The 72,089-nt window shown below is 39.6% G+C and overlaps 1 protein-coding gene across 1 annotated transcript; it reads left to right on the plus strand.

The window, feature by feature from the left end:
* Positions 1-17,169: 17,169 nt before the first annotated feature.
* On the plus strand, positions 17,170-50,469 carry psmb2 (proteasome 20S subunit beta 2). Its single transcript, XM_033045212.1, has 6 exons — positions 17,170-17,417; positions 19,900-20,022; positions 27,986-28,056; positions 47,980-48,142; positions 49,634-49,683; positions 50,288-50,469. The coding sequence occupies exons 1-6, from the start codon at positions 17,327-17,329 to the stop codon at positions 50,387-50,389; spliced, it is 600 nt and encodes a 199-aa protein (XP_032901103.1). The 5' UTR covers positions 17,170-17,326; the 3' UTR covers positions 50,390-50,469.
* Positions 50,470-72,089: the final 21,620 nt, after the last annotated feature.

The raw sequence follows: 72,089 nt of genomic DNA on the forward strand, positions 1-72,089 counted from the left end.
TATAGTTAGAAACTGCGATCTAGGAAACTAATCTAATTAATCACGTACACTGTGATAAGAATAACATTGAAGCTATCAGCAATCATTATTGTAATGAAGGATATCGGACAGGGGCTTTTGTAGTACATATGCAGTTAAAAGCAGAAAATTGGACAGTGTTAACATTGATTCTTTGTTCCCTTACAAGGAGCAGTCTTCTATTTCAAAGCTGTTTAGCCTTTACTTTCGACTCTAGAGGTACAGCACAGAAACAGACCCTTTGGCCCACAATTAACCTACAAAACTGTATGTTAAAACACACAGTCATGGGGAGAACGTACAAACTCCATTCAGTCAGCACACGTAGTCAGGATCGAACCTTGGTGTTGTAAGGCAACAACTCTACCATTCCACCACTGTGCCACCCCAGTTGTAGACTGCAGTTCGATTTTATTCTTTGCCACATTTGGTGCATAAACAGGCAGCATTTTTTCTTCCTTTCTGAGGCCAAAAGAGGTAAATTCGAACAGCTCTTGAATTACGATCCCCTTTTCGCCTTTCATCTCCTTCATTTTCTTCTGATCCTATCCCTCAGGCCAGTTCCATTCCCTGCTGTGTTATCACCATCTCTTCTGATCTTCCTTTGTGATCCCAACAATCAGTTCTCAACAGAGGTCTCAGCTTCCACCCCCACGCTCTGATCTTAATGAATTCCATGTGATGATGAACACTTCTTCCACAGTCTCCGCCTTTGCGTCCAATTCATTGGGCGGACTGCGGATACTTTCTCCCATCTCCAAAATTCCCAGTCCCAACCCGATTATGTTTAATGTACACGCCCATCCCACAAAAGGAAGGTCTGAAGGCATTTATTCCTTGAACTGAGGCCCAACTATTGCACTGACATTTCCATTAGCTTGGCTGAAACCTTTCTCACATTGCCCAACTTTTTAGTCAACTCCACTCACTTCCTCCAGATTAAAGATGCAGCTATGGAAACTTGCATGGCCCCAAGCTATGCCTGGGTTTTGGGTGCTATAAGGAACAATCTTTATTTCAGTCCTGTTTTGCACCCCTTCCCCATATCCTTTATCACTATACAGGTCCACCTCCGATTTTCCGGCAATTGGTGGTGCGGCTCCTCCTTCAATCTGGAAAAATTTCAAGAACGCACTTGAAATCTCCCCCGGAGGTCCCCCTGAAAATGTGGCACACAGACCGGGTCAGGTGGCCGATCTCGACCTGTTTGGGACCTATCCAGCCGATCAGCAGGTTGAAGTAGCCTCCTGCGGCCAGAGCTCTGGAACTCTGGCTCAACCGGAGCGGGCAGATCTGTTCCCATAGCTGCCTTTGTGGGCCATGTCTCTGCCCCTCGATGGCCTAGGCAGACCATTCCAGCATCATTATGCTATCGTTCAACTACTCTCAGAGGCCGTGACCTCTGTTGGTCCAGCAAAACGGATAATCCAGAAAGGTTCTGGAACCAAGGGTGCTGGAAGATTGGTGGTGGACCTGAATTGATAACTGCCTTGGTGCGCATCCTACACATAAAAAAAACCCTCAGATTTCAAATCTTCACATGGTGCATTATCGGTGTACTCTTCCTTTCACTTTCTGGATCTCTACATCTCGGGGAATAGGGTAGTGACAATCGTCCAATGCAAGTCTTCAAATTATCACAACTGTCTCTCCACTATGCTTCCTCCCGTCAAGCCTCTTGCAAAGACTCATTTCTAGTTCTCCGACTCCTTCGTATTTGCTCTGAGCCTTTCCACTTTGTTTTCTCCCTTTTTCTGTTCTGGCATAGGATCTTTTATCTGACACATAAAAGCTCTTTTTTTTTCTCTTTTCATCGGTACAGCCTTATAGCCAGAGTGTTTGCAGCATTTTGGGGGGTTTTTCCAGATTTCCAGCATTTGCAGTTTTTGATTTTTTTTTTTCTCTTCGAATCGTCTCTGGTACAAGAACAACATGGATAATTGATTGATTGAAAGATACAGAATGGAAACAGGCCCTTCCGCCCACCGAGTCTATGCCAACCATCAATCACCCCTGCACACTTGTTCTATGCTATCCCACTTTTGCATCCACTCCCCACACTCTCGTGGCAATTTGCAAAAACAATTAAGGTACAAACTCGCACATCTTTTCAATGTGGGAGGAAACCGGAGCACCTGGAGGAAACCAGGGGAGGATGCAAACTACACATAACAAGTACCAGAGGTCAGGATCTCAGGCAGTAACCTTATCAGCTGCGCCAAAGTGAATTTTAACTATTTATAATTTATTCAAAATACACTGAAAATTAGACAGCTTGTTTTACGAAGTGAATTATAATGGTGTAGAAAGCCTTAATATCCTATCTGGCCCTGAACATGCATTAGTTTTATACTTCTGAGTCAGCTGTTATTAATTTATTTTTCAAAATTAATACCTTAGTAGCTTTTGTATGTGCCAATCTTTACTCTCCATAATTTTTTTTAAATATCCCATAAAAATCAGTTTCTTATTTGGACTCCTTCCACATGATTGCTGCTCAGATTGCCTCATGGCATTAGAGTTGCAAAGATTCACTATAAACAGAATACACATTGGAGCAGCAAACCCTTGTGGAAAGCCCACATTCATATTGTAGCCAAAATCACTCATTTGTGGTTCAAAGTTACATAATCAGTGTTTTCATGTTTGTTATCCTCCCCAAGAGGAATCCTTTTTTTTGTGTGGGCTGTCATAACATAGAACTATGGAATGTTAAAGCATAGAAACAGACAATCTATGACTGATCTCTCAAATCAATACCTGGGTTTTTATCCACAATAACCTTGTGCTTAATTCCACTTTGGCTCACTTTCCTATCCTTTGACAATTTGCTTATTCACATGATTCTCTAATTCCCTTCCAAAAAGAATGAATGTACACTACTTCATTGATAAATTCCGTCAGACAATTACACATTGTAATAACGTTTTAGGTGGAATTGGATTACCATGGAAATGGAAACAAAGATCACAATACGCAATGATCCCATGCCTGCTCTTTGCACTGCAGGCATGACAGATGTAGGACCACCACTGATTTTCCGGCATTTAATGGTCGGGCACTTCCTTTAATCCAGACAAAATAACTAGAGAATTGCATGTGGCGCATGCTCTTTCCAGACATGTGCCTCTGTCCTGAAAGTTAATTGTTTACTTCTTTGTTAATTCTTTATTTAAGTTTCTAGCACTGCTATTTCAGTGTTATGTATTTAAACACTTTGGGGTCCAATTGCTTTGTTACATTTGTAGCTGCTGACAATAGATACAAGTTGTGAGTATGTATTTTTGATTTCTGGTAGTGGTGCTTGTAGAGATGGGAGTACTGCTCCAAGTCGCTCCAGGTTTCCCAACTGTATTCTGCTCCATTCACGCCTACAGATCAATCAATTGGAAGGGAAAGCTAGTGATAATCACATGGGTTGTGGCTGCAGACAGCAAGTTGAAGTCCATTTTCACCTTCAAATACAAATCGATTTCTCATAGTTTCCTTTGCAATATTACACTCAAATAACTCTTTCACAGATATAGACTGACTCTGAAGAATAATCAATGGCTCATGCACACTCTTAATGACAGCATTGTTTAGATTAATTTTCTCGATGTGCTTTCATGTGTTTTATAGTAAGCTATTGACCATACACAAGCTGTCATTGTTCATTCCCCAGTATACAACTCTGATTGAAGGATGTCCTATATTGGTAGTCACTGTAGGTTAACAGACACTATCTGACATCTTGACATTGTTCAATTTTGTTATATTTGAAAGCTGCTGACAATTGATTCAAGCCATGAAGCATAAAGTCATCTATGGTTCAGGATGGAACACCCTGACCTTCACTTGTAACTGCAATCGTGTTCCAATCACTGTACTGATGATTTTTGTTAAGTTCCTGCTCTGAAAAACCACACATTAGAAAACACCAGCTTAGGGTTTCCTTTGTGACTAAGGCAAGACTTGTAGGTAACATCATTTTTTGCCAAATGGATCGCAATAAAGGATTTTAATTCTTCTATGAACGGTGTATAAGGCAACTTCTGATACATTCAAACATAAATCTGCTCCATATTCCTTTCGAAGGATGAAAAATGTTATCTTTGCTGCAAGTAATTCAGTGTTTCAAAAATATATATAATTCATGGAACTGAGCAGACAAAACCCTCCGCCAGCTGACAGCTTTTTATGCGTCAGATTCCATGCAAAGTTCTAGATATCACATTAAAATACTATGGAATACCAGAACTTTCAACCCATTATTAAGAAACTGGCCATTCTCAGCTAGATTAGGTGGAGATATTTTGTAAAAACAGTGTCTTAAACATAATGACACATTTAATCTTTCATTACTCTGCCCTGTCAAATTAATCTCCCATCCACGAAATTACAGATCGAATTCAAACCATGACCAACACTCATCACCATGTCATGGTTAGAGACATTCATGGAAGGAAAGATTCAACAGGGAGATTGATTTGTTTGGGTTAACAGGATTAATTGATTTTTTTTCTCCATGAATGCAAGCGAACAAGGTGATATATTTGTCATGATGTGTTGCTGATAATGACAACAATGTTTGAAAATCAACTGACTTCAAGTCTTCTCTCCTAAAGGACGAGTTAGTCTTCAATGAGCAGATGGTTTCATATTGTGTTTACCTTGCACCTTAGTCAATATTGAATATCAAATCCTTATGTTATAGCTCCAACTGCTTTAGTAATGCACCAGTTACCCGTTACTCAACTGTTTGGAAATTGCTTTGGTTCAGTTTCTAGATCATCATGTGTCCATTCTAATTCTCCCTTTCCACTCACCTGGATCCCAATTCCCACGTTTGCATTAAACTCTATTATCCCCTGTTTCCCCTACTGCATTAGGGGAAACAGGACCGTAGTGGTTTAAAAAACTCACTGGAGCCCCAGTGTCTACACTCCCTTTAAATCCAGCAGGGCCCCATTTAGCATGCTCTTGTTCCCTTCACCTACATCTGTTTACCCATTCCGTTGACATTAAACGAGACCTTCTAACCATAGCCCATTCCCCAGCTCTCCTTTTGAACTTACATGGACCATGGATCCCGCACTCACTTTAAACTTACCTGAGTCCATACTGCAGCCTTCGTTTTCAATCACCAGAACCCAGGTTCCCACGCTTCCCTTAAACATACCCAGTTCCTGTGCTCCATGCTCCCTTTCTTCTTCTTCATCTTCTTCTTCTTGTGTATTGCGTAATGGCGTGCACAGCCTAAAGTTGTAGGACAACTTGTTCTATTTGATTGTGCACACCAGGTTGATTGCATTCGTCGAAACAGGGTGGACCACGTGAAGTCTCTGATTTTTCGTTGAACCTGATTGAAGACATGCAATATTCTCACTGATTCCTGGCAATTTCTGGCTTATCACTACTCAATGTGAAAAATGAGCATTTTAGACAATGTATTATAATCATAATAAGGCTCGCACAGGCCATTTTTTGAGCTGATAACCTCATAAAATACCAACTCACCCCATCAGTCAACATTGCGGAATAGTCTGCTGTTGCCACACTGGCATCACTCGCCACCTCAGAACCCACAAAACCAGAGTGGCACCCAAGGGACTGCCTAAGAAGATCTAATTTAATCTCTGCCAGAATGTCCACCGGGCACATTTTCATTGTTAATTAATTGTTTGAAAGATTCTTCATAAGAGTGAATCCATTTTTTAAAAAGTAAGCACATTGTGCGTGCCATTTTGTTGTTCTATTTGATACATTTATAATAAGCTGAAGGTTGCTTATATCTTCCATTTTGGTAGTCATAATGTAAATGCCACTTCTTTTCCTCTCTACTTCCTCTACTGCTAGTTTCATTTTTATGTTAATTCATAATTTATCTGACAACATTTTGTCAAAATATATCAGCATCTTACAGAGTACAATGAGTGAAACTACTGCAGCAAACTTTCAAATCACTAATTGTCATCACATTTCACAAAGAATTGCATTCTCATATCAGAATGAGTGAATTTAAGTAATTCAGAAGGATAGACAATTGTGCAAGAACATGGCATTTGTTAATAAATCCCCATACCCATCAGCCAATATAAATTGTGCACTAGACCCAGAGCTTTAGTCACTCAGTTCTTGCTTAAATAGCAAAGTTAAAAATTTGAATAAAACATCTGTGAAGAAAAACATTTCTTTGTGGTAACGTTTTCTCATGCAATTTTCCTCTGGTTTTTCCCAGATATCTTTCTCCTCGGTATGTAAAAGGAATCTTAAAGAATCCTATCATTACAAAATGTAATTTCACAATCAACCACAGACAGGATCTTCTTTCTGCAACAACACAATTGCAATTAACCACACAAGAGGTTTCCACACAGAAATGTCAGCAGTCTCACTTTATAGGACTACTTACCATTGAGGTTTTAGGCTCCAGATGTCTGCTGTCCTGCACTGTTATATTAGCCAGCTACTCTACCACCAACACTTTGACGCTTTCTATAACAGAACGCCAGAACTTGGGTGCATCTAAATATTGGCTAGGATACATGCCAGTATTCACAGATACAAGCAGAAATTTGATACAAATTGAAATATTTATGAAACTGATCACTGATGTTGGCATTGGTTTAGTACAATCACGTGTACCAAGATACAATGCAAAGCTTTTATTTGAGTGCAATCCAGTCAAATTAAATAATGTTATCCATAAATACAATCAAGCCATACACAAGTACAGTAAGTAGTGAAACGAGGAAAATACCAGTGCAGAATATAGTTTTATGGCTATGTAGCATTACAGTTACAGAGAAAAAGGTTCAACATCCACAATCAGGTTGGGTTGAAACATTGGGACTACACCCTAGCTTATGGGCTAATAGGAGGAGCATTAAGTAGTCTGATAAGAGCAGGAAAGACGGTTTTCCATAAAGTGGTTTTCCTTAATGTGCTTTCAAACCTTTGTATCGTCCACCCATTGGGAGAGGGGAGCGAAGGGAATGACCAGGGCGAAAATGATCCTTGATTATATTTCCTGGAGATTTAATTCCCAAAGCAGCATGAACTGTAGATGGAGTCAATGGTGGAAATTCTGGACTTTATCTTGGGCTAAGTTGAATACACAACTCAATGCAATTTCTTGTGGTCTTAGGCAGTGCTGTTCCCTACCAAAGCTCTGATGCAACCCAATAGTATGCTTTTTATGGTGCCACTTGGTAATAGTTGTTGGGAACATGCCTTGCAGCCTTGGTCTCCTGAGGAAGTAGAAGTTCCTTAGTTTCCTGAGGAAGTAGAGGCGAAGGTGTGCTTTTTTTGGCCATAGCTTTAATGTGGTTGGTCCAGGACAAATTGCTTATGTTATTTACGCCTCGGATCTTGAAACTCTTGACCATTTGCACTTCAGCACCATTAACATTTATTCTGAAATGTACTGCACCATGTTTCCTAAAATCAATAACTAGCATGTTCATCTTGCTGACATTGAGGGAGAGGTTGTCGTCTTGATACCATGTCACGAGGCACTCCATATTCCTTCCATACAATTATCTACAATTCCTACAATAAATTGTTTCAAATTAATTGATGGTTGTTTCAATGTAAAAGCCACCCTGTATCCTCTTCCAACACTCACTCAACCCTGGACTAGAAGACGCAATTCAGTCCTCTACATTTGCATGGTGACTGGGGCATCACTGGGAGAACAAAGAAGTTGATGGCAAAGCTGTAATTGCTACAGGGCTCTGCCATTTTCAAGGTTTTCCTCATTCACATAAAAAATGTCATCAAGGGGAATAAGCGAATAAAAATTTGGGATTTCTATGTTGAGTTCACCAGGGCAGTACTGGAACAATGAAGTGAGATTTATCAGTTTCTAGTTAGGGTGTCACAGGTTATGGTAAGAAGGCAGGAGAATGGGGTTGAGAGGGAAGGATAGATCAGGCATGAATAAATAGCGGAGTAGACTTGATGGGCCGAATGGCCTAATCCTGCTCCAAAAACACGAATTAAGCTTCCCCCGTCAGATGAGAGGTGAGGCATCAAAATAATCAGCAAAGATTCCAAAGAGATGGAAAGTTATTTTCATGATTTCATAACCTCTTTACATAAGGAGGCAACACGGACATAGATGAACTGTGGAATGTGGTCACATAATGGCTCCATGTGGTTTGCCTACATTATCGTTTTCAGCTGGAGGTGTTAGGCAGACAGACACTGAAGTTATATGGGTGCTTTTCTGTCCCATGCATATTGGCTGTCCTTCTACAGACCCCACAATTCACATTAGCTGCAGGACATTATCCTTTTGAAATGCTGCTTTTGTAGTCTATGCCAGGTTAGAACTATTATATTTATTTGCTGACAACATCAAACTGTGAAAGGGAATGAATAGGTTGTTATTTGACCAGTGCAGAAGTATTCTATTCCAAAACAGAAATAAGTAGTTTCATTGGAACTATTAGTGAATCAACGTCCCTTATATGTGTTTTATTGAATTACTTACATTATTTTTGAGGTACAATTGCATTCCAAGGTATAAATTATAGTCCAACAGCTGGATAAACAAAACTAATTTGTAAGGTTAAAATGTATTACTGTAAATTAAATGATAAATTATCTTTAAATACCAAGTGTGTGAAAAGTAAAAATATTTGAAATTTTGTATTGCTGCTAATAATCTGAGTTTTTAAAAATATAATCAGGAGTAAACCAAATGATGACGTTCAATCTATATTATGCATTAATCATTTATAAAAAGTAAAACTAATGTGTCGGTTGCACACTTCCGGTTCACAACATGTCACCTTAGATTTTGGTTATGCAGTCCTGGCCACATTCATCACTGTCAATGAATACACTAACATTCCCCATTCAATTTTATTATGTCAACTGTCACAAGTAGCTTCAGGATCTGGCCATTAGATGGCTCTTTGGCCTGGTTGGATGAGATCTGTCCAGAATCTATCAATAGCCTGAATAAAAAACCCAACAATGTTATTATTTTCCAAATATGGGCGAAGTCCTGGTAATTCCTTAATAATATGAGGAATGTTATCAACATATCCAAACCTCCCATTTTGTTACAGATGATGGACAGTCTTAAAATGCACCTGAGCTGCAGTCTACAACTGACAAGCACATTGCAGTCTGCGAAATTCTATGCATAAACAGCAATTAAACTCTGAGTGCCCTCGGGCTCCATTTGCATATAGCAATTAAACTTTCTAACCTCAAAAGGACATGCTAATGTAAATAAATCTCTATCTTAACGACAGAATAAAACATGATGCATTACCTGATTTAATATTCCTGTCATTATAAAACATCAGCTAATTACTATTATGACCGGTCATCTAATGTCACTATATATCATTCAATTTACAATGAACAATATCACAGCAGATCCATTAGTCTGTGACAGATTAAAAGTTTTACATCTCACAAGCATCCTTCACATTTCAGAAGTTACAATTAAAACTGTCAGTCTTTGTCTCATCTTCAACACAGAAAAATGCTCATCATTGACCTGCAAGCAATTACAACTGCCCTCCAGTTGACTTCAGCAATTTGAGTTGCTACCTGAGTTTCCATTCTTAAAATTCTAACCTTAATCAAACTGGCAGGATTAACACCCAAGTCTTCTGTAGACTATCACTGTGGAACATCTTTGAATATCAAATGCATATAACTACATGCGGATGAAAAAATAGAAAGCAGATCTAGAAGAGTTGACTGTTTCAAGAGAATAGTCACATAAAAAAGACCTCCACTGCGATGGATTATTTCTGATTCATCTTTGGCCTACTACTTACAGCACTTAATTAGCATCTTTCTTCACCTGCTCACATTGGAATAAAAAAAAGGTTTATTAAGTATTAACTGTAACTTCAAAAATGAATTTGGCTTCACCACTACAGTGGCACCCTGGCCATGGAAAACAATTAAGAGCAAATTCAACTGTCCTCTGATGAAGGAAACTATTTCTCACAGGGAAACTCCTCAACCAGTGGCGGACTGGGTCTAAAAATATTGGTTGCCAGAGGACAAAGGGGGCCCACCCACAACTACAATGCTATCATTTAACAGGGGCCCACTTGCCATCACTTGCTATCACTTCATCAGGGGCCTACTTGCCATCGGGCAAGCTGACACCCTGGCCAGCCCGCCACTGTCCTCAACACATGATAGTAACCTGCTCATTAGAAAAGACTGAATTCCAAAGGATTAGCAAACTAACAAGGTTCTTCAGACTTTGAAAAAGTTTGCAAAGGTGATGACGTTTTCATTTGTAGGAGAGATGAGAATGGATTCCATTGAAACTTCAGAGGTTTTACACATAGAAAAATTACTTTATGTACATGCAAGGGCAAACTAGACAGATCAATGATGGAAGGGTTAGAATAGTATATTGATGGGGTTTGATGAACTGGAGTGGGAAAAGGCTCACATCAAACATATACATTAGAACTACCTATTTTGTCAAAGCCTGCTTCTGAGCTGTGAATTGTAATAATTCATCTAGTGCAACCAGTTATTTTTATATTAAAGGCAATTGTGAAAACCTTCCAAACCATTGTACATTACTATAAATATAATAAATAGGCACTATACCAGGTATTAAAATCATATATTCTAAAGCTGTTAGAAGCCTCTAACAATAGCAAAAGGGTATTCAATAATCCGTAACTTTGTGGATTTATATGCCTTTCCAACCAATGCCATCAATGCAAGGCACAAAATCTGATGCAATGAGGAGCGAAAGCGACTATAGCAGGAGCTGCGCAAAGTGTCAACCTGGTGAAGCTGCAATGCAAGACTAAAAGCCTCCTAAAGTAGCAATTATGTTATGGACAGAGCTAGGTGACCCAACAACCAAAAGCCCTGCATTTCAACCACGTCCATCTGTGAATTGTGGCAGACGATTAAGCAGGGATGTTGATGGAAGAGGCTCCATGCACATCGCTGTCCTCAATGTTAGTGAAGCCCAGCAAGGGAAAAAAATACTGAAATATTTGAAATTTTGCAACTGTCTTCAGCCAGAAGCCAAGTATCTTGACTCCATCTAGAAATCCCTGCCATCACAACAGTTTCTGCCAGTATACCATGTGACACCAAAAATAACAATGTCATGCCTATAGTGACAATAAACTAAATGCAAACTCAAAATGTGAAAACTTTCTACTTTCCAGAGGCATTGGATGAGAGATTCCCTTGATATCAAGGAATCGTTTAACAGAGTGTGGTTCATGTAGAATAAAAGTAAAAGTGTAGATCACTCAGCCCTCATGCCTTCTCTGGCATTTAATAAGATCATAGATGATCTTTAACCTCGGTGCCCCTTTCCTCTACTCTTCTTCTTGCATATGGCGTGCACAGCCTAAAACTGTAGGACAACTTGTTCTATTTGATCTTATTTGATTGTGCACACCAGGTTGATTGCATTCGTCAAAACAGGGCGGACCACGTGAAGGTTGCAATCTCCCACCCCTTTCCTCTACTAATCTCAGGTGTCTTGATTCTGTCAATGTGCTAAAATCTATCTTTCGCTTGTTGGAGAAGTCATTGTCTGGCACTTTGGTAACAGATTTTATTTTCCATTAATCGGTCTATGCCTGAATGTTGCATGAAGCTTCATTTGCTGAGAGATTGCAAATGGAATTGAGTGTTATACAATCATCAGCAAACATCTCCACTTATGATGCAAACAAGGCCGTTGATGAAGCAGCCCTCGGACCCCACCCTGAGGAATGCTTGCAGTATCCTCAAACTAGAATGATTGATCTCTTTAGGGCAAGTCATGATTTTAACTGATTCAATGTTTTCCCCTCAATGCACATTAACTTCAGTTTTAACAACACTCCTTGATGCCACATTCCCTCAAATGTTGCCAAGATACAAGGGGAGTCATTCTCACCCCACCTCTGGTTTCTATTTTTTTTTTTTTTGATACACATATAGTGGCTTGCAAAAGTATTCATACCCCTTGAACTTTTCCACATTTTGTCACGTTACAACCACAAACGTAAATGTATTTTATTGGGATTTTATGTGATAGACCAACACAAAGTGGCGCATAATTGTGAAGTGGAAGGAAAATGATACATGGTTTTCAAATTTTTTTACAAATAAAAAAATGAAAAGTGTGGCGTGCAAAAGTATTCAGCCCCCTTTACTCTGATACCCCTAAATAAAATCCAGTGCAACCAATTGCCTTCAGAAGTCACCTAATTAGTAAATAGAGTCCACTTGTGTGTAATCTAATCTCAGTATAAATACAGCTGTTCTGTGAAGGCCTCAGAGGTTTGTTAGAGAACATTAGTGAACAAACAGCATCATGAAGCCCAAGGAACACACCAGACAGGTCAAGGATAAAGTTGTGGAGAAGTTTAAAGCAGGGTTAGGTTATAAAAAAATATCCCAAGCTTTGAACATCTCACGGAGCACTGTTCAATCCATCATCTGAAAATGGAAAGAGTATGGCACAACTGCAAACCTACCAAGACATGGCCGTCCACCTAAACTGACAGGCCGGGCAAGGAGAGCATTGATCAGAGAAGCAGCCAAGAGGCCCATGGTAACTCTGGAGGAGCTGCAGAGATCCACAGCTCAGGTGGGAGAATCTGTCCACAGGACAACTATTAGTCGTGCACTCCACAAATCGGGCCTTTATGGAAGAGTGGCATGAAGAAAGCCATTGTTGAAAAAAAGCCATAAGAAGTCCCGTTTGCAGTTTGCCACAAGCCATGTGGGGGACACAGCAAACATGTGGAGGAAGGTGCTCTGGTCAGATGAGACCAAAATTGAAGTTTTTGGCCTAAATGCAAAACGCGATGTGTGGCGGAAAACTAACACTGCACATCACCCTGAACACACCATCCCTACTGTGAAACATGGTGGTGGCAGCATCATGCTGTGGGGATGCTTTTCTTCAGCAGGGACAGGGAAGCTGGTCAGAGTTGATGGGAAGATGGATGGAGCCAAATACAGGGCAATCTTGGAAGAAAACCTGTTAGAGTCTGCAAAAGACTTGAGACTGGGGCGGAGGTTCACCTTCCAGCAGGACAACGATTCTAAACATACAGCCAGAGCTACAATGGAATGGTTTAGATCAAAGCATATTCACGTGTTAGAATGACCCAGTCAAAGTCCAGACTAAATCCAATTGAGAATCTCTGGCAAGATTTGAAAATTGCTGTTCACAGACGCTCTCCATCCAATCTGAGCTTGAGCTATTTTGCAAAGAAGAATGGGCAAAAATTTCAGTCTCTAGATGTGCAAAGCTGGTAGAGACATACCCCAAAAGACTTGCAGCTGTAATTGCAGCGAAAGGTGGTTCTACAAAGTATTGACTCAGGGGGGCTGAATACTTTTGCACGCCACACTTTTCATTTTTTTATTTGTAAAAAAAATTGAAAACCATGTATCATTTTCCTTCCACTTCACAATTATGCACCACTTTGTGTTGGTCTATCACATAAAATCCCAATAAAATACATTTACGTTTGTGGTTGTAACGTGACAAAATGTGGAAAAGTTCAAGGGGTAAGAATACTTTTGCAAGCCACTGTAGGAGCATCGTTGGCATCAACATCCATCACTTTATAAATGATTGGGAGAAGACTATGATAATTGACAGATTATATTTGCAACTGTGCTGGAGGAGCTTGGCTCAAAAGAGCAGCTGGTTCTGGAGCACATCTTGTATGGGACAGGTTTAGGCAGCTGGGATCAAGAACATCCCTGGAGGAGTTTCGGGAACTAAGGAGTAAACTGAAAAAGGAGATCAGATGGGCAAAAAGGGGCCAGGAGATAGCTCTGGCAGAAAGCATTAAGGACAATCCCAAAAGATTTTGTAAATACATAAGAAGGTGACTAAAGAAAAAGTGGGACCTCTCAGGAATCAAAGCGGACACCTCCGTGTGGAGCCACAGGAGATGGGCAAAGTCCTCAATGAGTATTTCTCCTCTGTATTTACCAAGGAGAAAGACAGTAGGACGGAGGAACTTGGGGCAGTCAATGGAAGTATCTAGAGAGCAGTCACTGTGACCGTCAAAGAAGTACTGAAGGTACTATCGTGTATGAAGGTAGACAAATCTCCAGGGCCTGATCAAATATATCCAAGGACATTGCAGGACACTAGAGTGGAAATTGCAGGAGCCCTGCTTGAAATTTACGAGTCGCCCTCAAACACAGGAGAGGTGCCGGAAGACTGGAGTGTGGCAAATGTTGTGCCTCTTTTCAAGAAGGGCTGCAGGGAAATGCTGGGAACTATAGACCGGTGAGCTTAACATCTGTAGTTGGAAAATTACTAGAGAGTATTCTGAGGTGTAGGTTATGCAGGCATTTGGATAGGCAATGGCTGATATGGGATAGTCATCATGGTTTTGTATGTGGGAGGTCGTGTCTCAGAAATCTGATTGATTTTTTTGAAGACGTGACCAAAAAGGTCGATGAGCGCAGAGCTGTAGATGTTGTGTACATTGATTTCAGTAAGGCATACTGTGTCTTCGGTGTACACCAGCATCTGCAGTTCCTTCCTACACACACTATGATTTAAGTTGACTACATGTTTAATCCCATCTCTCAAACTTTCCAAGATGATCTGAGCAGGCAGTCCCTGATAAGTTCTACCGCTGTACCAAATCTTGGTTTTGTACTTGGGAGGTCGTGTCTCACAAATCTGATTGATTTTTTTGAAGACGTGACCAAAAAGGTCGATGAGGGCAGAGCTGTAGATGTTGTGTACATGGGTTTCAGTAAGGCATGCGACAAGGTTCCGCAGTATATGCTGCTCTTGAAAGTTAGATCGCACGGGATCCAAGGAGAGATAGCTGAATGGATAGCAAATTGGCTCCATGGAAGGAAGCAGAGGGTGATGGTGGAAGATTGTTTCTCAGACTGGAGGCCTGTGACTAGTGATGTGCCTCAGGGTTCGGTGCTGGGCCCGTTACTGTTTGTTATCTACATCAATGATTTGGATGAGAACATACAGGGCAAGATTAGCAAGTTTGCTGATGATAAAGAATGAGTAGTTTTGCAGATAGTGAGGATGGTTGTGAAAGATTGCAGCAGGGTCTGGATCGATTGGCCAGGTGGGCTGAGGAAAGGATGATGGAATTTAATACAGAGAAGTGTGAGGTGTTGCATTTTGGGACGTCTAACAAGGGCAGGACCTACACAGTAAATGGTAGGCCTCTGGGGAGTGTTGTAGAGCAGAGGGATCTAGGAGTGTAGGTGCATGGTTCCTTGAAGGTCGAGTTGCAGGTAGATAAGGTGGTCAAAAAGGCTTTTGGCACTTTGGCCTTAATCAGTCAGAGTATTGAGGGATTGCAGCGTAGGTTCACGAAGTTAATTCCCGCAATGGCGGGACTGTCATATGATGAAAGAATGGGGCGACTGGGCTTGTATTCACTGGAATTTAGAAGGATGAGAGGGCATCTTATAGAAACCTATAAAATTATTATGGGATTGGACACGCTAGATGCAGGAAACATGTTCCCGATGTTGGGGGAGCTCCGAACCGGGGGCCAAAGTTTAAGAATAAGGGGTAGGCCATTTAGAACTGAGATGAGGAAAAACCTTTTCACAGTGAGAGTTGTGAATTTGTGGAATTCTCTGCCTCAGAAGGCAGTGGATGCCGATTCACTGGATGTATTCAAAAGAGAGTTAAATAGAGCTCTTCTGGCTAGCGGAATCAAGGGGTATGGGGAGATGGCAGGAACGGGGTACTGATTATGGATGATCAGCCATGATCATATTGAATGGTGGTACTGGCTCGAAGGGCCGAATTGCCTACTCCTGCACCTATTGTCTATGTATGTATGTATTGAGTATAGAAGTTGGGAGGTCATGTTGCAGTTGTATAAGACCTTGGTGAGACCGCATTTACAATATTGTGTTCAGTTCTGGGCACCATGTTATAGGAAAGATATTGCCAAGCTTGAAAGGGTTCTGAAAAGATTTATGAGTATGTTGCCAGGAACAGAGGATGTGAGCTTTCGGGAGAGCTTGAGTAGGCTGGGACTCTATTCCTTGGAGTACAGGAAGATGAGGGTGATCTTATAGAGGTGTACAAAATCATGAGAGGAATAGATCGGGTAGATGCACAGAGTCTCTTGCCCAGAGTAAGGGAATCGAGGACCAGAGGACACAGGTTCAAGGTGAAGGGGAAAGATTTAATAAGAATCCAAGGGGTAACTTTTTCACACAAATGGTGGTGGGTGTATGGAATAAGCTGCCAGAGGAGGTAGTTGAAGCTGGGACTATCCCATTGTATAAGAAACAGTTAGACAAGTACATGGATAGGACAGATTTGGAGGGAAATGGACCAAGCACAGGCAGGTGGGACTAGTGTAGACAATAGACAATAGGTGCCTGCCATTCGGCCCTTCGAGCCAGCACCGCCATTCAATGTGATCATGGCTGATCATCCCCAATCAGTACCCCGTTCCTGCCTTGTCCCCATATCCCCTGACTGTAGCTGGGATATGTTTGCTGGTGTGGGCAAGTTGGTCCGAATGAGGCTGTTTCCTCAATGTATCACTCTGTGACTATGGCTAAGATGCTGTCTTGCCTTGGGAGTCTTAACGGTACTCAATGCTCTGTCATTTCTTGATTTCACGCGGTGCATTGAACTTCAGTGGTGATGATTTTTGGAAAAAGCTGTCGTTAATCATATATTTGGCGCTTCTAGCTAAACGTGGTTACAAATCCTTCAGCCTGACATCTTCTGTCATCAAGAATGCGGATGTTCTTGTAGCCTCCTCCTTCTGGTTGATGTTTAATTGTCCATTACCACTCACAATTAGATCTGCTGACTACCGGCCACCTGCATAGATCATTCCCAAAGGCTGCACTTTCTTGTGATAACTATCCCTGAACAACCCCTTATTCTATGACAATAACCAACCCATCCTGAGCAAAGATCCTTTGATCCTGAGCGTCTCACTGTGAAGGACGGAACTGCCAGTTTACACTGAAGATAGATACAAAATGCTGGAGTAACTCAGCGGGACAGGCAGCATCATTGGAGAGAAGGAATGGGTGACGTTTCTGGTGGAGACCTGTCTTCAGATACAGATTTGTGTAAATGGATGTTCGTTGAGGCGCAAAGTTACATCTCTCTACAATTCTAACAACCTCCGGCCACGTGACTGGCGCGGCTTCCGGGCACGTGGGCTCTGGCAGCGCTGGCCCTCGTGACGTCCATACCGTGCGCGTCGGCGTGTGATGTCATTGCGCCGCGCCGGCAGGCTGTGAATTGCTGTCTCACAAGGCCGGCGCTTCAGTCAAACCCACGGACTGACTTGACTCTCAGTGAGCGGGACCCGCAATGGAGTACTTAGTCGGCATCCAGGGCAGGGATTTTGTACTGGTGGCGTCCGATACCGTGGCTGCCAGCAGCATCATCGCCATGAAGCACGGTAAGGCGGCGAGAAGGAAAGGGGTGATCGGCACGACGCCGCTCCCGGGCCTGAGCCTGGGTCAACCAGTCACCCCATCAGCGGGGAATTAAGGCGCAGCAGCAGCGCCAAACCAGATCCATAAAGAACAGACGGGTCGTCCTTACTATAAACACCGCAGTGCAATGCCACAAATAAACACAGTGCTGGAGGAACTCGGCAGCATCTGTGAAAGGAAAGAATTCCTTCTACAGGTTCTGCATCGCCGGTGAGGTCCAACAGCAATTTGTTGGTCTGATCAGGATTAAAACCTCGGCAATCTCTTGTGTATAATTTCTGGAAAGGCTCAGGAAGTCGACCAGCGTCAGTATACTGCAAAATAAGGCTTTTGCACCACATCTGAATTCTGACATTTTGGCCACCACTTGTTAACTTAGCCCCAAATTATCCCATAGCTAATATTAACAGAAGCAATTGACCCTTGCAATACTCGATAATGTGGAAATTTGAAAGTAAAACCTTCGATCACCCAGCATGTCGAGCAGCATCTGTGGATAGAGGAAATGACTGACCTATGTAACATTTGTAGTGTCTTTTATTTGGTCAAGTTTAGGGTACATTGTGCAAATTGTTATGTACTCAGAACAGTGACGGGACTTTCAAGGTTACTTATTAGCTTTGAAGTGTTGTGAAAGTACAGTATAGTTTTGCTTTTGCACAGTTCATGTGCTTTATCTGAAGTAATGGATTTGGAATTTCCATCCTCTCTTTAAAAAAAGATTTCCATAACTGAGAATATTGTCACAAATTAGATTCAGTCTGAAGAAGTGTTCCAACCCAAAACGTTGCCTATCTATTCCCCTCACCGATGCTGCCTGACCTGCTGAATTACTCCAGCACTCTGTGTTTTGTTCGCGATTCCAGCATCTGCAGTTCCTTATGTCCAGATTAGCAATTTTCGTGCTATGGGAGGTGCTTTCCTGTACTTGCTGCATAACTCTCAGATTTTTATATTAACCTGTGTAGAAAGTTGTGTAAAATGATGTACTGTCAAATTGGAGATCTACCTATACTAATTGATTACTAATAAATTAATTGTCTACATTATACACACCAATTAATCATAACCACTGATGGGATTGCGGGGATGTGACTAGATGTCACAGTTGTTTTATTTGTAAGTCAATAAGTAACTTGGGTTTTTGCACTTGTAGAGGATTGAAATGCCGATCACAAAGATGGAGAGCACCACCTTCTCTACTATTTATAGTAATGTAAAAACAGATTGCAACATTGCCTGCAGGCAATTATTTGAACATAATTTATAAAATATACCTTGTACCTAATTCACATTTAATGAGAAATTGCAGCCTAACCAAGGTACTGTTAAATCATATTTAAACATTATTTTGGGCTTGTTTAAAATAAATTGATGAAATTGAGCAATTGATTTGATCCTTTACTCCCCAATGCTTGTGATTACTCTGAAAACAGTATAAAAGATCACCTTTAACCACTATGGATGTTGTCAAAATATTGCTCATAATTTCCAAAATAGTTGCAGTACTTGCATCATGCTCTTAGTTTCAGCAAAGCATTTTGTAAACAATGGTGGACATCTGGAATATTTTTGTAATAAACTATAAAGAACATTGAAAACAATGCCTTTATCGGTGGATGCTTAAAAACTCAAATATTTTTATTGCATTTTAAAGAAGCATTCATAAGCTGTCATGTAAATAGGAATTTGATGCATAGAAAAGTTCTCTCGAATAATATGAAAAGGGCAACTACAGTCCTGAGAGATTCTTAATTATATTCCACCAAAATATTTGCATCCTATCCACTTTTCACATATCGAGCTAAAGATCCATTTTATTCTTCAGTCTGTTATTTCATGTTGTGCTTCTGCTCACAGTATTCTTAAGCAATCTGAAACTGAAAGTGAAAGAATAGCAAGGAAGGTTGAACGATCAGTTTCAAAGAGACAAAATGGGGATTAACATTTTATCAAAGATTTAACTGTTTGCCATTTACAAAGGCTTTATCTTCTGGGTTAAGATTGGGGTTTCTTATTTCCTTTTAACCGTCAAGTATCTTACTATACTTCAATATACGATTTACCAATGGTTATATTCATTACAATTAATTAAAGCATTTCAAAGCAACTTTTCCATGATCAGGCAATCTTTTCAAAACTAAAAATTAAATGCTCTTGGATGCTTTTTCATCTTCTGAATTTGATGTGGGTGTATATTTTGAACCATTTTGAGAGCTATTTAAGTGTTCAAATGTACATGTCAGCATATTTGGTTTTGAGAATTATTTAGGTTTGAGGGAGTCACATTATCCAATCTACATATTGTCATGTCTGTTTCTATGACTAGTGCACAAGTAAAACCTTTAGCTCTTCTACTCATTAACATTGGTAGATTTTATTCAATTTATTTCCAGATTTTAATATTGGCAATGCTTTGTAATTTCTAACTTTTGTTTCATTTAGATTATGATAAAATGTTTAAACTAAGTGAGAAGATCCTACTGTTGTGTGTTGGAGAAGCTGGAGACACTGTCCAATTTGCAGAATACATTCAGAAAAATGTACAGCTTTACAAAATGAGAAATGGTGGGTAATTATATCTCATTCAACTTTTATGCTCAAAACACAATTTAAAATATGTTTTAATGTTGATAAATATTTATTAGGTTTGAGAAAGCATGACTGAAATGTTTGTCAAGAACATGGACAGGAAGGGTTTTGGAGGGATATGGACCAAATGTGGGCAGGTGCATCTCTGTATGGTTTGGGGACTGTAAAGCCTCCGACTGGAAGTCCGTGCCGAGGACAATCCAGGACATGGCATGCAAACGTTGCTTGTCCAAGGCCAACAGCATCAAAAAAAGACCCCACACATTTCCATCATGGAAAGTTCACTCTGCTGCACTCGGGCAAAAGGTATCGCAGTATAAGGAGCAGAACGGCCAGGTTCTGCAACAGCTTCTTCCCCTGAGCCATCAGACTCTTGAATTCCACATAATGTGCTGCCACTATCTATTTTATTTTTTCATCCATTTTATCCTTTTGTTGTTTTATGTTGCACGGTGAGCCAGATGCAACAAAATTTCGTTCAGACTTGCATCTGTTGGTGTATTTTTGAATGACAATAAAGTCTTTGATTGATTGATTGAGGTGGGACTAGTGTAGCTGGGACATGTTGGCTGGTGTGGGTGAGTTGGGGCGAAGGGCCTGTTTCCACACTATCACTCTGACTCTAACCACATATCCCATTTGCATTTCACTTGATCTTGTGCAACAGTTGAATTAGAAGTTCAAAGCTATTGAATTAGAAGTTCAAAGCTATTGTGGAACCATGAGTCTTAAGGCAAACAAAGCTGTACGAGAAATTAAGACAAAGTGCTGGAGTATCTCAGTGGGTCGGGCAGTATCGCTGGAGAATATGAACAGGAAGGGTCCTGATCCCAAACTTCAGAGTCTGAAGAAAGACTCCGACCCGAAACATCACCTATCCATGTTCTCCAGAGATATTGCCTGACCCGCTGAGTTACTCCAGCACTTTTATTTTGTAAACTAGCGCCTGCAGTTCCTTGTGTCTCCTTTACATGAGACATGCTGATCAATATGTGTGGTAGGAACTGCATACACTGAAGATAGACACAAAATACTGGAGTAACTCAGCGTGACAGGCAGCATCTCTGGATAGAAAGAATGGGTGATATTTCGGGTCGAGGCCCTTCTTCAGACTGAAAGTCAGGAAAGAGAGAGGCACAGATATGGAAGGGTAAGGTGTGAAAACGAGACATCAAAGTGGATGAGATCAAAGAAAATAGAACATATCATTGTTAGCTCGGGGAAGGTGACAGCGAAGCATACAAAGATAATATTTATTCAGGATGACAGTCAGACTGGTTGGAGAACTAGAATGGGGGCGGGGTGGAGAGAGGGAAAGTAAGAATTACTCGAAGTTAGTGAAGTCGATATTCGAAGTCGAAGTGAGGTGCTCAAACGAAATATGAGGTGTTGTTCCTCCAATTTGCGTTGGGCCTCATTCTGACAGTGCAGGAGACCCAGGGCAGAAAGATCAGTATGGATGTGGGAGGGGGAGTTAAAATGTTTAGCAACCGGGAGATCATGTAGGGTTAGGCGGACTGAGCGAGGTGTTCAGCGAAACGATCGGCAAGTGTGCACATGGTCTCGCAGATCAATATGTTCAGCTGCTGAAATGTTCCAGATAAAATAAAATTGTGTTGCAACCTTGTTTTGTTTCATCCACAGTGCTATCATTCATCAGATTATTTCTTTGTTGTTGCATATCTAAAAGCTTTCAATTTGAATACCAGGTATGGTAACTTGCATCTTTGCAGCTGGTTCAAAATTCTTGGGTGACAATGTAATGTCCCGAACAACATCTTTAAATTGTTTCTTGTTGCAATGGTGTTCACTGAAATTGCATTTGGTGAGGACTATCTCAGAAATGTCCACAAATAGTGCATTGAAACCTGTCCATTCTCCGACACTCCATAATTTAATATCCCAACAACCAAAACTAATTTAGTATGGGTGAACTCTGCATTATCGCTGCTCACGTAATGGAATTTTGCCTTTTCGGTATCTCAAATCATGATCCAAAAATTTTAGTTATGGAATAAAAGTGAGAACTTTTGAGATGATACAACTTTGCGAATTGGTGAAACAGTTATTGGAAAATAGTGATGCACACCTTTTTCGATGACGACACTGGGCCAGTATCTGCTGGAGTTTAGAATGATGAGGGGGAACCTCATTGAAACATCGAATAGTGAAAGGCTTGGATTGAGTAGATGTGGAGAGGATGTTTCCACCAGTGGGAGAGTCTAGGACTAGAGGTCATAGCCCCAGAATTAAAGGACGTTCCTTTAAGAAGGAGATGAGGAAGAATTTATTTAGTCAGAGGCTGGTGAATATGGAATTCTTTGCCACATAAGGCTGTGGAGGCCAAGTAAATGAATATTTTTAAGGTAGTGATAGATAGATTCTTGATTAGTACGGGTGTCAAGGGTTATGGGGACGAGAATGGGATTGAATGGTGGAGTAAACTTAATGGGCCGAATGGCCTAATTCTGCTCACCTTATGACCTTTCTAAAATGCATCTCCCCCCCACCAACCCAACCCAACAGACTCCTAATAGAATTTTTTTTTTCCTCTGAATGTTTCGGAAATGAATTGGTGTCAAAATGCTGGGGATGCTGCTTTAATTCCACATTAAATTTAAAGATTTGCTCAGAGTTGAGGAATGCATTGTGTAATAAAACCCTAATTCAGTTGTTTATTGCAGCACAGTAACTAACAGTTGAAAGGTTAAATTTCTGTTTCACACTTGCTCTGTACTAGCTTTTAAACTTTTTGCAAGCATCCAGATTGAAATTGACGCAGGTCCAACCATGTAGTCTGAAGAAGGGTCTCGACCCGAAATGTCACCCTTTCCTTCCCTCCATAGATGCTGCCTCACCCGCTGAGTTTCTCCAGCTTTTTGTCTACCTTCGATTTATCCAGCATCTGCAGTTCTTCCTAAACATGTAGTTTGGTTTATTACGTGAAATATTCAGAAACCAATCACATTTTCAAATAATTTAATGTTAAAAATTGTTGATTCTCGTAAAGGAATTTGAAATGCGACTGAGTAAATAATGTAATTTTTACAATGCAATTCTCTAGATTAACAGTTACATAGATTAATAGATTTGTTACATTGCTTTATCTGTTTTTAAATGTATATATAATTTTCTTAAACTTTGGCATGGTCGTGCGTTTTTAGAAAGTTGGTGGCAATTCACATTGGTGCACCAGAGTGTTACATTGTTGGTTCTTTTATCTTCTGTTCACTACACTGCGAGTCCTTTATCTTAACTAATCAGGTGCAGTCAGGCATGAAGTGGAAACAGGAAATTGGCAATTAACTTTCCTGAAGTGTTTTTACAAAATTTGGAAATGTTGCCACTTTGAATATTTGTTGAAGACAGAGACAGACATAATGGTGATATGCCATAATCATCTTGGTTTATTATCTCAAATTAATTCTGAAACGGATTACTTTATAATGAAGAGAACAAAGAAACAAGAGTTATTTAAAACATTTGCTCAGAATAAAATAATATTTGGAACTGTTTTCCACATCGGAGGGAAGCTAGCCTTTTCTACACCTGATAGAAGTTCAGTGTTAATCTGGTCAGCCATTCACCATATTTTAGGATTACTGCATTTCAGAGAGTGATTAATAAATCAACAGTAGTTCACAAATCCTTTAATCCTCGCTATTTTATTTCCTAGGATTGGAGAATATTTGTGTTTTTACACTCCATATAACAATGCAAATGAACTTGATGATAGGTTAATTCATTAACTGTGGATAATTTATAATTTGCAACTTTAAGGCATTCTGTTTCAGCTATAGGTGTTAAGAGCCTCCATTCTAAATGGTCAGAGGTCGTCTCGAGGCTTGGTTCTGTAAACTGCTTGAATTTATAGAAGAATGCTACATATTACTATTGCATTATAACCATATAACCATATAACAATTACAGCACGGAAACAGGCCATCTCGACCCTTCTAGTCCGTGCCGAACACATAATCTCCCCTAGTCCCATATACCTGCGCTCAGACCATAACCCTCCATTCCTTTCCCATCCATATAACTATCCAATTTATTTTTAAATGATAAAAACGAACCTGCCTCCACCACCTTCACTGGAAGCTCATTCCACACAGCTACCACTCTCTGAGTAAAGAAGTTCCCCCTCGTGTTACCCCTAAACTTCAGTCCCTTAATTCTCAAGTCATGTCCCCTTGTTTGAATCTTCCCTACTCTCAGTGGGAAAAGCTTTTCCACGTCAACTCTGTCTATCCCTCTCATCATTTAAAAAACCTCTATCAAGTCCCCCCTTAACCTTCTGCGCTCCAAAGAATAAAGCCCTAACTTGTTCAACCTTTCTCTGTAACTTAGTTGCTGAAACCCAGGCAACATTCTAGTAAATCTCCTCTGTACTCTCTCTATTTTGTTGACATCCTTCCTATAATTAGGCGATTGATTACACTATTGCAGTCATTTTTTAAGATTTTGTTTCAGCTGCAATTAAGTATTTTTCTAGTATTTTCTTGCCCATGTTGACGATCTCCATCTTGATTCTTATCATAGAACATAGAATAGTGCAGCAGAGGGACGGGCTCTGCGACCCACAATGTGCTAAACATGAGGGCAAGTTAAACTGATCTCATCGGCTTGTACATGATCCATATCCCTCTTTTCCCTGCACTTGCATGTGCCTATCTAAAAGTCTATTAATCACCACTCTTATTGCGCCCTCCACTGTTAAAAAAAAAAAAAAAAACTTCCACTCTCAAACTTTCCCCCCTCTTTCGCCTTAGTGTTGGATATTTCCACTCTGGGAAAAAATTCTGACCGTCTATAAATATTTATGCTTCTCATAATTTTTTTATACTTCTATCATCTTCATTCAACCTCTGACATTCCAGAGAAAACAATTTGTCTATCTTTACTTAGCAGTAAAAGGGCAAGCTGCCCTGTTAGTTTTATTCAAATATTCCTTATCAATAAAAAGTAAATTGCCCTTGAATCACGTTCTATTTTGTCATTGACATTCTGTCACATGCACATTTTGAATGACAACCTTCATTTATGTCAGAGATTGTAAGCTTTCTGCATCCTTTAGGCCAGGGTCTTTGTACTCCACAAGACAAAGTTTGTTATGTTGTTGACAGCATTTTAGTACACAAAGGTCTGCCAACACACCTGTGGAAAAATGGCTTGTTATATCAATGGGGTGCCCATAGGACCGGTATATATGTAGCCACCTCAATTCATATTCCTGTCTACTACTTCCTAAAAATTCTGATATAACTAGAATCGTACAGCACGGACACCGGCCCAACTTGCCCATGCCGACTACAACGCCCCCATCTGCCTGTATTTGCCCCATTTCCCTCTCAACCTTTCCTATCCATGTACCTGTCCAAATTTCTTTTAAAAGTAGCTCAGCATATTTCTTTGACAATTTTGGTGAAATAATGGCTTTTCATTTTGCTTTATCCTATTGGACAAATGAATCACTATAATTTCCCATATATTTTATGAAAAATTATGATTACTCGCATATCTTTATTTTTAAATCAGTTTAATTGGCTTTCCTCGCTAAACATGTGTAAGACTATGTGTATATTCCACAATTGTACTGTTGTAAAGGTTTGATTTCCTTTTTCATGAACTACGCTTTAACCCGCGTGGTAGTATTGGAACAATAAATGTACCCAGTTGTTTTTCATGAATGGTGCATGCTTGCAGAGCACACTCAAAGCACACCTAAAAATACTATGTAGTATATCTACAGTATAAACTGTTGACTCAGTTGTGGGAAAGTATATTGTATGTAATACAAATGTTTCTTTACCATGTTGCCACATGTATTCTGCTTATTGCCTAACTAAAACCAGGGCAAATAAGTTTACTCTTCCCACAGGTTCCAGTTCTCCATGATGGAATATTATTTTAGTGGAGTCAAGAGATATGGGGAGAAGGCAGGCACGGTTTATTGATTGCACACGATCAGCCACGATCACAATGAATGGTGGTGCTGGCTCGAAGGGCCGAATGGCCTCCTCCTGCACCTAGTTTCTATGTTTCTATGTTTGGTAGAGTTTTAGGAAGAGGATTATTATTAGTAGCATCCTTGTGCATCTTTTCTGCACCGTTTTTAGCTATTCCAAATGTGGTCACACCGATTAGAACAGTTATACTATAACATCCCAACTGTTGTGCAGCAATTCATTAGGAAAGCTAACAATGTTTATGTTACTAGTAACTGAATATAAAACTAGGGCACTCATTTTTCATTTATTTAGGGTATTGGTGAGGCTCTATTCCCTGTCCAATGCATGCCAGGCGTGTCTTCACTGCCCTACTCTATCTATGTCACCACTCTAGGGGAACTTCGTATCAGAAACATTCTCTCCACATGTTTCCTGTCAGGAACTCTATGGATCTTTTATATTTCCATCAAGTTCCCTTGCATTCTTCTCAATTTCAGGAGATATAAGACTATCCTTGAGGCAACCTGCCCATTCTGGATATCAGTTCAATAAACCTTCTCCAATGTATTTGGATCCTTGCTGAAAAAAGGAGACAAACATTGTGTACTGCTGCTGTGGTCTCACCAATACCCTAAACAAATGAAAAATGAGTGCCCTAGTTTTATATTCAGTTACTCTAGTAACATTAACATTGTTAGCTTTCTTAATGAATTGCTGCACTTGCATACCACCTTCTTACAATCAGGCACAGAGACAATGGATCCCTCTGCATCTCAGCATTCTGTCAAAAGATAATGTGCAGATTTTTTAACGTTTTTTGCCAAAATGGACAAATTCACATTTTCGATGCTATGCTCTATTTGCCAGATCTTCACCTACTCAAGCTCTTTATTGCCCATTTTAGCTTTCGTGTCATCTTTCTAACTTTAGACAATGATAGGACAATGAAATTCTTGCTTTGCTTCAGCACACAGCACATAGTAGGCATTTACTACAAAACAGATCAATGTGGCCATATACTATAATATACACACATGAATAAATACACACATGAATAAATAAAATAATAAAGTGCAAATAACAGATAATTGGTTATTAATAATCAAAGTTTTGTCTGAGCCAGGTTTAATAGCCTGATGGCTGTGGGGAAGTAGCTATTCCTGAACCTGGTTGTTGCAGTCTTCAGGCTCCTGTACCTTCTACCTGAAGGTAGCACGGAGATGAGTCTGTGGCCAGGATGTTGTGGGTCTTTGATGATACTGCCAGCCTTTTTGAGGCAGCGACTGCGAAGGAAGGTCAGAGCCGATGATGGACTGGGCAGTGTTTACTACTTTTTGTAGTCTTTTCCTTTCCAGGGTGCTCAAGTTGCCGAACCAAGCCACGATGCAACCGGTCAGCATACTCTACTGTGCACCTGTAGAGGTTAGAGAGAGTCCTCCTTGACAAACCGACTCTCCGTAGTCTTCTCAGGAAGTAGAGGCGCTGATGAGCTTTCTTGATAATTGCATTAGTGTTCTCGGACCATTAATACCTATTGTTTCTTGTTAGCTAGCCAGTCTTCTATCCATCCCAATATATATTCTTTAATACTATGACTTTTATTTTATACAGTAACCTTTGCAGCACCTTATCAAATACATTGGGGAAATCTGAGTGTAGCTCATCCATCGGTTTCTATATCCTTAGCAGTTCAAAGAACTTGAGTAAATCCTGCTGTATTGTCTAATAGCTCCTGACCACTTTCCAATGACATTAAGCCTGTTGGCCTTTTTGAATAAATAAATTCTAATCTAATGGGACCATTGCCATGTTTGGAGAATTTTGGACATTCTAAACCAATGTTTCTACTATTTTACTAGCCTTGTTTGAAAGTTCTGTCATGGTGTTCAGTGTTGATATGAAAAAGAAAAGAGTGCAGTTTTGTTCAGAATTAAAAATCAATTTAGGGATAAAATTGGAGATCATTGTGTCCTTTTTCAACTTTACAGGTTATGAATTGTCTCCGACAGCAGCTGCTAACTTCACCCGCAAAAACCTGGCAGAGTACCTCCGAAGCCGGGTAGGTGAACTGAATTAACTTAAGACTTTATTAAGAGTCTAAATGTTATATTTATAGGAGGACGGTAAGTATATAATTAGAAACATAGAATTTATAAAATATGAAGTTACGCTACTTGATTGGACCATTAAATGTTTTGGACGTGGCCAGTAATTTGCTGTTCCTGATGTCTTTTTCCAGTCTTTAAATTGAGTAAAGTGATACATTGAAGAAATTTGAGTTGTGTTGAACATGAAAAAACTGTACGTTATGTTTCCAGTCCTATAGTTAATTAACCCTTTGAATAATTTCCATTTCATCATAAATTGTGAACCTATGGGAGCAGCATTATTTACCCACGGTTTCATAGCATAACTAGGATTCTCAAGTTTAGGGCATCAATGCAAATTTAGCTCAACTGGTACTAGTACTGTTTCCCCAGAGAGTAATATGTATCTAATATGATAAATCACTTGTGTGGGGAAAGTGAGTGAAGATGGGTTTGTAAGGTGTCCTACACGAGCATATATTGTTGTAGGATTGTCTAAGATTACATTATTGGTCTCAAGTAACATGAATAAATCAAGAAAGGGCATCAGATTTGATCACTTTTTTGTCAGTTGGGGGTGATTTAAAAAAAATTGAAGATATGAATTTTGATATTCTATTTTGCCCTTTCAATAAAAGATATGTTGCATAACAATCTATTTACACCTGACATTATAGAATGTCACTGCACATCATTTTTTGCACTGTTAGTTTTCCATAGCCAGCTTACCAGTAAAACTTTAAAAAATATGTTGTACGTGTAGCCATTTAGCTGTTATTGAAGTGTTTGAACATTTACTGCAATCTGTTGTCATTCATAATCCTTAAATTGTCCTTTTGTTGGCTAGGATAAAACAGATTAATCTTGACTTAATTCTTGGAAAAAAAATCATCTTCCATGTGTAATCTTGCCTTTTCATCAAGGGGATTTAGTCCTCTGAAAAGCTAAATTCAACAGTGGTACAAATCATGGCGTTTTCTAAGATAAAGCAACAATGTGCCATACTTCCCATTCATTGGGTGTTTTTGGTTCCTAGTGTGTTCAGGTTGGTCCAATCACGTGAATATAAATGTTACTGTAAAACAGCTGTTGGTTAGGTTAATGAAAATATAAGGAAAACACCTACTTTACCGTGTGCTAAAAGTAGACTTGTAGATTTAATGACATTTCCATTAACCCTTTTGGGAAATACTGTTTGCAAAGTCTATTGTTACTATAGACTTGTGCTCTGGCTTTGATGCCTGAGCAAGTATTTTAGCAGAAGACATCCTTCTCTTCTCCCCCCCCCCCCCCATCTTTCAAGGAAAACACATCTGTCTGTGCCAGTGATCCCCCTGCTGTGCAGTCCATCTGGAACATACATGCTGTTGGGCAAGTCCAGGCATGGGCAAGCTGTGGGGATCAAACACTAGGGACTTTAGCTGCACCTCACGACCTCCACTAACCAAAATCTTATTAATTACCTTATTACAGAATTTATTTTAATCACTTGTAACAAGTCACAATTGCAATGCTCTGGCAAGGGAGCTCAAACCATTCACAGCATTTACCTGTGCCATATGTTGCTAATCACATGATCAGTGACAGACATCTAATCAGCTCGTCTCATCAGCCCCCCCATTGCACTTTGCACAGAAGGGTGGGCAAAACATCCCAATTAAATTATCCATAATTGATGATGTTGTATTGGCACTGAACCTTGCCCTCCCTTGACACCTAACGTTTTTAGTTAGCCAGCTGTTTAATTTTCCCCGGTGGATTGGAATTGTGATCTCAATGGAAGAATGTGTTTAGAATGAGCTAAGGGATGGAACAGCGTTTATCTTCCAGCTCCGTGGTTGCAACCTATCCTCAATTCTAGACAGCGAAGCCAGCTGCAATTATTAATTTGACCCCACCCCTGTGAGTGATAAAATTCAAGATGCTGAGTATGTTTGACAGGGTGTTAGTCTTGTGAGTCTCAAATTTGTCAAGTGTGATTGAAGATTATAATATTTATCATGGCTAAAGTTAATGTCAGAACTTTGATAATTAGTGCACAGGTATTTTGTGTAAAACCTATTTTCAGATTGCTATATGAAGTGATTGTGTGCTGGGTAAAGATGGTTGGCAGATATGATTCAAATGTTCCATTCCTTATTAAGAGTTGACATTCAAATATTACACTATTTTCAGAATGACGCTCTTGCATGGTTAAATGCACATTGGATTCTGGAGAGTAACATGGTGACATCACACTGAACAAGTCTCGGCTTGTTCAAATTATGTTACTCAGTGAGACATGTGTCAGTCTTCCATCTGATAGACTTGGTGTCGATTGCATCAATGTTAGTTTCGTTATATTGTTTAACAGTAACATAGAACATGCACATCCTAGTGCAGAACCTAGCCAGGACATGATATTTCCTTTCAAGGAATCGGGATGACATTTTCTTAATCTTAGGTAGCATTCAAATAATATTTGTGGTAATGCGTGAAATATATATAGAATATTGAACTTGTAGGTTAGGGTGGCATGGTGGCGCAGCCTTATAGCACCAGAGCCCTGGTTCGATCCTGACTGTGGGTACTGTCTGTATGGAGTTTGTACGTTCTCCCTGTGACTGCATGCGTTTTCTCCGGCTGTACCGGTTTCTCCCACATTCCAAAGATGTACAGATTGGTAGGTTAAGTTGGCTTTGGTAAAAATTGTAAATTGTCCCTAGTGTGTAGGACACTGCTAGTGTACAGGGATAGCCTGTCGGCGTGGACTCAGTGGGCCGAAGTTTCTGTGTTTCCGTGCTGTACTCAACAAAATACTGTAAAAGATGAATCACCGAACACTACCGAATTTGAACCTGGCATTTCTTGAAACTTTGTTGTGGTCAAGCACAATATTAGGTCAGAGCACTGTACAGCATGGAAATAGGCCCTTCAACCCACCTTGTCCATGCCAATCAAATTGGAATACTAGGCTTGTCCCATTAGCTCATTTTCTTCTGTCCACATATCTTTCCAAAAGTTTTTTGAAAGTCATAACTGTATCAACTTCTATAGCTTTCTCTGGCAGCTCATTCCAGATACTGACTACCCTCCAAGTGAAGAAAAAAAGTTGCCCTTGTGGTCCCTCTTGAGTCTCTTTCCTCTTCTGTCTATGTCCTTTAATTTTTCAATCTTCTACCTTGAGTGAAAATGTCTGTGACCATTCACTTTATTCATGTTTGCTTGTTTTTGTATGATTCTTTGCAACTTGATATTTTTTTAGATTCTTGTACTTGTCAGCAATCAATTAAACACGACCATGCTATTGAGAAATTGCCAAAAGGTGAATCGTTTTGTTGGTGATGGAGCATTAAAGTGCACAGATGTCCTGTTTTAAAATCCTAACCTCAACATCTGCATTTCGAAATAGACGATGTATCATGTCATTGAAATTGGGCAGATAGTTTTTGGAGACCAGAACATGGGTTAAATTCTACTTCTTCTCCAACTTTGGACAGTTGAACATCCAAATTTGGATAGCTAACTTAGTAGGATTTATCAATGTGAAATCGATGATCCATATAATTATTAAATGGCAAAGATCTATAGTTGCAAATCTGAAATTCAACACTGAATATGCTGGACAAACTCAACAGATCAGACAACATCTGTGGAGATAGAAGAAACAAACTAATTAAACGCATCACATGATTATCATTTGAGTCTGAAGGAAAAAAAGAAAATTTAATACAAGAAATTAAGACAGAAATTTGTTTTCCTGATTCTTCACCATATCCTTTCAATGAAAAGACCCTAAAATGTAATTAGCATGTACATTTAATGATTCTGTTTAATATATACTTTCTGAGCTAAATCTAACCCAGCAATTATTATATAAGATGTCACAAAATGTTGGAGTAACTCAGTGGGACAGGCAGCATCTCTGGAGAGAAGGAATGGGTGACGTTTTGGGTCGAGACCCTTCATAGACAATAGGTGCAGTAGGCCTTTTGGCCCTTCGAGCCAGCACCGCCATTCAATGTGATCATCCCCAATAAGTACCCCGTTCCTGCCTTCTCCCCATATCCCCTGACTCTACTATTTTTAAGAGCCCTATCTAGCTCTCTTGAAAGCATCCCGAGAACCTGCCTCCACCGCCCTCTGAGGTGGTGGAGTGGGCTGTACAGAGATAAAATGCAGTCGGAGATAGTAAGACTGGTCAGAGAACTGGGATGGGGAAGAGGATGGAGAGAGAGGGAAAGCAAGGTGTACTTGAAGTTAGAGAAGTCAATGTTCATACCGCTGGGGTGTAAGCTAGCCAAGCAAAATATGAGGTGCTGTTCCTCCAATTTGTGTTTGGCCTCACTCTGATAATGGAGGAGGCCCAGGACAGAAAGGTGAGTGGGAATGGGAGGGGGAGTTAAAGTGTTGAGCAACCGGGTGATCAGGTAGGTTTAGGCGGACGGAGCGGAGATGTTCAGCAAAACGATCACCAAGCTTGTGTTTGATCTCACTGGTATACAGTAGTCCACACCTGGAACAGCGGACACAGTAGATCAGGTTGGAGGAGGTGCAAGTGAAAAAACTGGACAGTCGAGGGGGGAGAGATATAGGGGCATGTTGCATCTCCTGCGGTTGCAGGGAAAAGTACCTGGGGAGGGGGTGGTTTGGGTGGGAAGGATCCCTTGGATGGGAAGGAACAAGTTGACCAGGGAGTTGCGGAGGGAACGGTCTCTGCGGAAAGGGGTTGAGATGGGAAGGTGTGGCTAGTAGTGGGATTCCGTTGGAGGTGGCGAAAATCTCGGAGGAATATGTGCTGTATGCGACAGCTGATGGGGTGGAAGGTGAGGACAAGGGGGACTCTGTCCTTGTTACGAATGGGGGAGCAAGACCGGAGCTGCAGGATATCGAGGAGACCCTAGTGAGAGCCTCATCTATAATGAAAGAGAGGAATCCCCATTCCCTAAAAAATGAGGACATCTCCGATACCTGGTATGAAAAACCTCATCTTGGGCACAGATGCAGCGTAGATGGAATTAGGAGTAGGGGATAGTCTTTGGGGTGGGAAGAAGTGTAGTCTAGAATAGTTATGGGAGGCAGTGGGTTTATAATAGATGTCAGTTGATAGTCTGTCTCCTATGATGGAGACGGTGAGATCGAGAAACGGTAGGGAGATGTCGGAGACGGTCCAAGTGAATTCGAGTGCAGGATAGGAATTAGTCGTGAAGTTGATGAAGTCAGTGAATTCTGCAGGAGGTAGCACCGATACAGTCGTTAATGTAGTGGAGGTACTGTTCGGTAATAGGGCCTCCCAAACCACCCCTTCTCCAGGTAATCTGTGGAATTCTCTGCCACAGAAGGTAGTTGAGGCCAGTTCATTGGCTATATTTAAGAGGGAGTTAGATGTGGCCCTTGTGGCTGGAGGGATCAGGGGGTATGGAGAGAAGGCAGGTACAGGATACTGAGTTGGATGATCAGCTATGATCATATTGAATGCCGGTGCAGGCTCGAACGGCCGAATGGCCTACTCCTGCACCTATTTTCTATGTTTCTATGTAATTTTGATTTAATCCAGCATCTGCAGTTCTTTCCCACACAATTATTGTATAAGATAGTTATTTCCCAATTTAGTTGTTAACATTTAAAAGTGCAGTTGTTAATCTCTGGATTTCTAAATACAAATAAAAGTATAAACAGGGTGTGTCTAGAAAACAATATTGTGTCATTGGAAACATCTTATTGTGTTCATCATTCATTTAATTTTATGTAATATTGTTTTATTTCAGGATATCACCAAAACTGTAGTGAAGTTTTACAGTTCATTGAAAGTTAGGAGATTAATCTGGCCACCATTAGGTGTTTTTAATTAAATACTTTAAAAAAAAAAAAAAAAAAAAGCTTTTTACTAAACATGAATTAAAATAGTTGCATTTATAATGCTACAGTAAGTTCTTGGGTACAATTCAATTACGTGAAACTTTTCCAACATAAAGTGATTCGATATCTAACACTACTTGGAGTAAGGTACACAAAAATGCTGGAGGAACTCAGCGGGTGCAGCAGCATCTATGGAGCGAAGGAGACAGGCAACGTTTCAGACTGAGGAAGGGTTTCGGCCCGAAACGCTGCCTATCTCCTTCGCTCCATAAATGCTGCTGCACCCGTTGAGTTTCTCCAGCATTTTTGTGTACCTTCGATTTTCCAGCATCTGCAGTTCCTTCTTAAACACTACTTGGAGTAAAATGTAAAACTTATACTTCTAGGACATTTCCCCCTGAAAATCTTGCTGGTCATTTCCTGGGATGATTTATTGTTAATGATATGATTTCTGTTGTAGTCACACAGAGAACATTATTCTCTGTTCAAGATGTTTAAGAAGGAACTGCAGATGCTGGAAAATCGAAGGTAGACTAAAATGCTGGAGAAACTCAGCGGGTGAGGCAGCATCTATGGAGAGAAGGAAATAGGCAACGTTTCGGGTCGAGGCCCTTCTTCAGGGCCTCGACCCGAAACCACCTGAAGAAGTCTGAAGAAGGGTCTCAACCCGAAACGTTGCCTATTTCCATTATTCTCTGTTCCATACTCCCCTTGTAGATTGTAGGGGTTTCCCAGAAGTGACCATCATGGGCATTCTTGAGACAATGGGATTTTAATGTCACATCCCTGTATTTGGCGCTCATATTTTGATCATTCTTCCCTCCACCTCATCAATATACATGTTCCAAGCCTTGAGCCTTCAAACTTCCCGAGTCCAAGGCATTTATCTTTAATTGCATACTGTATCTCTCCTCCTCGGATCTAGTACTTTCCCTTCCCCCCCCCCCCCTCCATTGAGGCACTTCTCGGGGCACCCACATACCTTCAAGGTATATAGAAATGGAATCACCATCAGCAATAATGTGAACATTTGAAAAAAAAAAAGACGCCTCAATTATTTCCTAAGTGCTCTTTGATATTCACATTCATCTTTGTCCATGTGTCCTTTTTTAGGGCCTGTAAACCATTTAATAAAAATATTAATTCCTGATAATAGGGTATTTTTTATTTCCAGCACTTTCCGCTGGTGCTAGTTGACCCTAAAGATGCTTAAAATTTGAGCGATTCATTCAGGAGCTGGTTTGGTTTTTAATAAAAACCTAGTCCTATTACATATTACATCTGTGAGGCACATTACATATTCACTTGATGGAATAATTATGTCACATTAGTGCCTCTTTTATGGGATGATTTTCAAGCTGATTCTGATATTGAGCTAAATCTCATTGCTGAATGGCCCATAAGCCGAGCAGATTTTGCACTGAATAATCTACAGTTTTAAAGCAAATGTACTTGTGTATTGATAGGGTTGAATTGGCAACTATATATTTTATGTTTCTCCATAATGCATTCCCCTATCAGCAACAATATCAAAGAAGTCCGGGCCAACACTTGAATTCTGCTTGCAATTTGTTTAGTATAACTGCTAGATTCCATTCCAAATGATAAGTTGGTATGTTCTACATAGGATTGTTCACATTATAGGGTTCATAAGATCATACAGTGCCTTCCATAATGCTTAGGACAAAGACCCATCATTTATTTATTTGCCTCTGTACTCCACAATTTGAGATTTGTAATAGGAAAAATCACACGTGGTCAAACTGTAACCCGGCCATCCTATTTTTGCGGCTAACCAGTGGTTTGTATCCTGCAGTGTAGCCTCTGTATGTCTGTTCATGAAGTCTTCTGTGGCTAGTGGTCATTGACAAATCCACACCTGACTCCTGAAGAGCGTTTCTGATCTGTCGCACAGGTGTTTGGGGATTAGAGAGAATTCTTCTGTCATCAGCTGTGGAGATCTTTCTTGGCCTGCCAGTTCCTTTGCGATTAGTAAGTTCACCAGTGCTCTCTTTCTTCTTAATGATGTTCCAAACAGTTGATTTTGGTAAGCCTAAAGTTTGGCTGATGTCTCTAACAGTTTTATTCTTGTTTCTCAGTCTCATAATGCCTTATTTGACTTTCATTGGCACAACTTTGGTCCTCATGTTGATAAACAGCATTAAAAGTTTCCAAAGGTGATGGAAAGACTTGAAGAAAGACCAGGTGCTGAGAGCACTCTTATACCTGCATTAAGGAGGCAATTAAACACACCTGAGCAATTACAAACACCTGTGAAACCATGTGCCCCAAACATTATGATGCCCTGAAATGGGGGGACTATGTATAAACACAGCTGCAATTTTTACATCGTGAAACCAAAATGTATAAAAATACCCTTTAATAAAATCTGACAGTGTACACTTTAACCACAAGTGATTTTTTTTCTATTACAAATCCCAAATTGTGGAGTACAGAGGCAAATAAATAAATAATGGGTCTTTGTCCCAAACATTATGGAAGGCACTGTAAGTGGAACTAGGGGTAGAATTAGGCCATTTAGCCCATCACGTATACTCTGCCATTCAATCACGGCTGATCTATTTCTCGCTCCTAACCCCATTCTCCTGCTTTCTCCCTATAACCCCTGACAACTTGTACTAATCAAGAATTTATTTATCTCTTCCTTAAATATGTCCACTAACATTGCCGCCACAACCTTCCGTGGGAAAGAATTCCACAGATTCACCACCCTATGACTAAAGAAATTCCTCCATCTCCTTCCTTTAAAAAAAAGACCTTTAATTCTGAGGCTATGACCTCTAGTCCTAGACTCGCCCACTAGTGGAAACATCCTCTCCACATCCACTCTATCCAAGCCTTTCACTATTCTGTATGTTTCAACGAGGTTCTACCCCCCCCCCCCCCCCCCCCCCCCAATTTCAGAGAGTTGCCTCAATCTTTGAAAAGTGGCACAAGCTACTTATCCACTGACATAACATATTTGCCACTCTTTGTTTACATGTCATGTCACCTTTCATGATGTTGCGATGTTTCATTTGTCTTTAGCACTTTATACAATACTTAAACTCTGGATTCTACACTCATGATTTTATCTATTTTAAAGTGATTTTTCTTTTGAGATTGTAACACAATTTCATCCACATGCAGGATGTACGGAATAACTTTTATTAACATCTGGAAAAAGTAGAAGCCTCTTCAGTTTTCAATATTTCATTTTTTATTTCTTAAATACATTTGCTTCTAAAGACTGGAACAGTTGAGTGAGAAGTTAGACAAATTAATGAAATTAATTCCCACATCAGTTTCTCTAAATGATTTGCACCATATTTCGGCATTTAAAATTTGCATTCTCTTAATGTTGATGAATAAAAATAACTTATGGAGAAATACCATGATGAGCTTCTGGGTATGGGATTATTCAGGGGGATTTTCAAGGTAGAAGTTAGAGATTAAGAATGAAATGCATGTGGAGTCTTGAAACCAATGTATCGTTTGATTCCATAATAAATTGCCAAGCTAGTGGATTGTTCAGCAAAATATACAATTTAAAGCTTATTGCCTGCCACTATGAGCAATATGAGCAATGCTTGCAGTGGGCAAGTGAAATTGGAAGAGTATATTCAGCACTTAAATGCCTGTTATTACTGTGAATCTTTGGAATGTGGGGTTGGTAGATTTTTATTCTTAAAGTGACTGATAGTAATTTTGAACTCTGTTTTGAAATGTTTAAATTAAATTCTGGTTAAATTAAATTAATGCTTGTGGTCTGTTACTGCTTACAGCTGCAACAGAGGCTGAGGGATGACATAGTTGTAGGAATCGGAACATTAAGTGGGAAACCATTTCCCCACTGCCAAATTTGTCACTGATTCAGATAAATTAGAACTATTTACATTTGAAATTAATGGTCTATTCTATTTGGTGTAAATAGAAAGAGGCATTGAAGCTCCTGCCAGGATCTCTGTTTAAGACTCCAGTATTGTGAAATATTTTACTCAAGTCCTCAAAGGCATGCTCAAATATATTAACATTTTAAGCAATGGAATTTTTACAGTAGACTAAAATTTTTCTTGCCATCGAAACAACTGATTTTTGGTTGGTATATTGTCATTTATACAACATAGTGAACGTTTGTGTGCTATCCAGTGAAGCCATATTATATATGAATACAATCAAGTGTATGAAGTACAGCTTGGCAATTCATTAAGGAATTGAGACATATGGGTTCTAAGACTCCACATGTATTTCACACTTAATCTCTTACTTCAACCTTTAAAATCCCCCTGGTCAAATGCACACATGCAGCAGGTAGTGCAAAGTAATAAATACCAGAATGTAGAATATTGTGCTGGAGCATTATAGTTGCAGAGAATGTGCAGATAAATAATAAGTGCAAGGGCTACAATGAGAGAATTTGGGAGATTGGGTCTGCACCCTTGGCTTATTTGACCTCTTCTTGCGTATGGCGTTCACAGCCTAAAGTTGTAGATCAAGGGTAGACATCCAGGCCAGGACAGCATCAGTTAGTGGGTGGATGGCTTTGATGCCCCCAAGGTAAAGCCGCAGTGAGCAGTCATTCATGATGTGTGGGATGGTCTGGTCTTGATGTCTGCAATCGCAAGCAGGGCTGTCTGTCATCCCCCACTTATGCAGGTGATGGGCTGTTCTTGCATGGAGGGTGCAAATTTTGTTCAGGGTTAGCCATTGCTTGCGATGGAGGTCAAAACCCGGTGTTTTCACTGTGGGGTCAATAATGCTATCATGACACATGACAATAAACTCACTTGAACTTGGGTCTGTGATGACCTCTCCGTTGTTGGTGTTGGCATCTTTCTAGGCTCTGCGCCACTCAGTCTTGGAGTCAAAGTCTTCCAAGGATTTAACGGAAGTAATTTGACTGATAACAGTGGGAAGGAATTCCTGAATCTGCTGGTGCTTTCAAGCTTTGTATCTTCAGCCTAATGAGATGAGGAAGAAGAGGGAATGATCAGGGTGTAAATGGTCTTTGTTTATGGTGCCTGCTTAAGTGTAAATGGAGTCATGGGTGGAGGGGGCTGGTTTGTGTGATGGACTGGGCTAAATCCATTTCTGCACTTTCATTTGGTCTTGGACATTGCTGTTGCCAAACCAAGGTGATTTTTTTTTGCAAAACCTCAAGTGGATTTTAAGATTAAAGCTTGAGTTTAATGTTAAACTTTAATTCTATAACTTAAAATCGGTACATAAAATTGCTTTAATGATTGTCCAACCTCTGCCATTTGCGTGTTTTGGCATTCATTCATAGCTGCAAATGTAGTCTTTTACCTTTGTTCTGAAAGAAAATACAGTAAATGTTAATTTATTAAGTCATTTTATGTTTAGGGAATGGGCTGAAATTAATGATTTTGCCTAATAAGTATAAAGTGTCATGATTACAAAGTGCCGGTAATCCATAGCACATAGGAAATCATTAAATATAACCATTTTAATTAAAAGCTGGTGCAAGAATGTGTAATGGGAGGAACTGACACGCTGCACTAAATGGTGTGAGTTAATGCTACTTTGACGTTTGCACAGGAGTTGTAAAGATATTGAATACGATAATAAAACGAGTCGGACAATTCATGATGTGGTGGGAATTTGTGCACCCTGATCCACGTACACTTTGTGGGTCCAAAGAATTGGAGGCCTTGTTCCCAACGTGGTTCCGAAGAGCAGTAGCCTGCAATAAACATTGATGCCTTTATCATCATCAGTTCCTGCACCCAAATCACTGGCCTTTAAGTGGCTTACTCTTAAGGGCCCTTTTTACTGTCTCCGATAACTGGAGATATTTTTTTTAAACAGTTTAAGGGAGTTAATTAAAATGATCTACAATTAAAACACACTTGACTGATGTAAGTTAATTAAAAACATTAAACCTAATTAAAATGAGGGAAAAAAATCCACTTAACTTTTCTATTTGAGTCGGGGACCCCATTCTTATGAACGGTCTGCACTAGACACGCTGGCCTTGGCTGGCATAAAGCCAGAGATGCAGATGCGAAGCACATCTGGCCACTTCGCTCAGCAAATTTGTGTTCTGCCTTCGGATTCAGGGCTGTATTAAGCAGCAAAACGGGAAGTGGAGTATGGCAACATCTGAGCTCCAGCATATTCCATAATTTAACGTGGGAGCACGCAGGTGTAGAAGTCAGGAGTATGCTGACCTGCACAATGCTGTTAACTGGCATTTCTCTACACAACAATCAACTGAAGACCTTGATCTAGGCCAATGAAGTTAAAACGTCTATGCCCTAGTTCCCTTCCCAATTTATTCACCAGAATACTTCTAGATTATATTCTGTATAAATCCTAGAATGACAATTTTGTTCCTACACTTGGTCGATACTTAATATTTGAATATCTGTATGCAAGGCAGTCTTTAGGAATATCGGACCCAACTTTTACTTGTTTGGAGTTTGTTGCAATTCCAGAGGGAATGGACTTGCAGAAATAGTGAATTATTACTTCATTCAAATCTGTAAGGAAAAAAAACCTGTGAATGCCTAATTCCCCAGCAATTTATAAAATGTATTTGATCTAAAGGGGCATGCTTTACGTTCCCTTTCTTAATGCCTGGACATTAATAATAAAGGTGGGCTGTACATGTGTGTGATTGTGGCTTTAACATACAATCCTGAACCTTTTGTTGCCTTTTCGCTAGCTTGATGAGGATGCAACATGATGGGTGCAGTAAAAATATTTTGTTCCAAAACTCTTGTCAGGTTTTTGTCTGTGTGTCTTTGTTTACTAGTCACAAATATTGAATCTTTCCGTCTGACCTTATTTTGTCACAATGTGCACAGACTCAGAAGAAAGACAGCAATGGAATTGAATTTTGGAAACGAAGCAATTCACTACCGCTATTAGTAGCACATTTAGCTCTACTGGTTAAGGACTAATTTTTAGGCATATCTAGTTCAAGTTCAAGTTTAAGTGAGTTTATTGTCATGTGTCCCTGATAGGACAATGAAATTCTTGCTTTGCTTCAGCACACAGAACATAGTAGGCATTTACTGCAAAACAGATCAGTGTGTCCATATACCATTATATCTACAGCTCATTTCCATTCACGTTACCTGTGTGCAGGTTCATTAATTTTTATGCTAACAGTTAAGAGTGGAATCCACCTAGGATTAATATTTTATTGTAACAATTCCATGGCCAGTAATTCGCACTGTGATTACTGCAGCTTCTAGTTGCTTGCCACTGAACTTGTTCTTATATAGAGTGGACACCATGGCACAAAGTTCTACGAACTTCCAAGCCACTAAGCTGGTCGGAGATGCTCTGCACCGTGCAAGGCCTTTCCTATCTTGAAAAGCAAACCCTTGCACGGAATTGCTTTGGTGGTGAGTTAAAACATCTCCCCAGGCTTATTAACTGTCAGAGAGAATTAATGAATATGAATGTCTCTGGCATTCATAAACATTCAAAAACTATTTAAAAAATAAGCATTTTATTACATTCCTTCAAATGTAAAAACAAATAATAATTAAAGTACTTTGATACTTAAAAATACAAAGATAACTAAATGCTCAATTAAAGGGAAGTAAACTAACTTTATACTTGCCGTTCTCCCTTGTGGCCAAAGATCCTATAGGATCTTTGCTTGTGGCTGCTCTTTATTCAAATGAATAAACTTGCTTTTCCTGTAACCTGACCCATTTAAGTACTAGGAAATCTGTGGAAATTCACACTCCACTACTGGACTCCAGGAGTGGCAGTGTTTGAAAGCAATATGGAAATGGTCTGTGCCGTTCAGGATTTGCACAAGTGTCACAAACCTCTGCACTGTAACATTAGTAAATGCCAGCAGTTCCAAACAGAAGACTTGGGCAATATAATTTGTAAACCATGCAATTGTAGCTTTCTAATGCGGGGGCCTATTTTCTTCTCGTTTTCTCTCAAACAAATACAGGAAGCTTTGTTATTTTACTGTCTTTCAAACTAGAGGTGATGGAGGAATTAATATGATCTTGAATGCAAAAGTAGTAGAGCTAACAGGACTTGATGTTTCAATCCCTGTTGTAAGTCAGCACTCTTGATATTTGTAGTGGGATTGGAGTGGTGAAAGGTAGGTAGAGGGTCATCAGGTGGGCGCCCTCCTTCTTTGACGTTTCATTGATAAGCCCACAATGTCTCCAGAGGGCTCAACAGTGATACCAGTCCCAGTTACACCCCCCTCAATTCCATACCCTCCTGTCTTCATCTTGCAGCCCAATATCTTTCCTATTGATCCAAAGCCAATTGCTGCTTTTTCTCTGCAGAATTTAGTAATGATTGCTTGTTGGAGGGAGCGACCCCTCACCCCCATTTTCTTTAATAGACTGGTTGTAGAAGCAGCAACAAATCCCCTACATCCCACTTCTAAAAGGAAAATCTTGGTCTTCCGGCCATTCTGGGCAGCTTCAGTTGCCAGTTCAGATTACCTTTTCTTTTTCCACACATGCTTCAACACCATCTTCCCATGGAACTGTCAATTCCACAACATATGCCAACTTGGCTGTTGTGGACCACAGGACCATGTCTGGCCGGAATGTTGTAGCCACAATGTCTGGGGGAAACACAAGCTTTTTTTTTCTGCTTCCATTTTCCAATCCCAAGCAGGCTGCAGAATGCTTGCATCCTTTGATGTTATCTGGTGCTCTGGAGGTTGGCCTGCTGGTACAAATGTTGTGAAGTGGACATTTCACGACAATGTTTGTGGGAAGCATTTATGATCATTCGCCTCTGTTCCAGGATTTATGCCAGTTGTCTGAGAACTTGGTTATGCCACCAAGTGTAACGCCCTTGGGCGAGGCTCGTAGTTCATCCTGTTAAAATGTGCCTTACTGATGCAGCTGCTTGGCAAAGGGAGCAATCGGGGTCTTCTCTGAACCACTGCTTCAGGTTCTGGGGTGATGGTAGAACATCATAAGTGGCTCTGATGACAAAACTTAGCCGAGATCCCTCCATTTGCCAGATGTCACGCCAATTGAGTTTCCTTTTTTCCAGGCTCTCCCAGTTAGTCCATTGGCCCTGCTTGGCCATTGAGACGGCCTTGGCGTGTCGCTCTGCCTCCTCCCGTCTTCTCACCTCCTCCACCACGAGCTGTCTTTTCTGCACTGATGTTGCCTTGTGCTATTGACGAGCTTTTGGGATGAGCCCAAGCCCGGCTCTCCCATTTTGGACTTTGCCAACCACATCCCGGAAATGAATAGCAGACTTAGCACTCTGAACGGCTTCAGATGAGGTCCACTTCCTCCCCGTTGTCACACGTGGGGCCGCTGTTCGAATAACAGTATCCTCAGATTCAGTGAGGGTCACGACCATCCTTGCTTTAGTGCATTTGAACTCTACCACAAGACCTGCAATAGGTAATTCCAATTTGCCACTCCCGTACAGTCCAACAGCACTTAAGCATCGTGGAAGTCCAAGCCACTGTTTCACATGTGCTGATCATTCTTTCCAGCTTATCCACTTTGTTGATGGGGATTTCATACATAAAGGCCACATGATTCTTGGTAGTATGCCAAATTGGAAGCACCGCAGCTTGAGCTTTCCTGGTAGCAAGGCCTTTTTGATGCGAGCTATGTGAACGATGGTATCCTTTTTGAGTTGTTCAAACTGCTCGGTGTCCTTGAGCTTTGCATCATACCATTGGGCCAAGCTCTTCACTGGCATTTCTGAAACAATTGGAACAGGTATTCCGTCAATATGAAATCTTTGATCATTGACTTGACCTTTGACAATGGAGATGCTTCTGCACTTGCTGGGTTTAATCTTCATCCTTGCCTATGTGATGTTTTGATGAAGTTTTTCCGGAAGTCTCTTGGTGCAGGGGACAGTTGTCGTTAATGTTGTTATATCGTCCATATTGGCTAGTGTAGGTGGCAATCGCTGACCACACTGCTGCCGTTTTCCTCCCACAACCCATTTTGATGCTCTGATACTGAGCTCCATTGCCATAGTGAAGGTCAATGGGGAGATGGTGCACCCCGCCATGATGCCTACTTCCAGTGGTTGCCACGCTGGTAAAGTCTGATGTTGTGAGACAAAATTGCAGATCCTGGAAGTTGTTTTTTACCAGATTTGTTATTATTGCAGTCACCTGAAAGAATTCAAAAGCAATCCACAGTAGCGAATGAGGAATGATCCATAGGTGTTGGCCAAGTCGAGGACATGCAGATTCTTTCGTTCTTTCTTAGCAATCTGGATTTGATGCCATATAACACTGGTATGTTCAAGGCATCCCGAGAAGCCTGCTATGCCAGCCTTTTGGATTGACATATCAATTAAATTGTTTTGTTTCAGACACTTTAAGTCTTTTCGCCACCGCACTGAAAAAGATCTTGCCTTCTACGTTAAGAAGGTTTATTTTCCGAAACTGTTCAATGGAGGACAATTTTTTTTTCTTTTTGGATCAGCATTCCCCCGCTCTTCGCCAGGCTTTGGGGATAACTTGCTTTTCCCACGCAACCCTCATGTTCCTCCAGAGGAATTTCAGAATATCCGAGGCGTTCTTGTAGACACAATATGGAACACCATTAGGGCCTGGGGCAGAGGCCGTACTTGCCTTCCTCACCGCTTCTTTTACCTCGCTCAGCTTGGGAGGGCTGGTGTCAAATTGATGTTGTGGGGGTGAGATTGGTGGGATGTCACGGGGACAATATATTTATATAATAAAAGCCCACTGTGTACTCCTCAATTCTCATTGAAAAGAAAATGCACCTGTTGCTTGCTGCTTATTAATCTGGGCTTATGGGATTCAAACCATTTTGACTGTTATGCCTGCATATATTTGTTCATGTTAGCAACCTAGTCCGTCCTGATCAACTAAATTGTAAAATTGACGTACAAGTCTGAAGAAAGGTCTCAACCCGAAATGTCTCAACCCGAAACATTTCCCCAGAAATGCTGCCTGACTCGCTGAGTTACTCCAGCATTTTGTCTTTCTTCAGATATAGCATGGGTCGATATTGACTGTTTCCAAGGGGTATCTGGAGTTGAGTCATGTTTTCTCTCAACCAAAATAATTTTGATGGTGTAGACTTTGCAGAAAAATTGTCCAATATATGAATCTAAATTCAGTATAATGAGCTTTAGCAGTGCTGGTGGTTTCAGTATGGATGTATCTTATGGTACAGCACTGAGCCCCATATATATTCCCTCATTAGGAGCGGGGGAATCTGACACAACTCAAATTAGTATTAGGTTATCATCTAAATGTTAATCCCCGAACCATTCAAAACAAAACTGAGATGCAGAAAATATTAGTACCTTATAAATTACCTATTAAGGTAAACCAGCAGCTGTTTCAAACTTCCAACTTGTGTATGATTCTTATTTCTCTCAACAAGAAAATGACAGAGGCTAAAAGGCTTATTTGACTTGGTTTTATTTTGAGGATGCATCGCTATTCTAGACAAATGGGGTAATTTTTTGCTGTGATTGGTCAAAGTCAGTCGGTGAAACTTCCTTCATCAGTATTTTGTTCCTCTTCAAATTGTGCCGGCTGTTGGTGCAAGCTTCTAAAGATTTAATTATTGCTGCTGGGTGTTGGAAGAGGTCCAATATGAGATTAACGCTCCTGCTCCACTGCTCGGTGGGATACTTCCTTGCTCTCTGCCTGAACTGTTAGGTTGTTTCACCAGATGTCGCAGAAAAAACCATCAATAGTGTGCTTATCTTATTTGTTGCTTCATTTTTTTTAATTGAACTTTGTTAGCTTAATTGCCCTGCTTTGGTTATATTGCACAGTTCACTTTCAATGATTTTAATCAAACCAATCTTTTAAAGTAGTGAATGCCTTCACTGACTACTCAAACATTTATAGTAAAGCTTTAGCTGATTGTATATACTAAAAATTGATGTTGATCATCTGTTATGATTTGGATATAACAGCAGCTGTTTCTATCTTTGCTTGATGCTATCTTCAACATCCACAGTTAATTTGTTAATCACCATTCACTTCATTTTTCTTGGTTGTTTGTTTTCCTATGCTGCTTCCACTTGTTCCTTGACTGCTTGAATTTAGTATAATCTCTTAATTGGTGGGAAATTCCTTATACTTTATTGTCAGTATTCAGCATCAGGGACTTGCTGTCTAATTTTAATTGATATGGAGCACTATTTTACAATGATAAAGAAAATTAAACTGTCTCTGGATTTTCTTTATAATAGCACTCTGGAACTGCTACATACTCCTGGAAGCTACCCTTAAATTTGGTGTGGTAGCTATTTTGTAAAAATCATTCCGTGATGCATTTTTGGATGCAAGAGGGAGACCTTTTGTCTTAGATTCACATTAGTTATTCTGCCCATCTGATCCATGAAGCCAAGCGCAGCCTGTGGAGCTGCGAATTGTATCCAGTGTGTACAGATTTGCAGTACATGGTGCATTCAGCAAACCCTTCTCTTCTCACTCTTAATTAATGTGTAGTTATGGTTTTCCACAAATACACACTGTTCTTTTTGACCAATCGCCTTAAATTGACAACACCATTCCTTATTAGCAATTTTGCTCTACTCCCTATCATAATAATTGTGACAGGAAAAAAACCTATTCAGGCCACATCTGTACTAGTTGAAAGAGCTACCCGACCTAATGCCCCCTTTCAGCACTTGTTCCAGAGCCTTGCTAGTTGTGGATTCAATTACCCATCCTAGTATTGCTTGAATGTGATGAGCTTCTGCCTCAGCCATCATTTCATGAGGTGAGTTTAAGATCGATACCATCACTGGGTGAAAATCTAAGTTTTACTCATTGCCGTCTGATCCACCTGCCATTTGCTTAAAATTGATACACCTGCTCAGGGGACTGGGTCTTTCCTCTTTACTCTTTTTCGGCCATCCATAATTTTAGTGTTCCTCCTTGTTTCCCGCTGTCCTGTTTATCAGCTGTAGAAGAAAATCACTTGGTACATTCACTGCATGATGGGAGTGAACTGGAAATGCATGGGGTAGTCTGTTATGTTTTGCATATACAAAAATACCTGTGCAATTAATAAATGTACAAGTCTAAAGAACTCTGGAACACATTAGCCATATTCACTTTTATTATTTTTTTAAAAGGAAACACGGTTGCAGTGTGACTAAGCTGGCTGGGTAGCATCTATGGACAACATGGATAGGTGATGTTGGAACCTTTTTAGACTGCTATCTGCGTGACCAACCCATATTCGCCAGAGATGCTGCCTGTCCCGCTGAATTACCCCAGCATTTTGTGTTCATCCTTGTCTCTTAACCTATATAAAGGTGGATTTAAAATGGATGGTTTCTCCCTTTTTGTTATATTGTGAAGAATTATCAAATGTGCAAGTCATAACCGGTTGTCATTGCTTATCTCAAGAATTGCAAACAGTTTTAAATAGGTGATATACATGATCTTTATATTGATAATTTTGTCAAGCTTCATAATTCAGACCAATAATGAGGTATGGTGCCATTGGAACACTGGTCATGCAGTATTTTGTGTTCTATGCTCACATCTTTAGCTTTAATTCCCATTATTGGATTAACAAGGAAACAGCAGTGTATTTTCTGAATATTAAATCTAATAGAAATCAAATTTTATCTCTATCTTGGGTAAACAAATATTGGGGGGAGGGGGGAAGGGTAGGGGGGAAACTAGTTTAGAAAACTTTGATTAGAACACATTTGGAATGCTGTGTGCAGAAGAGGTTTACCAGAATGCTGCTTGGATTAGAGGCTATAAACTGAAAGGAGAGGATATTAACTATGAGGAGAGTTTGGACAAACTTGAATTGTGTTCTTTGATGCAAGTGTATAAAATTTACGAGAGGCACAGATAGGGTAGACGGATCAATCTTTATCCCAGGTGGCAATGTCAAAGATTAGAGAGCAAAGCTTTAGGTGAGAGGGGGACACTTTCAATTTGATTTAAGAAACCATAATTCTAAAATAAAATAATTGAATACTAATCAGGATATGGGCAACGCAACTGAGATGTGTTTTCAGTGCTGCTTATCATAAGAGCTAAGTTAGTTTGTTATGAATAGTGATTATGGTCCTTCCATTTTATTTTATAGACACCGTACCATGTGAACATGCTCCTAGCGGGTTATGATGAGCATGACGGCCCTGCACTTTATTATCTGGACTACCTGGCAGCTCTGGCTAAAGCACCTTTTGCTGCCCATGGATACGGAGGTTTCCTGACGCTCAGTATTTTAGACCGATACTACAAACCAGGTGAGTGTATTTGCGATGAAAGGAATATCGTAATCTTGTTCATTAACTGAACCATTGTGTCCCAGTCCTTTGTTCTATCTGCTTTGCATCACCAGATTGAAAAGCCTTGGTTACACAATCATGATCTGTAGCTGTTCTGTTCTAGCGGGCTTGCATTTTTTGCCACTTGCCCACTGATGACCCTCCAGTGTCGATTATTTAATTATGCTAATTTAGTCAACATTGATTTCGTAATTCAACAAAACAGTTCGTCCCCATTTCTTTTTTACTTGATCTGTTGTAATACTCAGTAGCTGAGCAGAGTATAGTTGTTAACTTTATGCCAGTCCAAAGGTCAGTTTCCAGAAGGAAGTAAATTCTTTCCTCTGAAGCAGCCAATGTAGATTTAGTGAAGCCAGCTGTGCAAAGCTGGTAAAAAATCAGTCTTCCATGTACAAAATAATTTTGAAATGGTTTCCCCTTTTAGGGTAAAGTGGTTAATTTGGTTCATTTCTTTTTCTGGATGCCATATCAACAATGTAACTATTTTTATCACCTTGTGGTATAATCAAAATTGAAGCTGTGTGGACATCTGTCATTAAAATGTGCAAAAATATTTTCTTTACCTGCGAAAGGAAGGAAATTAAATTTAAAAAGTATCCTGTCACTTTTTTTTTCTCCTTCATCCTCCTAAACAGGCATTATAATTGCATTATAATCCCATCATAATTAGAATTTGATCTTATTTTGTAAATTCTGAAGCACATTATAGCCACTTAAGATGAACACGAGCCACAGTTCCTCTGAAGCATTTCAAATGAAGGAAGAAATTCTTTATTTTGGATTGTACAAATGTAATTGAAATAATTTTTACTAATAAAATGTGCAAAAATAATTCTGACAATTAAAATGAATTCTGGAATAACATGGCGCACTAGTTCTGAGCTTTTAATTATCTGATCTTAATGCTACATTTCATCTTTTAAATAGAGTTAATCTTGAATTTCTGTTAAAACATGTAATGAATAAAATTGCTCCCACTGTGTTAAGTGGAATAGACTATATCACGGATCGTTATGGCAGAGTAAGCACAGGTCTTTACTCTTAGAAGTCAAAAGCACGTGTCACTTGCATTGATGAATCTAATGCTCAGCAGGAGGCCGGTTAAACGAAATGCGCTAAGTGCAGCCAGCATCTGCAGATGGAGCTCATTACACTGTTTGTAATAAATTGAATCTAAGAAGTGCCTGTCCTTTTCCCGGGTTTGGACCAGGAAAAGGAGGCGGATTCTGATGCGATTCGATTTCCAAAAACTAATTGATTCGTTCCAGCTTGCAGTTTGAGTGGGCCTGATTCTGTTTAAAACCCCTATTTTACATATGGACCGTGTTCAGCTGTGTGTCAGATAACTTCTGTTTTCTAGTCTGGACTTTATTTAATTTTGCAGAGGGAGGGGGTTGGGGCTTGTTTTTATTTGAGAAGATTTCAAAAATTGAAACAATGTGTTTGCAGATCTCACGCGCGAAGAGGCCATTGAGCTCTTGAAGAAATGCTTTCTAGAGGTGAGATCCAAGTCGGAATTCTGTAGCAAACATTTTTCTTTTTATAAATACATTATTCACCTCTGGGTTTCTGAAACTTGCTGCACATGTTTATTTTCACACGTTGACATCAAAACATACAGCCTGGTCCTTGTCATTTTGGCCTTGTGCTTTGAACGGGTATCACTAGGTCTGTTCAGGACGAAGGTTTCCTTTAAAGAGTGCATTCTCAGCTTTTATTGAGTTTTGATATTATCAACTGCTCTGGATAAACGTTCAGGGAGTGAACACACTTTTCATCTTCTGCATGTGTATCCTGATATCAATTGATTAGGAGTATTGACGCTCATGTTTTCATTTTTCTCTCTAATTATTATGCTGTTATTAAGATTTTCTGTGTGGGAGGGAGCTCCATTTAAGACAAAGGTAGTTGCTGCTCCTCCATGCACTGCTGATAAAGGGAATAGCAAATGTGAAAATGCCCTGTTACTCGAATGCACCCCATCTTTCACCAGTGCTGTATTTCCATATTGGGCTTGTATGTGACAAAATGCATCAGTTGACATTAATCATATGTTGAAATTTTGGATTGATTGAATTCAGTTGTAATTGTTTTGTCTTTCAGATCCAGAAACGATTTATTCTGAACCTTCCCACCTTTACTGTTCGGATCATTGATAAGGATGGTGTTCATGATATGGAACAGATTACAATGTCAAAGATATAATTGTACTTTTTTTTGGCTTTTTTTTACTTGTAGAAATTTATTATGTATATGAGCCCAATAAAGCCTAAGGTTCACACAAAGTTATGGAGTTTGTTTGAAAATATGACCTCACTTATGCACAAACACACGATTTATACCCTTCAAATTTATGCTGGTACAGTATTAATTGGCCATGAGTTTCAGAAAAATGCTCATACGTAATTTGCGGAAACTGTAAAATAAATATTTCTGAAATACCGGTTGATGCATCCTTGTGACCTGACCTGTGCTGGACCACAGAAATTATGCCCTGATCATCTTCTTCTGAGTAGGAGATAGGTTTGGTGGGACAATGACAGGAAATGGAAGCTGGAGAAGTCCAAGAATGGTCCATGATCTGTTTTCCATAAAATGGAAATGCTATCAGCTAAGATTGTAAAACTTGCACTAGTAGGCTAATTAGCTGCAGATTAGTACAGATTTTAGTTCATGGTAAATCTGAGCTAGATTTAGTTAATTAGTAAAGGTGTGTAGTACAATTTAAAAACATGCCAGACCAGAGAGTTTAAATTTGTGCTCTGCAAAGAATTGTTTTGTCACCAGCAGTTTGCCAGTCTAATCTTTGATTTTTGAGTCCTAATTATTTGAACTGAATCTCGAATGTACATTTAAATTTTGGGTTGTGATGTCTTACTCAAAGCATTCGAGTTAATTCAATTTTTGTTATGCTGCAGTCTTGCAGCCACAGAGGAACAAGGTGAAAGTGATCAGATTATTGCACTTAAACCCAAGCTAGAAGTGCTTGTTGATTGGACATCTGCTAAAATTTAATTGTTTTATGCTAGAAATTGGCATGTATTTTTTTAAATAATCATAACTCTTTCCGTGTGTATACTAATGTTATTTTGGAAAAGTTATCATGCTCTATTACACGTGACAGATTAACTGAACACTTTGTGTACTTTTACAAAATATAAATTCAGCTAGTTTGCACCAAGATCGATCTGGATAGATTGATGTATATTCCCCGTTTTTTTGTTGGTTCCAGCTTACACCATTGGAGGATCTAAACACCTGTTTTTTATTAAATAAAACATAAAAATGTTGCTCGTTTCTGTTCCACCATGGGCCATAACGGAAATATTCAGAATTCTTGTAAATAAAATTTATTTCGCTCAATTTTGAATCATTATTTGTTGTTGTAGAAGAATTTTAATCAAAATTGAAATTAATTTAAACCCATCAATTGTGTCAGATCCACTGCTAGGACTTAGTTTAAACCAAATATCAGTCATTATTTGAAAGGCTAACCTTCATGGTCAGATTCAGGCAAGTGTGTGATCTTGTCGCTGATTTACATAAGATCAACCACAGCTGCTGTGTATTACCCCCCCCAAGTAAATCATCCCCAAGTTGGTGAACCAGCAAATGCTAATATATTGAACTTACATTTCTCTTTACTACTCATCTCAACACTTCAATGTAATGACATTTACAGTGGTTAAATTTTCCCCGCATCAAAGAAGTGATAGTTATTGTTATTAAAGGTTCGAGAGACTCTGAATTCTTTCACATTGAAATGAGCTACCTTTTAAAAAGTGGAAGGTTTCTCTAAACGTTTATCTACACGGGCCTTTTATAATGCCGGGTTTAAAGTTAATTTGTCAATCTGCAGCCTCACTAAGGACTGTTCATTTATATTGTTGGATGTGAAGGGATATAGGGTCGGTTAAGAAAAGTGGCCCTGGGGCAAAAGACCAGGTATGATTTATTCAATGGTGGAGCAGGTGCGAAGCGCCCAATGGCCTACTCCTGATTCTATTTTTGTTCGTATCCGTGGATAAGATTGAGTTAAATCACTTTTTTCTTGAATCGCATCAACAACTGTTTTTAGCCTTCTATCTGTAGGGCACAGCAGTCATGATTTTATTGCTGTTTTTTCCCGTGTATTAATGCAACATTTTATCATTTATCAGTCAATCATATCCATTGCATCTCCACTGAGAGCTTGAGCATTGTCATAACTTATCACCAAAGATGCTCCTTTTTTTTTTTTTTAGCAAGAACAGGTTTCGCCTGGCTTTTCTGAACATAAAAGAAAGTCATGCCAGCCAGAACGTCGATTGAAATGCTGAGCATTTTTCTTGAGTAAGTTTGTGTTTTGCAGCCAGCTTTTGCTGCAAGATCCCCTTGTGAAAGGAAATGTCACTGTTCTGATAGGGATCTTGTATATCTAATTATTGCAGATGTGTGCAAAGTTTTTATGATTTTGAAAATTGTGAAACCTAACCATATTTACATTCAATGTGTTTGATGGGTCCAATAGCGTGACATACAAATATATCAGATACTGAGAGACGGAACACTTATCAGCCCCTTCACCTGTCCCTTTGTTTTATTTTCTGTGCCTGTCTCAATGCGGTGATCTTTATTCAGTGGTGCTCATGTGCACAGAGGTGATTAATAGACATTTGATAATTATTGCTCCAAAATAAACTCGTATTAATCAGTTTGAAAGTAACATATGTTTTGCCTGAGGCTGGAGACCCTCCAGCTTCCCCGCTGAGAGAGAGAGGCTGCAAGGCAGCAAGGGTATTACCCCTGTCATTGCAGGCACAGGACCAGCCAGCAGCTTTCATTGAGAATTTCATGCCATTTGGAATATGATGAGGATCCTTTTCATATACAAATAAAAATGTGAGATTATTATTTGAAGCCTTTTGGAAATAAGCAGTTGGGAGCTGCTTAAAATATGGCAATTCTATAGTGCAGATAATTTTTTTTGTGAGTAATTCCCCACAAGGGAGCATAATCTTAATATTCGTCAGGCTTTTCAGTTGAATCCGGATGCCTTTCTTCAAACAGTTGTAGAAACCAAGAACTGTCTTGTCCAAAAGGGCAATGAATGCTGGGTCAACTGAATTTTGAAGGCCTGAAATTATTTTTTGTTGGTTAGCAGTATCAAGGGAGATTAATCAAAATAAGCTGAGAGCAGTCGTGCTGTAATTCAAAGTTCGAACTGAAGCAGCAAGTTTATTGCTGGTTGGCCTTGTGCTCCACACACCTGTGTAGACTTCTTCAAAGCCAAGTTTCCACATTTAACATTGCTGCCATACAAACTCGCCTTTGTTCACAACTGAAATATTTTGATCGGTTCGCAAATATTAAAAATTGTACTCGAACATGGCAGAAGGTGTTGGTGTTACTGGTTCGGTGGGAGAAATTGTATTAAGTGAATAACATTCATAATGGCCTACCATAATTTACTAATTTAAAAATAAAAAATTAGGTGTTGGAAATATTCAGTCAACGAGGCAGCATCTGTGGAGAGAATGTTTCAGCACAATGACTCATCAGAGCTGGAAAAGCGAGAAAGCCAAGAGTACTAAATTGCAATGAGAACAAAAGAATATCTGACGGAGTGGAGATCAAAGTTGTGCAGGTGACAAAAAACTGCTTTTGATCTGTCAGAGAGAGAGATGATCTATTTGGCGGAACATACTGTCAATAGAGACATAAATGAGTGAGGTGGAGTAAACAAAGCAACATGCAAGAACTTGGATGTAGAATACAGCAGTTACTGGAAATATTAAATAAAGAGTGCTAAAATGTTCTTATTAAGTTTGCACTTACGGAGAAAGCAAAATTAAAACTGAAATATTGTTGCAGGTGGATGACTTTGCTTCCGAATGAGGCAGCTCTGATACAAACAGGAAAAGCTCATCGGTAATGTTGAGTCCTGAGGGCTGCAACCTGGAAGTCGAGGTGCTGATTCTTGAGCTAACATTGGACTTGGATGGATAGAAGGATGGTCAGAAATGGAAATACAATGTACGATGGGAATAAGCACTTGTATGAGTAGTCGTATTTCTTGTGATTGTAAGGTAAAGTGTCATGTGAAATGGAGCCTTTAGGCTATAAGATTGGCACATGAACCTGCAGAAAATGGAGAGACCTGGATCACATGCAGGCAGAGGAAAGTAGATTAACGTGGCTTCATGTTTAGCATGGACATTGTGGGCCAAAGGACCTGTTCCTGTGCTACACTGTTCTACGTTAGAGGGGATTGAGAGGAAACGAGAGAAGGGATCAGCGAGTCACAGAGGGAACAGTGCCTTTAGAAGGATAGATTTGTCTGGCTGCAAAATCTTGTTGAAGGTTGTGGGAATTGGGCTGCTCCTTTGGATGTCGAGACTGGCAGGGTAGCTGTGAGGGCAGTGGGTACACTGGCATTGCTTTGGCTGTGCAGGCGGGATGAAAGAAATGCAGGAAATAACTGAAATGTGTTGTGAATCCTGTCAACTATGAGGGGAAGGGAAGGTGACTAAATTACAGTCTTGTCATTGGAAAAGGTGAGATGAAGAAACTGGGAAAATGGAATGGTGCCCACACAGGGAGCAGGGTGAGAGAGGTACAGTCTAGATAGCCATACAAGTCAGTATTCTCAATCACTTAAAAGTTCGCAATAATCCTGGTTCCAATGCTGTAAAAAAGGACACAAAATGCTGGAGTAACTCAGCGGGTCAGACAGCATTTCTGGAGAAGGTGACATTTCAGGTCCAGACCCTTCTTCAGACTGAGGAAGTTTCCTGACTTGAATCCAGAGAGGCTGCCTGACCTGCATTTTGTCTCTTTTTTTGTAAACCAGCATCTGCAGTTCCTTGTAGCCATACTAATAAAGCATGCTTTTTTTTTTATAATCAAGCTTTTCAACATCCTTTTTTTGACAGGTTGCTTCCTAATTTTCTGCTTACAGAATAAAAAATATATATATTTTAAAAATCTGTGTAATTTTGTGCAATGTAGATGTGCATAGGGAGACTTGTAGTCAGAATGAGTTCACGTGGGTATTGTAGAGTGTTGGACTACAGACGGTACTACAAGCATCTGCTAGAATTCAGGTGAATGACTTAAGTATCTACAGCTTTATTCACCAATAGGTTTGGTTTATGTATTGAAAGCTTTATGATTATTTTTGATAGTTTGATAATATTCCATTTAGTTAGGTTACCTGATATTAAAGAAAAATGCATATGAATAAAACTTTCCCTTTACATTCTTTCAGAAGGAAAAACATTCACAGATACTCCCAGAGCACCCATAATCAAAGATTTATTTTGGGTTTGTTATTTGTTACATAACTAAGTTACTAAAAACAATGGGTAAATATAGTAGCCAAGTGGAAGCACATTGAAAATATATTTACATGTTAATATGGACCAGTTTTATGATACATAACGACACAAGATACTTTTTTGAACTTAAGTTAGTAATTTCCATTCAAAGCTAAACTGATTCTAATATTTTTTGATGAACAAATTGTCAACAAGGAGTTAAATTTTACTGTATTCTTTGAAGTGGAAAAGGATAAATGATTCTGAAAATCTTTCCCCTTTCACGTTAAACCTATGCCCTCTAGTTCGTGATTGCCCAACCCTGCGAAAAAGATTGTGCATTCACCCTATTTATTTCCCTTTCTCCTTTTTTCTGATGACTTTTTCTCGTCATCCTGAGTTCCCAACTTGTACCTATCTTACCATTCACTTTAACAGGAATATGTATACCTTGAACTTTCACTATCACACTTTTAAAAGCATCCCACTTTCTAGACATCCCTTCACCTGCAAACAACCTACACCAATCAACTTTTGTCAGTTCTTGTCTAATATCATCAATGTTGAGCTTGTACTCATTTTAAACTTGTGGACCAGCCCTGTCCTTATCCACAACTATTTTAAAGATAATCGAACTGTGGTCACTATTCCCAAAAGGGAATTCCCACTATTCCCATCAGTTGGCTGAACATCGCATTTCAAAGCAAAGATACAGTATCCATTGATTGCTTGTGTAGCTAATTTATTGTTATCAAACTTCTTTTAATTCTCTATGACTGATGCATCGGAAGTTACATGAACAAATCTAGCAAAGTTTGATCTGCTTCTTCAGCTTAAACTTGAATAAACATTTCTGCTTCGCTATTTGTGAAGCTAGTAACTGTAATGTGTGGCCTTTGCTGCCTAGATTTTTCTTGCATAAGATGCCATATGTTTGATTCACAATGATGAGGAAATCCGAGGCCAGGTTATCGGAGACCACGAGAAAGCACTTGGTTACGAGAGTGCCAGGCTAAATGATTCAATAGCCGAACTAAACGCTCGTGTGCCTGTGCCCTCTAATTCTGTTATACTCATGAAATTCATTGGAACAAAGTATTAGCCTCTTTTGCTAAATGCTGACGTTTTGTTTTGGTTAAAGAGCATTGTTGGTGACAGATTAGGGTCCAATATGAGTGTATGTATATATGTGTGTGTGCGTGTGTCTGTTTGGAAACAGCTGCAGCCATCAGCTGCCTGTCCCCATTGTTGAGGTCAAAGGTACTCAGTCATTTACAATACGTCTATTATTACCACTTTAATGAAGCGCAGAGTGACAGGGTAATCCTGGCCTGTCACAATTCACTATTCTCTGCATATTCTTGGCGACCCTCTCACATACCCTCCAACCCACAACTTGGCAAGTGAACACCAGCCTTCAGAGAGTTTAATTGCTAATAATCCCAGTTAAATGAAACGGGAACTAAGTGATCCCTCCTTTTTATCATCATCTATATAATATGTATGTAGAATTTCAGTGGTCAAACAAAATCAAGTTCAATATTTTTAACTTTTGGGAACATTTAAGAGTGCTGTGCATGGGAATTTTTCTTGTTCCACTTGACAATTGATAATTTAAAACTGTTAGGGAATTTGCTGGAATGGGAATTGTCTTGGGTGCAACCAAAAGTCTCTAACTTCTTGAATAACTGCAGCAAAAACATAGCCGGGTAAAAGTGGAGAGACTCCACTTTCTTTCTCATCAAAACATGGAGCCCAAAGAGCCTCCAATTAGGAAAATTCTGAAAACCAGCCAGATTTCTCAGTTATCTGCAGCATATTTGCCATAAGTATCATAAGGTTATGGGTTACAATAATTCTCATGAAGCTAAAAGTTTCAAATGCAGGACAGAAACTAAAAGCTGAGGTACAATCAGTGAACAAACTATACCTAAGATCATTGACTCCCAAAGCCTAAGAACATACAGTATATATTTTATCAGTCACTAAATTATAGTTAAATAAATCCATTAGTACTTAGTAAAAGATTATGTATTAAATTCATCATAAATTAAAACATAGATCACCATACAGTAGGCTCCTATTTAAGTTACTGGACCAGCAAACATGGGCTTGCGTGATTATGCCAGCTGGGGAATTTAAGATTTTTTATTAAATAAATCTAGAGTAAAATCTTCTTATTCCTATTGGTGATCTTGAAACAATTGAATTGTTGTAATATTACCATTCTAGTTCACTGAAGTCCTTTGAAGAAGAAAATATATGGACTAGCCTGGCATATACTGTGCGTGTCTCCAGACCCATAACAAGATCATTGACTCCCAAAGCCTAACATTAAAAGATGGGTCCAGGAGCAATCGGTGATAGGGTCAGTGACGGTGATGGAGAACAGAGAGGACTCGGGGGCGGTGGGGGGTTGGAGGGAGGGAAGGAAGGAAGAGGGACTATATTGACTTTTGTAACTTTGTTAACTCCCTTTATGTAGTGACTCTTGCATACTTGTACTGTATACGAACAAAGAATCTTACTGTACCGATTACACTTGACAATAAAGTAATCAATCAATCAATGAAATGCACAATAGTAAATCCAATTATTTGCACTGCACTACCTTTATATCAGATATCTGTTACCAGTAAAAAGAAACGAAAAAACAATATTCTCCATGTCTTGATGAATCATAATAATCTGCACTCCAGGATATTGACCCAAATTAGTTTGTAGGCGGTTTGTCTGTTGCAGGATTTGACCATAAGTGCGCACACATTAAATACTCACATCCCCTATATTTCTCTGAAATTATGATTCAGTCTTTGTGTAATTTAAAGTTGTAGTTTTCATTCATGTATATTTGATTCAAGAGAAAAAAATATCAGATTTCCTTGTATATCACGACAGTTTGGTCTTAACAAGACCTAATTTTCTTAATATAGTTCTAACATTGTAGTTAGCTGTAAAAAAATAATCCCATTAAAGCAACTTACAAATGTGAATCTGAACTATTGGCATAGGCAGTCCCCAGGTAACATAAGAGTTCTCTTCCTGAGAACTGTTCATAAGCTGATTACTCTGTAAATCAGGAATGTCTGTTTTCTATAGCTGCCGAAATTATATCACTCCAGGTACACTTGCTGTAATTCTATAATTTCATTGAATAATTACCCCAAAACTGCGCATAATTAAACTACCGGAATAAATGCATCATCCAGCCATGAATGAATATAATGAAACATTTTTATTATTGCTACTAGCATGAAAAATGCTTTAAAGATGTATAAGCGAATAAAGTCAGATTTCCTTAAATCAGATGTTTCAGAACCTGGCGAGCCCCTGGACCAGAATTATAAGCTTGGAATCCTGATAGCAACAATTTAGATATAAATCAATTAAAATATAACAGTTGACATATATCAACCACATAATTATTCTGTCATACTACCATAACTCAAATTAGGAATTAGCTTTGGTTGAGTAGATTAATAATCAGAGTTCTCGATGTTAATTGAGATTTGCTTGCACCTGAATTGGAAGGAGGGAAGTTAACCAGTTGTGCAGTGTCTATGTTGCAGCCCTCAGGAATACATATTGAATTCAACATTTTCAGGTAACCAGCCTTTCCTGATGATGTGAGAAGTGGTTGCTACTGATGTGGGTTCATCCAAACGCAATCACGCAATCATTTTCATTCTCAATCCATAATTGCTGCCTTATCTGCTAGGTAGTCCCAACGTTCACTTTTTTCTCAGCTTTCCAACAGCTGCTGTGTTCTGCAACCCACAGTGGTTTCTTTGCATTCTTTCCCTCTGACTGCCCCAGTACATCCGTTAACTCGATGACTTTGTGTCTCCTGGGCAACCTTCAGTGTCCATCCTATCACAACTCCTTTAAAACACTTCTGTTTTCTCCCTTTCTGATGATGGGTCATTGTTTCTCAACAGTAGCTGCCTGCCTCTCCCTATAATCATTTCTTCCATTCACATGCAACCTCCATCACGACCCATTTCAACAAACATATAGTCAATTGCATAAAGATACAATGCCATTGGACATTTACATGTAACATTAACAATAAGATGAATTATAATGCGTTGTGATCATCCACTTCTATCAAACAGATCTAGTAGCAGTTTATATACAGCGTTACTTATGCGATAGAAAGTTTTGATCTGAGTTTCCATATTTGCTGAGGTCCAAGCCTCATAGTGTCATAGTCCTAACGCACAGAAACAGCCCATTTGGCCTAACTTTCCCATGCTGACCAAGGTGCTCCATCTACACTTGTCAACCTGACTGCATTAGGCACATAAATATCCATCTAAACCTGTGTTAATCTATCCATGTGTTCATCTATTAATAACTGTATTGCATTGAAAGGGAGCAGTATTTTCAAACGGGAGCTAAAGGAAAAATATTAACAGGAAAATGACAGATCTGGAGCAGCACTTGCTGTTATTGGACTAGTTCTGACATGAAACTGGTGCTTTGGGATGACAATTACTGAAAAGGCCAAGACTGAATTACCTTGTAAAGTGGATATCAGTCGCCACTCTGGAATAGTCCTCCATAACAGGTGCTGCAACCTGTAGTTCTCTTGTGTTTCAATCCTTAAAATATTTAATGTAAGATATAATTGGTGGTGTGATATCATCATATTCCCAATTGCATGCCCTTTAAAACACGTTTAAATGGTATTCCTATTAAAGACCAAATAAAGTGTGTCATATAGCTTCTTTATATGAAATGCTCAGATACATTGACCATGACGGCATAAAGAGGAAATGTGTTTAGCGTTAGTCTTCATTCCTCCTGAATTGCAAAAAGGCCATAATAATGAGAAGCACTGTGCGCTTCTCTGTCATCCCTTTGTTCTAGGCCATACCTCAGATAGTCCACATAACATTAAGTTCAGAGTTTGTTACTGGGGCACATGTGGTAGAAAGCAGGTCAGTTCACCCCCCAGGACTGGGAGGAAATGATTGACAGCTGTTTGCAAAGTTGATTTTGGTTAATGTATTCTACTGCCACTATAACAATAAATTAAAACTTATCAAGACAATATGTGGAAAGGATATGTAGCCTTTCTGCTAATAGAATTGTTCCAGCTAAGCTAAAACATCTGGGTCCTACGGCCCATCAGATATTAATGATCCTGGTACATAAAAGCAATACAGAAGTAAACCATAAAGAGATCACTTGGGATGTAACTTGTTGGATGATGCTAATTTCCCCTCAATCTTTTGTCTTTTCCTCAGAACAGAGTCATCTGCAGTGTTATGTTATTGTTGTATCATCACATATATTCTACAATCAACGTGTATATCCTTTTAACAAACACTGTACTTAGGTTGTAAACAGATGCAATAGAGTGCAGGGAATAAAGGAGCAGGAATTTACCAAGCAATAATAAACAGTGTGTTTAGTCATTAATATGGGAATGAAATTGTCAGTTAGCATCATTTAGTTTAGTTTATCTGGAATAAGTACACCAACAGAATAGGTTTATGTTTTGGTTTATTAATTTCACGTTTCTCGAGCTAGAGTGAAAAGCTTTGTTTTGGGTGCTATTCACTCAGATCAGAAAATACTACACATAAATAAAATCAGGTACAATGAGTAGAGCAAAGGGGAAGATACAGAGGGCTGAATATAGTTCTCAGCATTGTAGCGTACAGTTCCATAGACAAAGTCCAATATCCACAATAAGGGTAGAGGTGAATTGAACAGTACCCCAGCTTATTGAAGGACCATTCAGAAGCCTGATAACAGGGGAAGAAGCTGTTCCTGAGTTGGCTGGAGCACACTTTCAAGCTTCTGAACCTTTTGCCTGATAAGAGCAGGGAGTGGAAAGAATGACCAGGGTGAAATAAATGCTTTAGATGGCACATCTGTAGAAGTTTGTGAGGGTTGTTGGGGACATGCCTCTACTTCTAAGGAAGTAAAGGTGTTGGTCTGTTTTGCTGGCCATTGCTTCGATATGACTGGTCAAGGACAAATTCCCCGTGATATTTATTCCTAAGAACGTGAAGCTTTCAACCATCTTTACTTCAGCACCGCCAATGTATTCACCAGGAATAGCTACCAGCTGAAATATAAAAGAAACTGCGATGAAATATTAACCAGTTCTGAATTCACTCCACCAGGATCAGATATAAACCCTAATGTTCTGTAAAGATGTATTTAGTCAATGAGCTCCGTAGCCCAGGATACAGCTACTGCTCCGTTTCATTGCCTGGAGACTCCATCTACCTGGACTAATTTTATCTTGTTGCAAAGGGCAAAACTAGCTGATATTTTGCACCCGAGAGACATCCCATGACACAGACTGAGCTCCAAGCTTGCCAAAGCCAAAGGCCTTTGAACAGATTTTATATGCCTTTGATAGCAGAAACATTTAAAATCGATGAAAATACATTAGCAGGTTAAATAAATACTGTAATTGCTGGTGGGGGAAATTAGGGATGTTAATGGGTTTATGTGAGAGAATAGGTGACTGGGAAATAAGTGAGGGAATGAGATTGATAGAATTGCTGTGAATGCATGGACTCAATGGGCCAAATGGCCTCCTTCAGGAGAAATGTAAATATGACTAAGCAAACTTTGAAGAATTAATAGAGATGATTTGTACTACTTTTAAACAGTACTTAATGTGATGTATGTAAGGAATTGTGGAAGTTCTGGCTGGTACATAGAAATTATGTGGCAACGCTGACAATACCAGTGATCGAGAGGGTGGCAAAGGTGACAGCCCTCTTCAAACAGGGCAAGAGCAAGCCGGTCATATATGTTATCTACCACTTTAGTGAATAAGGATGATGGCAAAAGAACTGGGATTACAGGAAAAAGATGGCTTGAGGGCAGAATTTACAGAAAGAGTTAGAAGCTGGAATCCCAGACCAGTGTGGCATGGAGAGCAGTATTACATGGAGTCACTCCCACCTTCTTCGTGTAAAAATGATCAGGAGTTACACCATAATGGGGTGTATTGCAGGAGATGCAGAACAACAGTAATATCAGTGCAGAAATGATGGGAGATGGCATCACAGAGACAAAGTATGGATCCTTGCATTCAGTGGCGGACTGGGTCTAAATATATTGGTTGCCAGGAGACAAAGGGGGCCCACTTCATCAGGGGCCCACTTGATATAGGGGGCCCACTTCATCAGAGGCCCACTTGCCATCGGGCAAGCTGACACCCTGGCCAGTCCGCCACTGCTTGCATTATGGAAATTAAAATGGGGAAGATTACACTTTACAGAGTTAAGTCTTAAATGGAACAGAAAATCAAAATAGACAGTGTATACTTTGTTTAATGGGATTGGCCAGTCAAAATGCATTTGTTTCATGTGTTTTGACAAGCCAATCCATCTGCAAACTAATTTCTCATATTTCTGGAGATACCAGAAAAAGTTTAAGTATGTATTATACATTTATTTACCTATCTCACTGAAACAATGTGTAATCTTAAACACGTAATAATAAAAATCTGAATGAACATACATCTGGCTATCTCATTCCCTGTTAGACTCATTTTCCCTTTTGTGGCACATGTTTTGAGTCCGCTATATAATATTTCTATCCAATGTCCACCTAAAATCTGAACTCAACCTCAATATCCCTTCAGGTTTTTCAAGATTGCCCCGTTCCTTACATTGATGTTTGAAACACAGAAACAGGTTCCATTTTCTGAGCCAAAATCGGTGAGAACTGACAGCTCTCAAATTATGGCTTGTTGGTGGCACCCAACCAAGAGAGATAGCTGTAATTAAACATCTCATTAAAAGGTTTCGAAGTGTAAATAAAATCTGTAGTGCACGACAGCTCTGCCTTCTCATATGTGACGCAACCCGGGGCTGAGCTCCTGACTGGTTCCATACCAATATTCAGGTGTTTGATGGCACGATGCAGCTCAAGTAGGGTCAATTATTGTCATAAAGATCCTGCAAGCCATTAGGTGGTGCCCTGCCGTTGTTCATCTCTCACTTCAAAATATGAGGAGACCTTCAGAGCCTGGGAGCGTGCAGCAAATGATGTGGTCAATAGTCGACTGTAGCAGCTGGTAATAACAATGGGACAAGTGGCAGCTCGATACAACAAGCAAATCTTTGACAAACCAACCCATCTACAATCCAATTGTCTCATATTTCTGGATATACCAGAAAGAGTTTAAGTATGCATTATATATTTACTTACCTTTCTCTCTGAAACAATGTGCAATCTTAAACATAAGTAATGATAAACATCTGAGTGAACATGCAGACTCCCCGTCTTATTCCTGCAAGATGCAATTTTGGTTATTTCTGGTTTTGATTATTTTTGGTGCTGAATTTTATGTTCAATTCTACCTTATTCTCACGTGTTTTATGTAGATTTGTTATTAGGTTCTCAAAGAATTACATTTATATTTTATGTATCCATACATGACATGACATCCACATAAAGTGTTGTTGATTCAAGTCCCACTCCAGAGGTTTGAACACATAAAACCAGGCTAGCCCTCCACTGACGGATGGAGGAAGTACTGCAAGATCAGTTGCTGATTTTTGGATCATTGAGTTACAGAGTACAGAAACAGGCCCTTCAGCCCACCTTGTCCATGCTGACTAAGATGCATTTCTATGCTGGTCCTATTTTATCAGGTATCGACCAAGATCAGGATCAGTTAATAAGCAGCCTGGCAATCCTCCAAGTGAAAGGGAAAGATCTCATTGTACCCTATTGAAGGAAAGCAGGGGAGTTAGTCCCCCGCCCATCCCTGACCAACCTTTTCTGCAACTTTAAACAATTTTTTCTCACTTTTCCAGTGTTTTCTGATTCTTTTCCGATTTCTCTTTCTAGTGATGCTGCCTGACCTGCTAAGTGTCTGCGGCATTTTCTGTTTTTATTTTATGAACAATTCCCAGGATACTATTTGTTTATCAATGAATGTTACAGATCAAATACGGATGAACTGGGCATTATCACATTGCTGTCAGGAGAAGTTTCTCATGTGCAAATTAGCTGTTGCATTTCTTACAATTCAACAGCAACTATGCATGAAAGATATTTAATTGGCTGCAAAGCATTTTGATGCATACTAATATGGCATGAAAGGTTCTATGTCAATAACATATTGTGAAGTTATTGTAAGTTATAAACTTACTGAACTTTCTGACTCCCCAGTGCCTGGTAGAGGAATGCAGAGCCTGGACTAGTGCCAACAATGAATGCTTGGAGAGGGTCAGGGGACTCGTGTAAACTTCACTCTTTATTATTTAAAGGATCAACTGAAAATTATTTGGTCCCTTAGCCATGTCTAGAGATAGATGTGTGGAATAGGTAGTCATGGAAACACATTTTGTCATTTGCGTGATTCCACTGGAAGCCAAGGTCTGGGAGCTTAGCTCTTCGGATCTGGAAACAGAGGAGGAAGAGTGAATTATTAACGGTTGTTTATATATAACGTACAGTATATTCTTTAAGCACACATATGGATATATATCATGGGATTCGTTAAATGGCCTGAAATATTTTCATGGATTGAATCATTTCCTCATGAATCATCACCACTTCACAAACTGTAATTCTATAACTCTCCATATCACATGATTGCAACAAACGTTTTCTGCAGCTTCAGGTGGATTCAGATCTGAAACAGCACTCTCATCTGCTAAATCCCAGTACTCACTTTTAAGATTTTAATGTAAACTATTTTTGACTTTAAAAGGTAAAATCTATTAATATAGATAATATTGTAAATAATAGCTTTGTTTTTTTTACTTTGCATGATCTTGTCGTTGGCAGGAGAGATTTCCAGGATCCAACACATCATCCCAAACTAAGAAAGGTACCTGTAACTCAGGAACAAGAATAACTCCTGGGGTTATCCTGCCAACCTGCTTGGAAAGAGGGAGTGAGTGTGAGAGAGAGAGTGAGAGAGACAGTGTGTGCGAGAGTGAGAGAGAATGAGCGAAAGAGATTGAAAGAGAGTGACAGAGTGAGTGAGAGATAGAGAGAGAGAGAGAGTGAGAAAGAGTGAGAGAGTGAGAACGAGAGAGAGAGAGAGAGAGAGAGAGAGAGAGAGAGAGCCCAACTCATTGGAGATTATTTATGCCCTGTGGAGAACCGTTGAGATGTTTAAAAAAAAATTACATACAAACATTAATATTTCCTCCTATAAAGTGATCGTGGCCACGTTATCACAATCATGGGAGCCGGACTTTAATGAGAGAAATGGGGCCAAGTCCCAACCACTGTCCTGGTTCACTGGGACATCAGCCCTCTCTAGTGAGTTCATAAGTTATAAGAGCAGAATTCGGCCATTTGGCCCATCAAGTCTACTCCGCCATTCAATCAATGCTCTTCTATCTTTCCTTCTCAGCCCCATTCTCCTGCTTTCTCCCCATAACCCCTGTCATCCATACTAATCAAGAATCTGTCAATCTCTGCCTTAAAAATATCCATTGACTGGCCTCTACAGCCTTATGTGGCGATGAATTCCACAGATTCACCACCCTCCTCCTCATCTTTCTAAAGGTATGTCCTTTTATTCTGAGGCTATGATTCAATCCATGAAAATATTTGGCCCTAGACTCTCCCACTAGTGGAAGCATCCTCTCGGTATCCACTCTATCCAGGGCTGATGTCACTGTGCCTCCCAGACCCAGGCATGAATCAGTAGTCTCAGCACCAGTGTGGTCTCAGGCTACTGGGCCTTGTCCCCGAGATATCCTTACAGGCTTTAACAGAAGACGCAGATAAAGGCAAATTAACTTTGTTAAATGTTAACTAAAATTTATTAAAATGAATAGAAATGATTAAATCGTTAAAATAAAAAAACAACATTATGCTAAAATTAAAATAATTCTAAACATTTACTTACAGTACTTTCCTTGTCGCCTAGAATCCCCATTGAAACTGGGGTCTTTGATTCTTCTCCAAGTCTGACTCTGTTTCAGATTGTGTTTCCGATTAGGTGCCATATGCACTTGTTCATAGGAAGCTTATAGAGTAAACAATATGCATTGTAATGACAGATATAACTTTAAATACAACAATGAGTACGAAACAGCAGAATGGTGCAAAGATTGTATGCAATCTGAAGTAGTGCCAAAAATTACTAAACTGCAATAACTGAATAACCAAATGAGGTAGAGTTAAGAGTAAGAGTTTGTGGCAGCACCTGCAACAGATGAGTGTGAAAGAGGTGATTGGTTCAGGAGCCAGATAGCAGTGGGGAAGGAGCTGTTCTTAAGTCTGAATGTCAAGGCTTTCAAGCTCCTTTATCTTTTCCCTGATGGTAGAAGAGAGAAAGAGGAATGGACAGGGTGGCTGACATCCTTAGGTCATAAGGTCGACATAAGGGTCATAAGTGATAGGAGTAGAATTAGGCCATTTAGCCCATTAAGTCTACACCATTCAACCATGGCTGATCTATCTCTCCCTCCTAACCCCATTCGCCTGCTTTCACCCCATAACCTCTGACACGTGTATTAATCAAGAATCTATCTATTCTGCCTTAAAAATATACACTGGCTTGGCATCCACAGCCTTCTGTGGCAAAGAATTCCACAGATTCACCACCCTCTGTCTAAAGTATCCTTGACAATACTCTCAGCCTTCCGGAAGCAACACCGCATGAAAATTGACTGGATGGATGGAAGTGACAAGCCTGCAATGGACTGTAATGTTCATCACCCTGTTCAGGTTCAGGTCATCAAAACACCAGGTATTGGCCATACCAGGCTGAGATAATCTAGCATTGAATTGGAAACCCCAACAGCAAGAGAGTGCAGAAATGGGTGTGACACCATCTGTCATTCATTACACTGGTCCTTTCAATGTTCCCACAAGTCCAAGGCACACTTTTACATGAATAGCTGAATGCCAGTAGTTTCTGCCTAAATAATCGTCATAGAGTTCATTTGTCTTCTGATAGACTCCAAAGTTAAAATCCCTTAATTTCTAATGGGGATATACCTGTCATTAATGAGAGAAATGGGGCCAAGGTGCTTTCAACACCTGAAATTCCTGTCACTAATCTGTGATTTTGGTTTGAAGTGCTAAAACATCTGAGAAATTGACATTTTTGTAAATTCTGAGGCTGTTGTCATGAGCTCCCTAGGGTAGATGCTCCCCCCCCCCCCCCCCCCCCCCCCCAAAAGATAATTATAAAACAGGCCGTTTTTGTATGGCCTACCATTTGCACCATTCATGACTGTGATCAAGACTGTTCACTGTTTCATTACTGTCAATGTCAATGGTTGGCTGTGAATGAGTAACTAATTTGATGCTAGACGTGTTTTTATCTTAAACGTATATCTCTCCTGTTGACTTTTTAAACACCTGATGCATCATTTCAATGTCTATAGTCTGAAATTGTATTCTTGACAAGAAAACAATGTTACAAATACAATAATAATAAATTATAATAATCAGTTTAACCATAAGGCAAAGCTTTGGTTCTGCCTGCTTGGTGTTGCAATGTTGGGTGTACGTGGAAAATAAATATTTTGTCATCTACAATGCTCGAGACTTGCTTAAACCCATGCCTTCAACTTGACATTACTGGAAATGGCAACAGTTTTGTTTGTACTTTGTTAAACCTTTGTCACACTTATATCTCGAGTGTTGTTTTTCAGTTGTACACCACAAAATGGCTTTCCGCTGCACTCTAATTATTTTTCAAAATAAGCCAATTTTAAATCTGGTGCAAACCTGTCACAGACTTGTTGGAGAATCTGATGTTTAAGCCACATTGGAGCTGAAAACTACTCCATATGTTCCAAGGTGACAGAAAGCTGCTATTTGTGTGTTAGTTTAACGGTAAGAGAATAAAAGCTGTAACCCTCTTATGATTAGGAAATGTAACAAGATTCTTGACAGATGTAGACAGATTATTTAATGCAATTTCATTCTTGTGAAGCCAAGTACCCCAGTATATTTAGTAAGGTAGAGGGCAAATCTTTCCAAATGTTTAAACAAGTGTATGGCAGCCACTTGCGTTACATGAGAACTTTTAACATTGATTTTAAATTAGGACCTGGTTGAGCTTTGTGGAAATTACGTGGTTACATTCATGCCTTGAATAAAGTGCAGGGAATGTTTCACTGAATGGAAAAGCTAGCCAGTAAAGTTAATGCCAACCATCCAGCATCCAGCCATGTCCTCTTGTAGTTCTTTGAGAAATATTTCAAAGAACGTTCAAAGATCACACATGAATGGAAAAGAAAATCTGAAGGAGAATAAAACTGACATCAAATTTACAACCATCCTACTGTACAAGACAAACTTCTATTCTACCTCACAATGTTATATGATTAAATAGAGAAAAATGAACTTCCTACTGTCAAGTTATTTGTGCAATCCTACCTCTGCCATTCATAGACCTCACTCCCTTCCACTGGTGAACTTGTATTCCTGCCAATCCAGGACATATAACACTCGAGTAATTGGCATCAACCCCTGCTAACCAGTGATCTTAGTCTCTGTCAAACATGGAGCCGGTCCACTGCTAAAGAATTCTTGATGTTGATGCTGCTCAGATTTATTTGTGCTGTATTTTCTTTATTTACTTCTTTGCCCTCTTTGAAGGTTTAAAGGTTTGGGATGAATTGTATCACTCCTGGTGTATTTAAAAAGAAAATTTAAAAAAAACATTTAAAACATTTACAAATGTTTCCTCGCAACGCTGATTACACTGTGAGAGGCATAACTGAAGTCAGGTCGGGTTTACTGAAATGGCGGAAGTTACGCTCCGTTGCGTACTACACGTCAGCCCATTGGATTTTGCAGGAGTGGCCTATCTTGCTCCGCTCTAGTATCTTTGCTAGTGGCCTCTGAGGTTCCACAGACTCAAGGGAAAGAAGCCATCCTGCTGAGCCATCCTGCTATTTAACATTTAGCACGATTACTTTTCATCTTTCAATTGGAACCGTTTCAACTGGCTAAGGGGAAATATTTCTGTATCCTTATTAGCACTGATATGATTGAGCAGCAAAACGCTGCATTACAGTGCCCTCCATAATATTTCGGACAAAGACCCATCATTTATTTAATTGCCTCTGTACTCCATAATTTGGGATTTGTAATAGAAAAAAAATCACTTGTGGTTAAAGTGCACACTGTCAGATTTTATTAAAGGGTATTTTTATACATTTTGGTTTCACGATGTAAAAATTGCAGCTGTGTTTATACATAGTCCCCCCATTTCAGGGCATCATAATGTTTGGGGCACATGGCTTCACAGGTGTTTGTAATTGCTCAGGTGTTTAATTGCCTCCTTAATGCAGGTATAAGAGTGCTCTCAGCACCTGGTCTTTCTTCAGGTCTTTCCATCACCTTTGGAAACTTTTATTGCTGTTTATCAACATGAGGACCAAAGTTGTGCCAATGAAAGTCAAATAATGCATTATGAGACTGAGAAACAAGAATAAAACTGTTAGAGACATCAGCCAAACTTTAGGCTTACCAAAATCAACTGTTTGGAACATCATTAAGAAGAAAGAGAGCACTGGTGAGCTTACTAATTGCAAAGGAACTGGCAGGCCAAGGAAGATCTCCACAGCTGATGACAGAAGAATTCTCTCTAATCCCCAAACACCTGTGCGACAGATCAGAAACGCTCTTCAGGAGTCAGGTGTGGATTTGTCAATGACCACTGTCCACAGAAGACTTCATGAACAGAAATACAGAGGCTACACTGCAAGATACAAACCACTGGTTAGCCGCAAAAATAGGATGGCCGGGTTACAGTTTGCCAAGAAGTACTTAAAAGAACAACCACAGTTCTGGAAAAAGGTCTTGTGGACAGATGAGACGAAGATTAACTTATATCAGAGTGATGTCAAGAGAAAAGTATGGAGGAGAGAAAGAACAAACCACAATCCAAAGCATACCACCTCATCTGTGAAACACGGAGGTGGGGTTGTTATGGCCTGGGCATGTATAGCTGCTGAAGGAACTGGCTCACTTATCTTCATTGATGATACAACTGCTGATGGTAGTAGCATAATGAATTCTGAAGTGTATAGACACTGCTACAACATGATAATAATTCTGAAATCATTACATATTAAAAATAATCGGCCGGCATGACATTCAATAAGGGCTTCCATGATTTATTGATGTCAAAATAGAGTTAGACTAGCTTGAAAATCAAAAAAAAAATGCCAGAAATCTAAAATTTAAAATGGAGAACTTTGGAAACACTTAGCGAGATAGGCAGCATCTGTTGAAAGACAAACAGAATTAAAAGTGCACACCAAAGAAAGTCTTTGATCTCTTCAGACAGACATTACTGAATATGAACTGAGGCGTACTTACTCATTATAATTTCAAATATATTTTTGTTAATTGTTAATTTTCATAAACCCCCATGTAATTGGGAATAAAATGGGCAGTAAGTATCTGTACCTGGATATCAACACGAGACATCAGATGCATCTTCTGCGAGCTTTGTATTTATTATGTCTCGGCCATTTAATGGGTAATAAGTTCATGTCATAGGAGCAGAATTAGGCCATTCGGTCTATCGAGACTACTCTGAGATTCAATCATTGCCGATCTATCTTTCCCTCTTAATCCCATTTTCCTGCCTTCTCCCTATACCCTTTGACAGCTTTACAAATCAAGAACCTGTCAACCTCTGCTTTAAATATACCCAATGACTTGGCATCCACAGCCATCTGTGGTAATGAATTCCACAGATTCACTACCCTCTGATTGAAGAAATTCCTCCTCATTGCCTTTCTATAGGTACGTCTTTTTATTCCGAGTTTGTGGCTAGACTCTCCCACTGGTGGAAACATCCTCTCTGCATCCACTCTATTCAGGCCTTTCACTATTCGGTGACTTTCAATGAGATCTCTCCTCATCTTTCTAAACTCCAGCGAATACAGGCCCAGAGCTGCCAAACGCCCATCAAACATTTACCCAATCATCCCGATATCACTCTTGTAAACCTCCTCTGGGTCCTTTCCAACACCAGTATATCCCACCTCTGATATGGAGTCATATCAGCTCACAATACTTCAAATGCCGTCTGATCAGTGCCTTATAAAGCCTCAGCATTATATTCCTGCTTTTATATTGTAGTTCTCATGAAATGAATGCCAACATTGCAATTGCCTTCCTTACTATCGATTCATCCTGCAAATTAACCTTTTGGGAATCCTGCACGAAAACTCCCAAGTCCCTTGATTTCAGATCGATCATCTGAGCTAAAATAACACAGATAATGTTCGGAATACTCAGGAGTTCAGTCAAAATGAATGAAGGAAGTGCCTCAGAGTGCCGGCATTTGCAGTATTTTGCTTTTCTCTTTAGGTTATTGCTTAATTCTACAGGTAACGCCCTAACCAGATTAATCACGACTCATTGCTGGTTAAAGGTAGTTATACCACCTATAGTCGAGTGTTTGTTGTCTTATGGGAGACACAAGTGACTGCAAATGCTGGAACTTTGGGCAAAAGACAAACAGCCGGAGGAGCTCAGCGAGTCAGTGATCAAGGGTTTTCAATGGTCACAACCCAAAACATTGTCCGTCTATTTGCCTCCGCAGATATTGCCTGACACACTGAGTTCCTCCAACGGTTTGATTTTTTGGTGTCTTACCATTTTGCCAATTTGAC

The sequence above is a fragment of the Amblyraja radiata genome, chromosome 27 (assembly GCF_010909765.2).
Source record: "Amblyraja radiata isolate CabotCenter1 chromosome 27, sAmbRad1.1.pri, whole genome shotgun sequence".
NCBI lineage: Eukaryota > Metazoa > Chordata > Chondrichthyes > Rajiformes > Rajidae > Amblyraja > Amblyraja radiata.

Bases quoted from the DNA above. Each gene is read 5' to 3' on its own strand.
- psmb2 (XM_033045212.1), top strand. From the start codon at position 17,327: ATGGAGTACTTAGTCGGCATCCAGGGCAGGGATTTTGTACTGGTGGCG. The intron at 17,418-19,899 runs GTAAGGCGGCGA...TGTTTCATTTAG, and splicing joins CATCATCGCCATGAAGCACG to ATTATGATAAAATGTTTAAA. The intron at 48,143-49,633 runs GTGAGTGTATTT...ATGTGTTTGCAG, and splicing joins AGACCGATACTACAAACCAG to ATCTCACGCGCGAAGAGGCC.